The 51,135-nt window shown below is 39.7% G+C and overlaps 1 protein-coding gene across 6 annotated transcripts; it reads right to left on the bottom strand.

Annotated features, from left to right (window-relative positions):
• Nucleotides 1–375: 375 nt before the first annotated feature.
• hao2 (hydroxyacid oxidase 2 (long chain)) lies at nucleotides 376–37,178 on the bottom strand. 6 transcript variants are annotated; one of them, XM_044131736.1, is made up of 10 exons: nucleotides 16,250–16,781; nucleotides 10,474–10,548; nucleotides 8,478–8,630; nucleotides 6,971–7,122; nucleotides 5,055–5,338; nucleotides 3,899–4,135; nucleotides 3,235–3,258; nucleotides 1,848–1,967; nucleotides 922–991; nucleotides 376–823 (listed from the first exon to the last, which is right to left on the bottom strand). In XM_044131736.1, exons 2-10 carry the CDS (start codon nucleotides 10,488–10,490, stop codon nucleotides 768–770), a joined length of 1,113 nt encoding a protein of 370 aa, XP_043987671.1. In that variant the 5' UTR covers nucleotides 10,491–10,548; nucleotides 16,250–16,781; the 3' UTR covers nucleotides 376–767. The 6 variants fall into 6 exon arrangements, with proteins under 6 accessions (XP_043987671.1, XP_043987668.1, XP_043987666.1 ...); XM_044131733.1 differs by lacking the exons at nucleotides 376–823; nucleotides 922–991; nucleotides 1,848–1,967; nucleotides 3,235–3,258; nucleotides 16,250–16,781 and adding an exon at nucleotides 37,049–37,178 and having other exon boundaries at nucleotides 3,516–4,135; XM_044131731.1 differs by lacking the exons at nucleotides 376–823; nucleotides 922–991; nucleotides 1,848–1,967; nucleotides 3,235–3,258; nucleotides 16,250–16,781 and adding an exon at nucleotides 14,470–14,525 and having other exon boundaries at nucleotides 3,516–4,135.
• Between the last annotated feature and the right edge of the window lie 13,957 nt (nucleotides 37,179–51,135).

The following is a 51,135-nucleotide window of genomic DNA, read 5'->3' on the forward strand; positions in this document are numbered from 1 at the left end:
TCTACCAAAAACTGAGCGGCAAAAGTCTTTGATGCTTTGGTCTCGACTTTTTGAAGAGCAATTTTGTTTACGGTGACTTTATAGTTCATTTTATTTGTTGTTTCATTTATTTATTTTGGATATTTTAACGTCTTCCAGTTCCAGTGTTTAAATTTATGTTTATTGACGTTTGAGAACGTGTTCTTGTATTACTATCCCGTTATATTACTTGAAAATGGTTCCAAAACAATAATAAACATATGGTTCCAAAACACGATAAACGTATCGTGATAACTTCTGGGGCAATTTATCGTCCAGCGAAATTTGTTATTGTATATGTGGTTTTAAAAAAAAAAAGAAATCAGAAAAATTATATAACAAAAGGAACCCAAAGTGTTCATCTCAGAAGGTATTTATTCAACCACAAGCACTGGTATCATTTCTCACAAACATCGCACAGTTTAACCAGAAGAAATGTGTTTGATTTTATGATAAGCGCCCACATCCTTTCCGCCACCAAAGCCAAAAACACTTTCATTAATCGATCGCTCAGTCTTCCAACAACACTCCACTTTCTCACAACATCCTGTCACTCGTACAATGGGGGTGATTACAAGTCGAATTCCAGGCACAGGCGTCCGTGAGCCGTGATTTCCTGGCGCCGGCGGGTTCTGACGTAAACCCGTCCTCGGTGCGTTCGTCGTTACATCTCGGGCTTAAGCTTCGGTTCAGGCCAGAATCCTGCTAAAGCGGAACCGTCGCCGTTGTCGTTGTCAAAGTTGTTGTCGTCAAAGTTTGGAAAACTGAACGAGGTTCCTGTTGATTTCGGCTACGTTCCTGCAACCTGCGTCGGGTCATTCGTGACGGAAAGAAAGGACACCGTGAATGTTATTGTTTCAGCAATTTCTGTTTGGGTCGCTAAACCTCGAGTGTCAGACTGACCTGACAGAGCCATGGAAAGACGGAACTCGTCATTCAGGATCTGAAGAACTTCCCTCACTCCTTCCTCCCCCTGGTAAATCACACAAGATACAATGACTGCCTCTCTACCACTGTAACCTGCCTACGGCAGAGTGCTAGAGCCAGACTAAGAAAAATATTAAAATAACTTACCAGGTGAAAGTCATAATATGACGAGAATAATGTCAAGTGAGAATAAAGTCAAAATAATATGAGAATAAAGTCGTATGAAAATAAAGTCGAATTAATACAAGAATAAAGTCATAACAATATGAGGGTAAAGTGGTAATATTAGGAGAATAAAGACAAAGTTGAAATAATGCAAGTATAAAGTTAGTATAAAGTATTAAGCCATAATGTTACAAGAGTACAGTTTTAATATTATGAGGATAAAGTCAAGACTGCGAGCAAAATGTCATATTTTGGGAATAAAGAAATAATATTACATCAATAAAGTCATAATATCATGAGAATTACGTCGCAGTGTTATGAAAACAAAGTTGTATGAGAATAAAGTCAAAATGATATGAGAAAAAGGGTCATAAACTGCAGGACAGCAGACAAACATTTTACGTCTTTAGCGCTAAACAAAAGACACACACACAAAAAAGAACCCCTGTTGCATTCAAACGTCACGGATCACCCTAACACACATTTCTTTTATTCCCTCCAGAGGGTCTTTTGTGGGCTCTAGTGTCCCTTATATGACAGTAGGTTGACAGGAGAGGGGGGAAGACATGCGGCAAACATCGGCTGGGTCCGGGAATCGAACCCGCGACGGCTGGGTCGAGGACTGAAGGCCTCCAAATGTGGGTCGCTCTATCCCCTACGCCACCACAGCACTCCCCCTAATACACATTTCTAAATAACCAATCACACACACATTCGGCCTCCCACGGCTGTGGTACCTTGTATGCGAGGCCCCACACGGCTGGACGGCCGATGAACACACACTTGGCCCCCAAGGCCAGCGCTTTGAGGACGTCGCTTCCTGTCCTGATTCCTCCATCGACGACACTGTCTTTGTCCTGCCACGATCGTCTCCACGATCTCTGCCAGAGATGTCGATCTGTTAAATAAAGATCGGGGAAGTAATGCCATCAGACAGATGTTACCCAACGCTCCACTCACTGATCTACTGTTCTTTACGGCTAAACTATTTCAGAGTGAGGCCTTTCTCATCACGTCAGGCATCGACGGGTTTCTATGTAGATTGCTTCCAAAACTCTATTACTGACAACACATATTACTTAGTGATGTAGTAAACCTGTTTCCCAAAGTTTCAGCCTTGATGTTTTAGATGTGCCACTAGTCAACTCGACATCGACTGTTATCATGTTGGTGATTAACCGCCCTCGCAATCTGCTGAGTCAGCAGAGCTTCCTGCCGCAATCATTTGGAAGAACAGGTGGTTCTGGTTGAATTCAGCTGTAACCAAATGGGATCCGTTCATAACAAGTGAGACTGGAATGTTCCAAAACACCATGTAGTAAGTGTTTTTCCTTTGAGAATGAAATTCCAGAGATCATCAGCAGTCAGCGGTGTGCTGAAAAAAAAAGTCTACCCTCTCTACGTCATGTGGCATCTGCTGTGTGCCAATAATAGCTGTTCACGAGGGAGACAATAAAGTTTACGTCGAGTGAGGCAAAGTGTTTCATATATGAAATGTATGTTTTCTGTGAGATGTTGTTGGTACATAATTCACTGGAACTTACTGGAGGTTGAAAGCTAAATCAATAAGTCGTATAAAAACAAATCAAACATGTTAACGTTAGCTTAGCGTTGTTTTGCTTTACAAAAAAAAAAAAAACATAAGTAGGAGCAAAGTTTGACTTTATTGAAGACTGCAGATGAATCTTTCAAATGCTTGGAAGGAAATGTGTTTTAAAATAAATGCGTGGTCAGAACGTTACGCTAGTCCCCATCTTTGAGCATTGTATCAATGGGACAGTATTATGTACTTTCCAGACATATAGTGTTATTTTGTAGCAGAATCAAGTAACTCCTTTGTAAAAATGCAATAAATACCAAATATGACTTACAAGAAATTTGACTTTGTAGTGCAACGCCTTGGAATTGGGCGTCTGTCTCTTTAAGAAACCCTCAACAACATTTTACCAGCGTTGCTCTGAGAAGTAGCTCCTATAATGAGGTCAGTGGAGCCGCAGTTGCACCAGATGTTTACTAATTGCTGCTGGCTAGTCTGAAGGAGCAGAGTGGGGTATGTTTTTGATGATGGAATAACATTACAGCAAGATGTAAAGCTAAAAAAAAGTTGATTTTACATGATACAGCCCCTTTAAGGCCTGCCTGCAGACACTTTAATTAGGACAATATATCCACTAAAGTAAAGAAAAACTCCATTACAAACTAAAGTCCTCTAGATCACTAGAGAAACTCCCTCAAAGTGATCATGTACAAATGAAAACATAGCGTGTACTGTTTTATTTTACCGCTCTATAAACCTTATCAAGATTATAAACAGCACTGATGCAAATAATTTCAATATATTATCAGACCAGCAGTTTAAATTTGGATCGGTACTGAAGACAAAAAAAAATCTAATCCGGATTTTGGGACATCCAGAAATTTATTGAACAAAATGGTTTTAGAAGATCTTAAGCTTTTTAAGTGGGATCTTCAAAAGAATGTAAATATATATATATAATAATACAAAAAGTAGTTTGTTTTAGTTCTGTCAAAACAGTGTTACAAGCCGTCCATTTTCAGTAGGTTTTCTCATTTTATTATAAAATAAAATAATTCTCTAAGACATCACTGACAGTTGTTTAACTGAGGCTGCTGACTCTTATTTTTAAGCAACTCAGATCTTTCGTTATTAGTTATCGTTCATTATTTAAACTATAATAATGAAAGAACTCATTGTAGTGACTCCACAATCGCCCTGTGTGACTCCGTTTACGACAAATTCCTTTTTAAAGGTGAAGTTATGAGAAACGTGTTTGGCATGTACCGACGCCGGGCCGCCGTCCAGCTGCCTCCCCCCGTGGTTGGACACGATGATACCCTGGACGCCATGCTCCACGGCCACCTCGGCGTCTTCCTTGGTCAGGATGCCCTTGATGATGATGGGGAGGCGGGTGATGGACTGCAGCCAGTGGATGTCCTTCCAGCTGATAGACGGGTCCAAGGTGTTGGCCGGTATCCCGTACTCCTCTGGGACGCTCGCCTCCTGCTGATAGTGCGACAAGAACAGCTCCGGTGAAGGTTTCACTCGTCAAAAATCAGCAGCGGTTATAGAGAATAATATGGGAAACTTTAAACGTCGGGTTAGATTTCAACTTGCTTGCATTAGGCTGTGTTATATGAGACTCTGTCAAATAAGTTTTACTTCCTCAAAAGGAAATTATCACCATCGGACAGAAATAAGTAAGAAAAAAAAATCTAATTTACAGACTTTATCTTCTAAAATCACATAAGAAAGAATTAAAATGGAAACCTTCAAACTATAGTAGTAACTTTTATAAAACAAAATGTTTTTTACATATTTATTGTCACTATGTTGTGAAAGTGTAAGACAGATAATCTATGAAAAACTCAAGTTCTTCTGCCTTTGTGCTCCCAGAAGAAACACACCACTATAGTGTAGAAAAACACTACTTGATCAGAAACAACCAATCAGAGCCAGGAAGAGGGTCGTAGCGCTGGCAATCACGCTTGTGTATGTGCTCACAGTCTCTCTGTTGCTCTCTGCTATGCTACAGCTTTCCAACGGCAGAGCTCATGCTAAAGAAACAGTTTTCCTGAAATGGAAAGTTGCTTTTTTCACCATTAGTCCATCTAGCAGCATGTTCACAGGTGTGATTGACAGCACTAACACCCTCCTCCTGGCTCTGATTGGTTGTTTTTGACCGGAAGTGGTGCTTTTCTGCAGATTGCAATAGTAGGATGGGGAGAAAATGGAGGAGCTTGATTTTTTTAAATAGATTATCTGTCTCACACTATGCCGCCACAAAATATATACGGAAAAATTTTTTTCTCTAAATGCTACAGGCTGCGGCTTTGGGTTGCCCAACAGTCCGTCTTGAACCTTTTCCTTTTATCTCCTTTTATCGCCAACTCCTTGCCCCTGCTGTGCCGATCCATCCTCTTACCTGGAAAACGCCCTCAAAGTTCTTGACCTTGAGGTGCGGCGGCAGCCTGAACTGGTTGCGGATGTCGTTGCGGCGCTTTCCAGTGTAGGGCACGTCGACCGTGAGGACCAGGGCCTTGTAGCCGAGCGCCTCCACCCGGTGCACCAGCTGCTCGGACAGCCTCCTCTCCCGGTACACGTAGAGCTGGAACCAGCGGTAGCCGCTGGGCGCCGCCGCAACGATCTCCTCCACTGAGCAGGTGGAGTAGGTGCTGGTGATGTAACAGGTGTTGAGAGCCTCGGTGGCTGTGTGGGGGGGAATCATTGGTGTGATGAGTGATGGTGGGACTTCCCATTGAAAGGTACAAAGGTTTAATATTCCCATTTACAGTGCTCGGGAAGGTAGCACAGTACTGTGTGTTGAAAGTAAAATACATACATGGTTTTCACGTTTATTTTTACAAATTAAAATTTGGAAAGTTTAGCAAGCATTTCTACATCCTTAACCCCTTAAGTTAAGATAGTGTGTTCACAGGTAATAGAAAAAACAGGAAGATTGATCATATAAAGTCCTAGGCTCAGAGAATAGACTTTAAAATACTTTTTTTTAGCTTATACATAACTGAATAACTGAACACCAAAATACATTAGAGATCTGTTGTCATTGTATCAACCGTACAAACCACTCAGGCCTTCTGGTTCTGGTCTGTCCTTCATCCCCACAACCAAACGTGGAGAATTTATGACTTTTTAAATCGGACCATCACAGTCTCAATCCAGTCCGACTGAACTTGAGCCATTCTTCAGAGAGGAATAAGCAACACTTCAGTCTCTAACTGTCCAAAGCTAAGAGGCAGCAATAAAAACCTGCAGCTGAAATTACGTCCCACACAAACAATGAAGTTTGTGGTTCTAGAGGGGAAAAATATGTAACAATTTAAGGGCCATGAATACTTTTGAGAAGTACTGTAAATTAAAAAATTATAATTAGGATCAATACTTTGCACCGGTGCTTAATAATTCTGCCTCTAACTGTATGAATTATTTTTTTGTGGCCATATTAAAGACAGAAACCTTTGGGGTAGATTGAATATCTGATTGGTTCTTTGAATAAATGATTCATTGTTTATTAAATAATAAATGATTCTTGCGAAGCTGCTGGTTCAGCTTGCAACACTTCCCCCTAGTGTTCGGTTTGAGCACTGCCGCTGTTGCTGAATTAAGGATTTCTGCAACAAGCGAACTGGATTTCATTGACGTTTCTACAAAATGCCAACATGTGCTGTGAATAAACTGAACTGAAGTGAGTTGAACAGAGAGTAACACAAACACAAGTCGGACACTTTTTTTTCCTCCCCCATCTGAAATCCTAAGACTTGAACACGAATGAAAATAAATTAAATGTATGAATAACTAAACACATTTCACTACATAAGGCAGTTGGGTTCACAAATAGTTCTCCAGGTTTTCTTAATGAGCGTTTCTCTGAATATTCTCTCGTTCTGTATCTATCAAAGCGATTCGGTCCGGACTCAGCAATGGTGTGGTTTGGCGTCTGCATGTCCGAGCTCTTATGCTTTCTATTCAAGATGTGTGTTTTCTGCATCAGCGGCGTGATTTAGGATCATTGTCATTCGGGATAAGGAAGACATTGACTATTTTACTCTCATTAGCTGGCGTTTTATAGTGCCAGTAAATCTTCCAGCACATAATGGAGTTCATGTTTTAGTCATTTCCCCTCCGAGATCCTCCAAATCTGAGGCCAAAATGCAACTTCAATTTACGACGGAGTATCTGATGTACAGAGCAAAAAATTAAGTAGAAATAAAAAAATAAAAAAAACATTACAAAGACTTTCCTTGGAGGTAAAAGTTGAAGACATGAAAAGGAGGATAAAACTTTCGCTCGTTACGACACACGGAGACGAACGTGACTCACCGCGAGCTGTAGCCACCTCGCCTTCATGCCAGGCCAGGCAGTGGAAGGCCGTCGGTGCAATGCCGACGGGAAAGCCTATTTCTGTCCCCTGCACCGTGGTGCGCGTGTCACTTACTGACACGTCCCGCAGGATGCGAGGCCTCAAACGGATCCTGGAGGACAGACATGAATAATTCAGTGGGATTGATTGGTTCTCTATGAAGGGAAACTCTTCAAGGAGGTTCTGAAGGCCCTGATGTTACAGTGGTACATGGCAATGTGTGAACAGAAATATGACTTCTTTTGGAGACAAAAATGGGGCAGAAAATCCGTAGAACACTGTTAAAAAGTCTGAAATCAAACCACCAAACCTTTTTAACCGTAGTGTTTACAGACGTGGACGTGGGAGTCCTCTGTTAATGATTTAAAAACCCACAATGGTCACTGAAATAACTGGAAAAGACTGAAGTACTTGTAGACAAAACCTACTGAAGTTTATCTATTATTACTAAAATTAACCAATGAAAATCATTGGTCAAATGTGGTTCAACAGAATTATATACATTAAAAAAAACTAATTAAACAGGCCTGGACAAATATAATGATACTTATAAAAGTATTGGAACACCACCAATAAAATTATTGGTGGTGTTGTCATACCAAAAAGTATTGCAAGATAGAATAATCACCTTGCAATCGGAAGATTGTTGGTTCCTCTTGTCGATGAGCTCTGATTTAAATCCAGTTAAACATCTGTGCCTTTCCCCCAGGTTGCCTACCGATCGACGTATAAATGCGTGTGCTTTTGCCCCAACAGGCTGAAAGTTTCACCTATAGAATGATGATCACACGGAGATCATCCACTTATCCAAGATTAGATTTTTTAGGGTTAATGAGTCCAGGAGAGAGACCCAGGCACACCCCAGGTTACCAAGCCAGAACCTTGTCAAAGTCAACATACAGTCCCTTCAACAAAATATCCGGAGGTCTCCGTCCAGTGGGGCTGTAAAACCTTCAAACTGTGGAGACCAGGAGGTATCCTGACGCCAGACCACCTTTTTCCAGACACTGCAAGTCTTTGGAAGAATCTCTTGGTATCCAGTTTTATCCGCATTCTCGTTTTTTTCATGTATGATCCAAATGTCTCGATCGTAGGTAGACTGTTCATTTTTGGACTCAGCTCTTTTCTCACGACATCAGATTTTGACTCAATTCGTACGATAGGAAAAACAAAATCACGATTCCTTGTTCCACAGGGGAAGCAACTTCCAAAGAAGTTCCTCTGTCCTAACAGTGGGTCTGGCTAAAATGTAGCAACAGGTTAATTATTACACAACTTCACCTTAACAGAGACTGCTCAGAGAAGGCAAAGATGTGTCCAAACAGCACAAAGTCCACGTAAAAACGCGTCTCTAAATGGTCAACAACTCAATATTAAACCTAGTAAGAAATGTACCCCCACACAGATTTTAAACACTGCATCAATGAAAAAGTAAATAAGTCAAAAGCTGTGTTATGTCCAGCGTACCTTTTGTAAGCCAGCAGATTGTCGTCTCTGGTGCAGCATTCATCAGCTCCGGCTGCGTAATAATCCCAGGTGGCCTTTGAAAGATGTGCCTTTGCGTACTCCTCAAAGTCCGTTAGGCATACCATGGCCATCTCTGCACAATGAACTCCTTCTCTGTATGAGAAAAACACCAGACAGACAACATCGCGGCTCAAAATACACACCAACGAGGAGGAACATTATGATCAGGGGTCTTCCGCTGTGTTACCCCATGAAGCACCGATGTGTATTTCATTCATCGTTCTGTCAGATCCGGCAGTAACATAACTTGTTTACTTGCTGTTGGGTCGGACGATGCGGCACACTCTTTGCTCTCCCATCAGTAAGCCTTGGTTACTCAATGCCACTGATCCTATTGCATTAGCTCTGACAACACAATATTCAACTGAGATGTAACTTTAAATCAAGGCTAAAACCCCCCACATGTTCAGAGTTGCCTTTGAACTCTGATAAATGACCAACATCTTTAACGTTTGTTGATGATTTTGATGATGGCGTTTGTCAAACTGTAATGTTTGTCACTCACTGGTTTCTCAATTGTTGACTTTGTTATTTTTAGGACTTTTTATTTGTGTGTTTTTATGATGCAAAAACTTTGAACTGGCTTGTTGCTTAAATGTGGTATACAAATAAACTTACCTGATTGATTGATTGATTGGTTAACATATCCCACCCATTGACAGGTATGTGATGATGATGAAAAGTTAATTTGTTCATTTCACCTGATGTAGTCATAATCAGTGTATGCTATTTACTGTACAATTAGTACAATAATTTCAAAGAAAAACGGTCTTAAACAGATTTTGCATACAAAAATACAACTCTTAATGATCACTGTTTATTTTTTGGAGTTAACATGATTAACAAAATCCTTCGTGTTATTGCAAATTTTTACCTGATTAAGCCAATATATTTATCTTAGGGGACATTTTTTGAGTAAAGGCTGCACAATGCATGTTAAGTCTGATTAAAAAAGCAAGATATGCAAATAAAACTTCAGCGAAACTTACCGCAAATGAGCAATATAACCAAAAATCCTCCCTCTTGCCCCACACGGCGCTCACAAAGGACTGACGTTGCAACATCCCAGTTTAGACCGAAGCTCCCGGTCAACCAGCGAGTGCAGCTCAGTCAATCAATAACTGCCCAGCCGGCCTTCCGCCTTCTTGTTGACGTGTGAGCAACACACAGCTTTAATTTTTGGGACTATTTCAAAAGTTGGGAAATTTTCACCACTGTTATATTAACTTATTTACCAACGAGTTCTATAGTTTGTACGCATGCGAGTAAAATAAGAAAGAAGAGTAAATTTAACCATGGACACGCTGAGTTACTCTGCAACTTTTTCAACTGTTTGCTTCCATTTTTAAAAAATAATATTAGTATTCTACCATCTACTTATTACCATTTGCCCTGAATTTTTACTCAAATTAGCTTAAAGACATAGCTAAATGCTGAAATATACTTGCTGTCAAACAAATAAATGGACTGAACCATTTATTTCAGTCACTCGTTTTGACCACTCAAAGCGCTTTACACTAGAGTCACATTCACCCATTCACAAACACAGATATACACCGATTGATAGGTAATTTAGGGTTAAGTGCCTTGCCCAGAGGCACATCGACATGTGGCAGGAGGAAGCTGGAATCTAACCTTCAACCTTCTGATTGCAAGACAACTACTCTACCAGAGCCACAGTCGCCCGTATTTTTTTTTTTTTTTTTTTTACAATGAGACGAGTTTGAACTTAAGAAACTTTTGTTGGAAAAAACTAAAATGTTATTTGCTAATTGAAACTATAAAGAAACACTCAGGGAAAACCACACATACAGTGCAAATTTTTATAAAGCAATTTGTTATATATAAAATATGACTCTGGGCTCTGTCCATTATATCCATTATAATTTATGGTGCAGCAGGTAGAGAGCTTGTAGTTTTGGTGCGCCTTACTCACTGATGACAGCTGCACATCCTCTCTTAGCAGAAGTCCTTTCCTTTCCTCCTGCCAGACTCGTAACATGTGAACCGCCTGCAGCAAACACAGAAAACACATTGGTTATTCTTGACGTATCTAAAGCTTTGTCTCTCAAAAAATAATCCTGCTTTTACTGTTAACGCAAACCCAGGACGATTACAAAGAAAGTTTGCACGGCAAACTGCTGGGTTAATTTACTCCCTCCCCCGATCTAAATCAGGAGTTTTATGTTGTTTCGGGAAGACCTTCCAGCTAAACACTGAGCCAGAAACTATGACCAAGTGTTTGGTTAGAGAAGAGACGAGATGGAGCCTCAGGATGAAATAAGAAATGCTAAAAATGATGCAGTATAACAATGTTCACATTACGGAACAAGTCTGCTCACAGAGATGCGATTAGCCTTAAGTAGCTAACAAAAGTAGCTAATGCTATAGTAGCTAATGCTAGCTACTATATTCAACATCAACATGCTGACCACAGTGCTCGTTAGTCTAAATGTTAAAACATTAGTCACTTTTAACCCATTTGATGTTGTTGTGTTAAATCGACCCAGGCTTTAATGAGTCAATGATTCAGGATCTAGATAAAGAAAAATATCTATATTTTCAGTGTATCTGTGGTACAGAAAAGCCAGGAGTGAGAATAATGCGTACATCACATAGAAAGCATTGGCTCTTTCCAAAAAGTCCTGTGAAAGTGACCGCATATCATACTCTGTAAGATCACTCTTTCACAGAGATTATAATTAAATATCGTTCTCGGAAAACGTCACGGCTTTTAGGAACACTGCATGCCTCTAAATAAAACCAAGTAGAACATTTCAGAATAAGGTTTTCCACAAGCTGGTCCAACTTCAAGCGACATTTTTCAGCTCCTAAAATGCATTCCAGTACTTTAGATGCCCAGTTAGCGAGACAATTAGCGAATAGCATAAAAACATGTTTTAGGGACCCCAGATTTCAGCATTTATTTAGTCACTAGCAGCTTAGATTTCAATTTCCATAATTATGATAGTATACAAATCAATGTGTTCATAAAAAAAACCATAATTGAACTATGTCCATCAACAATGACTGAACAATTTATCAATGTCTGGCGAAACTTGTTCAGGAACTATATGTGCTAAAACTCCAAAAAACATGGCTATATTATTTAAAACACGTAATTTAATGACAAGAAACAAAACAAAAAGCTGTTTTTTGAGACATAACCCATATGTGGCTATTAGTTAATGTCAGACCACAATACATGAGAGGCGCTACCATTCTTCCTTCAAGTGATGACGCTTACATGGTAAAGCTAATTTTCATTGACATTATAGTTACTAAATAACAAATTTACAAATAAAGAACTGGATAAAAGGTTATATTATATTTGATATGCGTGTTTAAACTGTACTTAGTTATTGTGTAGTTTCAGTTCACTGAGAAATTAGCTGGTAACCAGTTTCACACTTGAACAGCCCTGATTAGCACAACCACAGAAGGTAACATCCACTCTAACAGATACATCAAGTCAGCACCAAGAGACGAGCTCTCTGGCAATACTCTGGACCAGGGGTGCTCAATACGTCGATCGAAGGTTTTGAGTTGATCTCGGCAGTAGGTGACAAACTGAACGCCGCCTGAAACCAGAACTTCCTCTTCTGATCCGCTTATCAAAAATATTCACTAAGATCCTAAACGTTTGTAGCTTCATTAAAAAATAAAAATAATAATAATAATAATAAAAAATCAACAAAATAATCTCAGTAATTATCATTTCAACAGGATGTTGCACAATTCAGTGCGTTTCGGTTTCATTAAGAAAAACAAGGCGACCCAAAGACCGACTGACCAGCAGAGCAGGAGTTTAAATTAGCTAATCAACCATCGCTGTGTTCAGGGGAGCGCTTATTAATAATCGAGAAATAAATATCAAGCCTGGAAACCTGGAGGGACTTCATGTTCACTTAGTATAATTTAAATATATTTGAATTTTTCGTGCTTATTTCTTGCTACAATGATACCAAACAAATGGCTTCTACCGCGGTAATTATGTGAAATTAAATGAATTATATCCCAGCTTCAGAAGATTTGCCTTTACCTTTACAGAGCTCTTTGGTTCCTCCTATCAGTCTGTAGCTTCTCATATTGAGGACAACCAAAAAGTTCAGATCTACCATAACTGACTGACACCTGCTGGCCTCAGGTTTGCAACCAGCTTGTGACTGAGAAACCAGTAGTTAGGTTTTCTATCACCTTATTACTTCTGCTATAACTGATGTATATTTGCATATAAAATAAGTCAATAGAGTTTCATTTACCATTTTTATGTGTTCGTGTCATGAGGTAGATCTCAGCCGGCTGGTGAGAGAGAAAAAGCAGATCTTGGTCTCAAAAAGTTTGGGCACCCCTGGTCTGGACCGATGTTCCACAGAAAACTACACAAATAAGTGCATCTGTGAATACTGAGGCACAAATAGACGGGAATCCAGTGTAAAGAAAACAGAAAAACAACAAACAGCTGGACTACAACAAACAACGGGAAGTTGGAACATAGAACAGCAAAGTTGACCTCTTTAATCTGTCATGATAGAGCATGTTGGATTAAGAAATGTTGCCCTTGCAGTTAAAGTGAAAGTCTGTGCAGATGATACCCACACAGTCTGCTGTAAGTAGCGCTAACTGTGCTAATTGCTAAAGATGCCAAAGAACATTCAAAATGTTTAAGCTGTAATCATGCTATCCTGTTTTGAAGCAATAATGCTGAAGTTCTGGTGTAAATGACCAATGATTGCGCATAACAAAGAGGCATTTTATATGCTATAGTAAAGGATTCAAATAGTAGAAATCCAACACATCTCACAATAAATAAGACTTGTTTCCTTTTAAAGTTGGACACTGTTGGCATTTAGAATGAAATTATCTTGTAGAAAAAAAAAATTACAAGTTTTTGTTACATTTTCTAGAGGGCACAGAATAAAACAAAAGTTAGAAAGCAATGATCACACTTTTAAAAGAGCATGTAATCAACTTAAATTAGTGTCTGCACGTAAAAGGCTTAAAAAAAAAACAAGTGATCCACAACCTTAAATAGTTAAATAGTAAATTTCTCTAACTTGGACCGTGCTGAAGAGATACTTCATCTGAATTGACACCTACTAGGCTATAATGGACAAAGGCCAGAGTTAGAAAACTGTGAAGGAGAAGAACTGCTTCCGTCACAAGTCTTTTGGAGTGCAGTTTCCAGCTATGACCACTTGAGGGCAGTGCAGTACCGATGAAAACTCAAAATGCCATCCAGCATCTGTGTGGCAGATTAACAATAAATAGACCTGTGTATATAATCCATCTACAGTTCACACCCTTTAGTCTGCTCTTAAAATAGAAAGCAATCCGTTAGAAAACTCAATATTTTGTTACATTCCAAGTTCTGATGAAGCAACGATTTTGTTTAAGATGTGAAAAAACCCCATTCTGATTAAAACTATTCAGCTGTCTGGCTGTATAATCCATGAAAACCAGTGCAGTTTTTGGATTGTGGTGTAAAACTGCCATCTTCCCCAGTTCTCTACATGCAGCCTCGTGGCCTGCTCTGTTTTGTTGTGCTGAATGTCGGCCTCTCTGAAAGGTGCCGCTCATTTAGAGCGACTGAATGGCTGCTGAGAGAACAATGTTCGGGTGAACTTCTGGAAAGCGTTGACATTCTCTGTACTAAACTACAACCACCAACATAAAGATTTACACCGTTTATTATTATCATTATTATTATTATTTGCTTTTCTCAGATTCCCTAACCACTCTCAGGCCCTGACAACTTCCTGATGTCTTTTTCATAGCTTTTAATTTTTTCCAATTGAAAAACCTCTGCCCATCTTGATGGGATTTGTGCTAAAACTAAACGGCTGTACGTTGTTACCCGGTTTGGAGGTGAAATAAATTGCACACGGTGTCATCAGCGTATGAAACGAGGCGGATGGAATCGGTCTCTTACCTGGCGTCGAGCTGTTTAATGGCCCCACGGTACGTGTTGGCTCACCTCTCATGTGACGGGGTCATGTCAGAGGGCAGACCCCTCTCCCCATCCGCCACAACACCTCCCACTCTCACCCCTCCACTCACCGACTGGCTCCACCCACTCCAGCTCCACACCAGCTGAGCTGCTTGTCAGCACTCTCAAAAAAAAAAAAAAACCCAAACCTTTGTTTGTTTAATTTATTGGTGCATCTCTTCACTTGGTCTGCCGTTCTTTTCTTGCTTCATTTCTACGAACGTTCTCCTTGTTTTCGTCGTATCCGCACTTTTCCTAACGCAAATGCAGAGAGGTCTCTGTTCTGTTCTTTGACACTTTTAAAGGTTAGAAGCAAAACCTTGACGCCATTGATGGCAGATAGTTCTATACTTCTCAGATGAATGACGGGAAAAACCTCATGAAGTAAACAAGAAAGGGAGGAAGTGTGGAAGGAAAGGAGTATGGATAGCAGGAGAGAAGCAAAAAGAGAAGAGGAAGTATGACAGGAAATAAATAAGGAAAAAATGGCAATAGATCGTAAGGACAAAAAGGATGAAAGAGGCTCAGTTGGTGGAGTAAGGAAAGGAGGGATAGAAAAGAAAAAAGTATGGAAGAAAGAATTGATAGATCTATAGATTGTATGAAGTAAGGAACAACGGAAGGAAACAGTGAAAAAAGAATGATCGGATGGATAGGAGGAAAGAGCAAAATATGGAAAAAATGAATAAAGGATTGATGGATATGATGCAGAAAGAACAAAAACAAAACAAACAAAGGATGGAAGAAAGTCGGGTTGCACCAATTTCAGTTTTCTGTCCGATTATTGATCTTTAAAACGCCTGACCGAAGGAAATCAGCCCCGATAAATCGGTGCACCCCTAAAAGAAAGGACTGGCAGAAACAGATGGGAGGAAGGTAGGAAAGACAGGAGGAAAGGAAATAAATGAAGAAGAGGAAGGATAAGCAAAAATAAAAAAATAAATAGAGGGAAGGAAATATAAATAGAGCCTTTCTTTTTCTAATATTTAAGATGTGTAAAAACAATTCTATACTTTTCCAATCTCCATACAAAACTTATATTTTTTTCCATTCCAATAATTTCTTTCTGTGACTTTTTTTTTTTGCACCTTTCCTCTCTCCACTGTTCGTGTGCCTTGGATAAATCATTTCACTTGATATATAAAGAGTTTAACGCCTAATTATCAATGTACACTACATAAAACTGGGGTTTCAATGTGAACGCCTTTGGTCAAAAACTCAACTCATGAGTCTGAAAATTGCAACTTAACTAAAATGTGAAAAACTTTGTTAGATTAAAAAAAAGAAAAAGAGAGAGAGAAAGAGAGAGAGAGAGAGCATGTTGCCCAGTGGAGGACAGACTGACAGACATTCTGAGTATACCTACGTATAAAACACAGATGTCTCCAGTTTGATATTGAGCCTGCGTTTTTTAGGGTCCCTACCCCATACGCGATTGATCGATAGCAGGATGTGAGAAGAAGAAAAACACCAACGCCACTGTGTCTCAGCTCTCCGAGGACGAAACCAAACGCCTCAAGAAGTTGTTCAGGCATTTTAAAACAGCGCTGAGCTCAAATTAGATTATCCCTTTCTTATTGCATTACGGCGTTTGAATTCAATTTTCTCTTTTCGCAAATGTAATATTGTTGGCAACAAAACCAGCCTTCCTGACATATTTCCCTTGTCGGGACTCCGCGTTCGTGGAATGCGTGGACCTCCACGTGGAGTGGGGGGGGGTTACCTGTACGCGGAGAGAGGAGGTGCGAATGGTGTTAACCCGCAGCTGCTCGCGACGCTTGAAGCCGCGGCGGTATAATGGCGGTGAGCGCCGGGGATCCCGGTGGAGGTGCTGGACGTTCAGCCGAGTGGAAAACCTCTTCCACATGAGGCTGAGGCCATCTTGCCCCGAGGCGGCGGCCCAGCACGCCGCCTCACATGTGGGTTGAATTGTCAAGGTGTTATGCGGCCCTGCTGAGGTTTCCAGCTTCACCGGCCGTCTCTCCCCGGGTTCGGTACGAGACCGAACATGTCAGAATGCAAGGACAAGGCTCGCGGATCCTGGGAAATGTTTGTTTTCACTCTAAAGTCGGGTCTCAGCCTTGTTTTGACGTAGACGAAGGCTGCCAAGGTTTTCTTTCTGTATAGTTCGTCGTTTGAATTGAATGTTTTCTGGGACACGAGAGACACTTTGCAGCTGGTTTAAAGGAAAAAGAACATGATTTCTACAATCCAAGTTTGTACGCCCCTCTTAAAATAGCAAGTTTGTGTGCTGCAAAAAAAAATTAATAAAGCCATGATAAATAATGTCAAATTTCATTTAATTATTCAGCCTTCTTTGTGGGAAGGTTGAATAATTAGCATCTGGACTTTGTAACATTAGTCCAGTGGCTCTTGTGAAATTTCTCCAAATCCACAAGTGTCCTCTCAGACATCCTGTCAGGTGTAGCTCTGGACTTTGACTATGCCATTCTAAAAACTCTAATTCTCTTCTCCTGAAGTCATTTTTGGTTAATAAGGTATTTCTAGCAGATATTTAAAAACATAAAAACATGATAGATATTTTTACAGTACATTACAGTGTGTGTTTGTATATTGCTTCCTGGACCAATCTGACAAGAACCTGTCTGCAAACTTTGGCTTTAGTGAAAGGGTTCAAATGACCAAAAATCAAGAAAATCGTAACATGGCAGCTAAACTTTATTCCCAGTACATTTGAATCAGTAAAGGCAGCACAGCATTGATGTTGGCTTTAACTCCTGAAAATGAATCTAGGAGGCGGTTTGACAAAGTATTATTCAAAATGGGTGAAAACTTATTCATCTGAAACATTTCAGCTTCATTCATTTATTTATTTTTTCACCATTTTGTTTTTCTCTGAGATTTGTTTGTTTTTCAGATGAATGAATGCAAACTTTTGGCAACGACTGTGTAATTTTTCCCCCCAAACAATTAACAATTTTGAAATTAACCGAATGTCTTATTTATATTTTAACAGCCACTTGCTCATTTTGATGTTTATTGTTTTTCATGTTTACCGATGAATGTACCGGAGTTTCACTTTGCCTGTTTCAATCCACAGTAGGCAGTGTTTTAATTATTTGTTTTGAAAGCATTGCGTTTTTATTAGGATTTTATATCAAGATTATATTCATCACCAAGTTTTTGTTGTTTTTTTTGTTTTGTTTTTTTTGTCAAAGTAAATGAATTTCGGTTCTTCATAAGGGCATTATTAATTTCTACCTAAGGCCAACATTTCCAGTTTTCTCCGACATACTACAGCTGTCCTTTAATTAACATGTTACTCCTGCAGTTTCTCACTGTGCTTAAATCACACCAGCGTCTGAAATGTCACGCAGTGGATGATTGATGGATACTCTGAACATATGAGGTCTGGGGGAAAAAACAAAATCAGAGGGAAGCTCACAGTCTGCAGTCACATCACTTCAGACTTTGATGATTTACTTCACTGTGTCTCTAGGTTACATTTTGATACATATGAAGGATTTATTTCTGCATGACGTTTTGCAAATCAAAATGCGATGTCTGTGGGCTCCTCGGCAACGTTCACTTCCGTTTAGCCTGAACACTTTACCCCCTTCTGTTTTCTTTCATGCTCTTCCAAAGTTTGACCTTTTGGCCAGTGTGAAGCAGCTTCATTTTGTGTCGGCGGTGTAAATATTGTGGAGCTCTGTCCGATTCGGTTATGCAGAGGGAGCCTGATTTCTTCAGACCGAGTCAGGCTTCAGAACTACAAGTCCCGTGTTTTCAACAAAAAGGTTAGTTGGGCATGACAAGAAACCAGAGGTGAACCAGCTTGTTGAAAACCAAGAAGGAAAGTACGATGATGAAAGGAGACGTTTAACTTACTCCAGCTAATTAATGATGCCTTTTTTTTTTTTTAAATTACCATCCGAGCCAGATTTCATTCCTAACTTCAGATTCAGATGCATTTATTGGTGCATAAATGGGACTTTTTTGTCTTTTATAGGTGTATGAAAACACAACCTGTCCAACAACCAAAAAAGAAGGGAGAAAAAAAAAGTGAAACTCTGTTAGTTTTAGTCTAAACTTCAGAAATACTTTGAAAAATAATAATTCAATTCATTCACTTCAACCTCATGTCTTTTCTATGTTCGGGTCAAGCATGTGCCTGAAATGAACTAAGTGAGATTTGCTTTTGTACTAAGCAGCTGGAACTTTTATGTTACTCTTAAAGGTGCTGCCATTTTCAATAAATTAGAATATATGTTTCTATGAGTTTTTTTTTGTCATATTAAAAGAAAGTTTAGAAAACAGAAACCTTTAAGGAGGTGCTAAACATACTTTTCATTGGTCCAATGCAATATTATCTTCATTAGTAGAAAATCATCATAATAATCAGAAAAAAAAAACTTGCAACCCATCAATCTGTGTGAAAATAAGATTTGTAATGTGTCTCATTTGGTGAGCTGAGTTATTGAAATAAAATCAACTTTTCGATAATTTAGAAAACGGGTCTGTAAATCACTTCAGTCGTATGAAAGTTGAACTGGAGATTGAAATTTCGGGTGCGGATGAGCGAACACGAAGCCCAAAAATCTTCAGACGATGAGAGGAAGAAGCGAAAACAAAGAAAAGGAACAAGACGAAGACATGCACGGTTTATGGCAGTGACGCATGAAACTGGTAGTCAGGAGTTTTAAATTGATTTCAGAACATTTGCCACATACATAACAGTGAAGGGAAGCGGCAGCACGTCCCGTGATAATTTTATGCTTTGTTTGTGTGTATTTTGGATTATTTAATGTCTTGAAGTGAAGGATTTAAACATCTTCAAATGGAGCTGGAGAGGCTTTGTGCTAGTAAAACTTGAAAGTTGTGAGTGTATTTTATTTCTAGTGCTAAATAGTGATACCATGTAAATTACTGGATTGTGAACAGTACGTTTGATTTACTTAATTTTGATGTCTTTAGTTAATTTAGAATAGGCCTTTCTTTAGATTTAAACTTATTTGGACTAATTCAGCTTGTGCTATTTTTCCCTCTCAGCTGGAATTATTTGATTTTCTCAACAAATCCACAATTAACATTTTAAATTTAGAAACAATTACTATCATCATTATTACTACTACTATTATTATTATTAATAATAACTTTACAGGCAAACTACGGCCACACTAAGATGCAGTATGGAAAAATGACATACTGACTCCACTAGAGGGCACCACACCACTACACATAAACTACCAGTTAAATGCAAAGACAAATACACGGGACAAAAATGAAATGAATGGCAAATTTCACCTCTGCAACAACAATATGATGGATATATAATTTTAAGTAAGCCCTTCTACTATCGGGAGCCGGAAAAACACGAGAACAATGTCAACCCCTGGGCTAATTACTGACGTAAACACAAACTTCGGTCGGGAAAAGGTGTACTCGCATAATAAAAACACACACATGTCTCATGCACACGTGGTTAGCAAATGATTGATAGCATGTGGTCATTCCTGATCCGTGGATCAGCTACATGAGATTGAATCTATAAAACAAACACACGAGTAACAAAGTGTTAAATGAAGGGACGGACTTTTAACAACAATAATCATAATTCATCAAATTCGTATAGCGTTATACATTTTAGGACATAAACAGACTCTAATCTTACAGTAATAATCTATTAACCCAGCCAGCTGGTGTCTAGCAGCGACTGTGGCTCTATGGTAGAGTAGTCGTCTTGCGATTGGAAGGTTGTAGGTTCGATTCCGGCTTCCTCCTGCCACATGTCGATGTGCCTCTGGGCAAGGCACTTAATGATCTGCGTATTGGTGTATAAATGTGAGTGTGACTCCAGAGTAAAGCGCTTTGAGTGGTCAAAATGACTGGAAAAGCTCTATATATGTTCAGTCCAGTTACCATAAACTACTAGCGAGCTAACAACACAGCTGTCTAGCAAGCTAGACTAATAGCCAGTAAGCTAAAAAGAAATTGCCAGAAAATGACACTTAACTCAAATACGTGAAAGAAGTTAACTTCTTTAAGAGTTAAGAAGTTGAAGTTAAAGAAGAGCAAACCGTTCAGCATCATCATCATGGCAGTGAGAAGTTATAGCAGAATTTGACTTTTCAGCTTCAACGATAATAATAAAAAAAGAAAAGTAGATATAACAATTTTCTATGCATTAACTCAACACCAACCATCCACCACTAACTTGGCCTTAAAGTGGAGTTTGTGCAAACTGCCCCTTTGATGTTGGAATCTGGCTGTGGGAGGATTTGTTTTTGATTTAGACAGAAGGCTAAAGCTCTCATCCCGCCCTCCCCCAAAGAACTGGACAAACTGTGGGATTTTCTGCATACCAGCTGGCTTTGAGAGGGCGGGCATGTGCATGCATATGTTTTTTTTTGCATGTGTTTGAATCAGCTGAAATGAGATCTATGCCTCCAATTTCTATTAAAAGTCGTTTAATCCCTAAAAGACGCGGTCGAAGCTTCGCTGACCTTCACACAGACGCCGCCTCAATGCCCGAGGCCTTCTGGTTTGCTCCTCACCTGAAACAGAAAACCCAAATGGCAAAACGCGTATTTACCGAATGAAACAGGGCGCTGCATTAACGTGATGCTTTTCTTTTTAGCTCGATTCGACAGGGTGTCAAATCTGGGAGAACACAAGGCGTATCAGATCGCAAATGAGAAACATTTTAGGGCTGTGCAGTCTGGGTTTGTGTATGTGCACGTAGAGGAATTCTTTTATAAGATGAAGTTTCTAGCTTTTATCCTCTACGCCATATGTCATAGCTGCAGGAAAATCAAGAAGTATTCTTGTTAAGAAGCCTGTTTAATCCAAAACACCAGAGTTGCAACACAGCTATTGGCAAACACTGGTTGTCTGATCAAGTCGTTCTGGTTAATCTTTTTTTATAGTCTCTTGTGTAAGAAAAGCTATAGCTGCTCCAAAGTGTGTGTGTGTGTGTGTGCGTGTCTCACACTGATGAGATGAGATTATATTTGATAATGTGATTTTTATCTTTTCTTACTAATGGGAAACATCCAGACCAAGATGTTTCTATCTGAGTTGGTTGCACAATAGTATGTTGCTCTGTTGGTGAAAATGAGAAAATAAAACAGCCAGACTGCATAAAAGTGAACTTATTTCCAGTCAGACATGTAACAAGGCTATCAGTCCTGTACTAACCCCTGGAGTTGAAGTCCTTTGGTAAACACATAAAGGTCCAACAGATTTAGAACGCGCCATAAATAAAATTTTACTCCTGTTCTTCTACAGTTCCTTCCTCGCAAATCTGATAAAAGTGCACAGAACAACCAGCAGAAAAGCAGGTTAAAAGTCCTCCTGCTGTGAAAGACGTTATTTTTAGGAGGATACAAAAAGAAAGATCAGAGCGGTGATGACAGATTTATACTCTCAGGAAGTATGTTGCTGTCCTGAAGACGAGATTTCGACTGCGTGGAAAGTTGGGGTGGTTTAGAATCCAACATGGCTGCCCTGCAGACGAAGAACCGATCGCAGTACTCCCATTACGCCCTACGTCCCTCTATGAATGTGCACATAAGTGCGCAGGTTACAAGCATTTATAGAAATCCAAAATGGCTGGTCTAAGTGAAATAGTAATAACTGCAGTCAGGGTTTTAAGAAGGTGGCAGTACAGTGTGGTAAGGCTGGACACTTATCGTATAAATTTTTTCATTAATCGTGATAATCTTTTTTCATAATATTCATTTAGATTTGTCGTTCTCACAATAAATTCCTATTGATGATGATTAAAATCCTCCCAAACTGTTCACCTTGTCAGGATTGTTGTTTTTACCATTTTCTCCAAAGGTTTGTTCAATAATAGCACCAATACATTTAAAAATACGATGAAACGTGTGCAGTATGGTGATACAAATAACACTTCTTTATATAACTGGTGTCATATAGAAGCATTTTTAAAATGAGCATTTGTGTTTGTGGGACTATGATTGCGCTACCATGGATGCACAGCTACACAGTTGTTCAGAAGATTTTTAATAAACAGTTCTTATTGTCACATTGATCATTTTCGGAATAGCACCACAAAATATGGTGGTAAAACGTTAAGTCCAGGTCACCCACGCCCACAGCAGAGGTATTTTTGCTTTCCAAAAGTCATTGCAGGAGATATTTGGGTTTGCACATGTGTTTTGCTACGACTTTTTGAAAACAGAGCAAAATGCAATAGTTTTCATTCATGTGCAGTAGAGTGAAACAAAAACAATCTCCAACCTTTACATTTGAAAACTTACTATTTTTCCGCAACAGACACTTTTTGCTCGGTGAAGGTTGCCATGTTGCCGACTTTTAATTCAAGACGACACATGCTGCAGTGAATTATGGGTAATGCAGCTCGCCAAAATCCGCTTGGAAGCAGGCTTTAGCTGAAGTGTGGCTCAAGGGGGCAAAGAGGGCAGGATAAAAAATTACTCCAGAGAACTGGGACACACTAGGCACGTGAACCCTTCAAAGCAAGTACAAGGACCGGGTCCGAATGGGTTCTTAAAGGAGCAGTATCATTTAAAATCAACTTTTATTTGAGCTTTTCATCATGTTACAGTGTTGTTCACTCATTAAAAACATACATGGAGTGTTGCCCTGATTCTTTCATGCATGCTTGAGAAATCCTTTAATCTCCATGGCAACCACTCAGCTGTGCAAAACACCTGGGTAGACCTAGCTCCGCCCTCGAGGTGCAGCTCCTTCTCAGAACTGCAGGTTCCAAGCTTCTGCCTCACAGAGCATCCCTCCCCCACTCCGCTCCTTCAAACTAGCTAGCAGCAATTAGCAAACATCTGGTGGAGCTGCAGCGCTACTTATATGAGCTAATTCTCAGTGCAACACTGGTAAAATTTTGTTAAGGGGTTAACAGAGGAGCAATACTGCCATGACTTCATGAAGGTGGAGTTTCAGCAAGAGCAAGAGTTTCTTAAAGAGACAGAGACTCAATTTGAAATTATGAAGACAAATTTCTTTGAAGGTAACAGTTACTTCATTGGCACTATGTGTCATGAAAATACATAATAATGCCTCTTTAATAAACTTGTAGCATCCATAGTGCTTTAAAGTGCAAGTTTTTGAACATGTGTGTTTTGTTTTGGAGAGAAAAATACAGCTATCCGCTTGTTTCTAAAAGGACTGAATACAAACAGGAATCTCCTCTGCTTTCTGAGCTGCCTTGGTTTCCACCTGTCAGCTCAGGTGAGAAGCCCCTACCTGGAGAACCCCAGGTCTTTACTGACGGCCATCAGCTTCAACACGCCGTCCCTGCGCGTCAGGGAGCAGAGAAACAACGGAGATTGCTCGTACGCACCGTGCGGGATGCCGCAGCTACACAGAACCTGGTTCCAGTTAAAAGCAGAAGCCCCCACAACAAAGTCCCTAGCAGGGGGAGTCGCAACGAGGAGAATATCAGTTTTCTCTGGCCTCTGTGATCTGCCATTCTTACGTTACACTTTCAAAGCCCGGCTCACTGAAACAAGTTCTGCTCTCTACATCTCTGAGTGAAGGAGGGAGTGCTGCGCCCCCGCCTCCCCTTTTCCCTTCTCCTCACTTTACCTCTTCTGAAAAAAAAAAAAAAAAGGAGAGGAGAAAAAGTACTAAGGACTTTGACACAGCTGGAATAAAATCTGTTGAAGTTTTGTCTCTACAATAATCCCCCAACAAGCTGTTTAAGCCTGATGGCTTCCTGGTACAGAATTCTCTAGGATTCACAGGCTTTTTATAAAGGACGCACCAACATGAACATCTGAGCCAAAATTACTTTTTTTTTAACGGGATCGTGTATCAATTTTGCCAACCTTATCACTCTATTATCGATCCGATACTAATACTGAATTGTTAGCAATATTGTTGATATTTTTGAATCGATCTGCCCTCCTTACATAGTAGGCCAAAACAGATAAGTCCATTTTTTAATGTAAAATTTACTTGTTTTTATCTTTACTTCATGGTTTAATGTTATTCCCTCTTCAAAAACATACATGGAGTGTTGCCTTGATTATTTCATGCATGTTTGAGAAATCCTTTAGTCTCCATGACAACCATTCAACTTTACAAAACACCTGGTTGTACCTAGCCCAGCCTTCAAAGACGAAGCTCCTCCTCAGAGCTGCAGTTTCCAACCTTTTGAGCTTCTGCCTCACAGAGCATCCCTCTCGTATTGACTCTTCCCCCCAGCTCCTTCAGACTAGCCAGCAGCAATTAGCAAACACCTGATGGAACTGCACATCAGCTGAGCTCATTATAGGAGCTGCTTCTCAATGCAACGCCTGTAAAGGAGGTTGTTAAGAGGTTGATCGAGGAGCCATGTTGTGCTGACGACTTCCTGAAGGCGGAGTTTCAGAGAGAACAGAAATTTCTTAAAGAGACAGAGGCCCAGTTTCAATTTCTTGTTAGTCACATTTAATATATCCAGCATTTTTTTTATGGCAATCGAAGGAAACAGTTATTTGATTGTGCTATAAAATGACCTTGTGACTGGAAAATACGCAATAGTCCCCATTAAAAAACCCCCAAAACTATTAACAGAGGCTGCTACTGACGATCTATTGTGCATCCCTACTCTAGATTCTCCAACTTTTGCCACTGAAATGAACCATGATCCTTATTTTTCTCTAACTCTCTGAGTCCTGTTTGCTCTGCTGTCTTTGCATTAGCTTGCTGTATAACCTGCTGTTTGCGTTGAATGGCAGTCAAGCAAACCTTTTTAATTAGCTGAACTCTGTCACAGGTGCGGCCTAATATGACTACTTTACAATCTTGTCCCTTTTGCCACCCCATACTACAGCCACTTACATTTGATAATTTATTATGAGCTGTTTTCAACACGGACTCCCAGTGATACAACACGCTAAGACATATTTAGCGCAATAAATTAGGAGATTTAAAGGTCATATTTTTGATGGACATGTCTTTAAATGTCAGGCCAGTCGCTGGAGTAATATGCCGCTCTCTTCATCTGGAGTTGTGCGATGCATAATGTATAGCCCACAGAGTTATCTCCAGAGCCTCTCATGTGTTAAACAGATCTTGATACCCGCAGCAGGAGGTTGGGGGGGGATATTATTCAGCGAGCTGGTATTTATAGACGGAAGGAAAGCAGCTTTGATAGGACGTCTCTTGAACGTCCTCCAAGAGAGGATGTACTCGTGTCCTCAACCTCTTGCCACATCCCCTTTTCATCTCTTTTTATTCTCCGACGAACAATATGTGGACCTGCCGAGAGCCTGTGCGCGAAGATCTGATGCTCCGTTAAACTGTCAAGAGCCACAAAAATCCCATTGAACTCACTTATAAAAGTCTTTGCAGGTCATCCAAGGCCCAATCCCGTCATCAGACATCCAAGGAGTGGAAAGCCGATATTCGTTCAAAGCGAATCTCGTTGTCAGCTGGCATTCCTGAAAGTATTTTGCCGAGAAATCTTATTGCTTTTCTGACACTTGCGGCGCTTTTACAGACGCACTGACACCCTGTGAACTTTTTTCACATTTTTTTCCCACTTTGCAGAACTAACTTCAGAGCGTTTTACGATATGCACGTGACAGACCGATGCTGCAGAAACACAAAAGCTCACCAAGTCATTCCAGCATAGTTTCTAGAGCAAATATCTCAGTACACTTGAAATAAGACAGAAATAACTTAGAAAGCAACTTTTCAGCAACTTATCTCTTGGACTTCTTTGTATTCCTCTGGATTTGCCATAAAATCAATAACATTACGGTCAACACTGAGCATCTTCTTCATGAGACTGACATACAAGAACAGAGGTTCTTCAGTCAGATGCTTCTTGAAAACCATTGTAACACAGACTGCTACAGGTGATCCTTCCTGTCCACAGCCGTCAGCACCTACAACTGATGGGAAATTGGTTAATGTGAGATGAATCAACATAAAATGTTCTTTTGTAATTAAGAAAGTATTTTTTTTATTTAATTGAAAGTCTTGGCTTAATTTGGTTTACATTAGCTTAGCTCATCTTACATTACCCTAGCTTATTGTATCTTACGTTAGCTTACATTACATTACCTTACCTTAGTTAAGATAACCGTTAGGCATCAGGTGTTAAGTCCTTACAGCGTTAACTCTATGTGGTTCTTTGTAATCTGGTCCACGCTTCAAGTTGTAGCAAACGAGCCTGTCTCCTAGCAACCAGGAACAAGAAATCATTTCAGAGCTGCTGTCGACAGGACGTTTGTTTGGAAGCTAATCTGTCCTCATGACCACTACAGCGATTAACAAGGCTGGGAGAAGAGCAGTCATGTATCGGATGATCAGGCGCCAGTTCATAATTTTTATGGCTAAATCTATAAATAAAACTGATCCAAATGTAGAACTTTGTCTTCAAAATGAAGCAACACAGAGCAACACATATGATGTCACAGAATATTCTGTTTTGAAGTTGAACAAATTCCCATGCAGCGATTAAAAATTTGTTTTATAATATTCACAAAGTTACGCACTTAGGAAAACCAGGAAAGTCGACAGCTCACCTAAAATAACTGAAAAAGTATAAGAGGTAGGGGGTCCATGCCTGGCCTCGAGTCTGTGGGAGGGGCCCCACCTACCCTCCAAGTTTGGTGGGTGTGGCCCCTCCCCTTCACATAGCTGCCATAGACTCACATTCATCGGAAAAAACGGCTCACCTAAAATAACTCCAAGAGGGTAAGTGCTCATCTCACCAAACCCTCCTCCCCCAGAATTACCAGACGGACCTGGACCATTTGCCGCACAGCTTGGAGCCAACACTGCTCGATGCCCTGTGTGTTGAGGGTAAACTCGCCTTCCTCCAGTTATATGTAGACTCACCACATGTCCACCTACAGATGGCATAAAAAACACCCTGTGAGTGGAACGTTGGTAACATGCCGTATGTCCCATCCGCAGTTCCGGCGTGCTCTCATTTCCAGGGCATGGCAGTATCTGGATCACATGGAGGATTTAAAGCAAAAGCTGGTCCAGCTCGGCCTCCGCAACGAACAAGTCCGCAGGTTTGAAAAGGACATACCATGGGAGATCGGGCCACAGATGTACTTCATTCAGCAGGCATTGTACATGCTTTTTGTGGAGAACCCCTTGGTTGTTCCTTTTCAAGATGACGGTTTTGAACATGGCCCAAACTTGGAGGGTAGGTGGGGCCCCTCCCACAGATTCTCAAGGCCAGGTATGGACCCCGTACCTCTTATACTTTTTCAGTCATTTTAGGTGAGCTGTTGACTTTCCTGGTACCGTTGGTGGATACACAACTGCAACAAACAGTAGCGGAGAGCAGATCTCCTCGGGTTGCCGCCGTTGGTGAGGGTGTATGGTGTTAATCACGGCCAAAACACCCATTGATCCAGCGGTACACCACTGAAGAGCGGATTCTAAAATTTTGATATTTAGCTACGATTTAACACCGGCGCGGTCCTTCCGAACCGTTGTTAAATACGATACTAAAATAGATTAAAAATAGGCAAATTGGAAATATTTTTATCCCCAAAAAACTTAAACTAATAATAATCAAAGTTTTTTTTTTTTAAATAACGAATATTAAGTCCATTAAAACGTTTTTCAACGTTTTCCCCCTTTTTTTTCCATTTACTGTTGTCTTTTGATTCTCCATTTTGTCTCATTGAACAAGGGTTATTAATTTTCTTTTCATCACTCTGTCATATATGAATGTACTATATCTCTAATTTATTGGACATTAACTATACAATTCTGTATAAGACAAACCTTAAGTTAATATTGTCAACTTTCTATCACTTGTGATAGATCACTTCTGTGTTACTAATCCTTTTGTCATGTTCTGTGTTTTTTCTGTGTTTATATTTATATAATTATATGTGTTTTGACCCCTTAAGTTGATTGAGTAATTTGATGATTTCGTTTTGTGTTTGCAGAAATGGGTCCCTGTAACTCTCTGTAAAACTCTTCGTCGAGTCTCCGTGTTGTCCGGTCTCCCCTTGATTGTTCCCAGGTGTGTCTCGTGTCCTTGATTACCCTCTGTGTATTTAATCCCACCTGTGTCCTTTGTTCGCTGTCGGGTCCTCGTCAGATGTTTCCCAGTTTGTCGTTTTGTTGTCCTTCATATTCCCAGTTGCTACCGGTGCTAACAATTAAATAACAACTACAAAATCAACATTAGATTATAATCAAACCGGCCGACAAGGGCTCCACTATTGTGATAATGGATAAGGAAGACTACAGGATCGAGGCCATGAGGCAACTCCAGGACCAAGAGTTTTACAGGGAGTTACAGGGACCCATTTATCTGCAAACACAAAACGAAATCATCAAATTACTCAATCAACTTAAGGGGTCAAAACACATCAACAGAAAACAATTTCTTTTTCTGGTGGGCACAAACCCACCTAGACCAAGATATTTCTACCTGCTACCTAAAATCCACAAAGAACTAAAAGATTGGACCATACCAAACCAGATACCCAAGGGAAGACCGATTGTTTCAGATTGTGGGAGTGAATCCTATGGTTCCGCAAAATTAATCACCCAGTACCTGAACCCCTTAGCAATTAAACACCCCAGTTACATCAGGGACACTGAAGATTTTCTGCACAAAGTCAATTGCCACAATGTCACGGAAAATAGCCTATTATTCACAATGGATGTGGAGAGTTTATATACAAACATAGAGACACCCAGGGGCCTTGAGGCGATTAAAGAATGCTTCAAGGAAAATCCAAATCTGGACCGCCCTGATGACGTAATTTTAGAACTTCTTAAAATCAACCTGGAGAAGAATGATTTTAAATTCGACGACAAATGGTTTTTACAAACCAAAGGGACAGCAATGGGCAAGAGATTCTCACCGGCCTACGCTAATATCTATATGGCAAAATGGGAAAGGGAGTGTTTCCAGAAATGCGAAAAATTGCCAGAGGCCTATTATAGATATCTGGATGACATTTGGGGAATTTGGAACCACAGTCGGGAGGATTTGGACCATTTCACCAACGTTCTCAACAACCACCATCCATCAATTAAAATTAAACTCACATGTGACCCCAAACAGGTGGTGTTTTTGGATACGGTGACCTTTAAAGGAGAAAACTTTCGGAAAAACGGGAAATTGGATAGCAAAATTCATTTCAAAAACACAGACTCACACCAACTTCTGCACAGACACAGTTTCCACCCCAAACACACATTTATTGGCATCCTCAAAGCACAACTAATTAGATTCAAAAGAACTTGTTCAAACATTCGGGACAGAGACACAGCCACACAAACACTCTTTCGGGCACTACGCAAGCAGGGATATACAAGAACACTCCTACAGAAGGTTAAAAAGGAGGTTTTTCAAACCGTGACCACCCAGAAGAAAGAAAACCAAAACACAAATCTACACACTATTCCACTGATTGGACCATTTTCCAAATTCACACAAAAAATGCATAAAATAATTAAGAAAAATTTTGAACAACTACAAAAGGAGTTGCCACAGGCCCAAAATTGGAGGGTCATTTCGGCTTTCCAGAAAAATCCGAGCCTCGAGGACATATTGGTGCACGCCAACTTTAGCCGGAGTCGGAGACCAGCTCGTACTCATCATCTACCATTCATTCGAAGCACAAACAACAACGAACGCTGGCCCATCAAACAGAGAATCACTTGGAAACATGAAAATGTTATTTATATAATCTGGTGCAAAAAATCCAAATTACAATATGTCGGGGAAACAGGGAACACACTACACAAAAGATTGAGTGAACACAAATCCAATATCAAATACAACAGAAAACCGGAAATCACCATTGTCAAACACTTCCGGATGCATGGGGTTGAGTCTATTAGGGCCAGACCGATTGCACACAACCCAAACTGGACAAAAAGGGAAAGATGGGTACAAGAACAAATTTGGATCAAAAGATTTGGCCCAATCCAACTGGGAGGTTTGAATGAGAGAGGTCCATATAAGACAACTAATACTTAATTACATTATACAATTAGTGAATTGGGTGCACATACTCAATTATATTTCCTAGCCCTTACCCCAACCATAACTCTTAGCTGTGATTAAAACCAATTAATATTAGGAACATTATTCTTCTTTATCCTAACCACATGTACACACACAGACATACATACAGTTACACACATACAAACATTTCTTTTTGAAGCCATCATAAAACTCTTAATTTAAACCAACCCTTCCCTAAACAATCTATTACACACTCTATTTCATAATTTAGTCCCAATTTTAACCCGTACTCTAAACCCTGAACTCTCACCATAACCCCTGACCCTAAACCTAACCAACTGATATAATTAATTCGTGCTCTCTCTTGATTAGAACTATAAAAAGACAAAAATATATATATATCCCAATCATAGGAAGATAATTAAAAACTCTTACCCTAACCATCTCTTCTAGTGTTTATATACAGATATACATATTTACATTATTAAAGTACAAACACATTTACATACACACTCAACTAACATACTTCTAATAACAAGGATACTGGAATCAAAAAAAACAAAAACACTTTCTCTTTTTATTTGTTATAAGTATACACAAAATTTACACACTAACTACAACTGACCATAAAGTGTAAACATATGAATTCTCTCCACAAAATTTTCCTCCTCTCTTTCCTCATTTTGTTTGCTGGTTAGTTATATGCATGCACAATTTTTGTATGAATATTGGTTTATGTCTTTTTATGTGGGTGAATGAGTGTGTTTAGTGGTGAGATTTTGGATGTGTGTCTGTATATATATATATAAGTCTATCTATTTTTCTTTTATAATGTGTATATATGTAGATATATATATATATGTGTGTGTGTATATGTATATATATATATTGTTTCTTCTCCACCTTTTGTTTCTCCCCTTATTATACAGCACATAACAATACACTCAAGTTTAGTTTGGGCTAACCCCACTACACAAACACTCACTTTCAGCACCTTATACAGCACATTCAAATCAGGTTACCTTGTTAACCATTGCACATATACACCCATAAGATAGTGCCCAGTCATTCAGGATAGCTGTATGATCTCGAGTGAGAGCGCACTGCCTTGCATGCACCAGGACAATCGGAGGCCGGAGTCTGAGCGTGGGAGATCGGTCCAGACAAGGGTCAAACACTCCAACCTATTTCCTAACACACTCTGGTAAGGTTCCCATATGGACCTCCAACCACAACACTTGGAGCCATTTTCATGACTTTGGTCAAGTCCACAAATGGCTGCTCCTCCACAGCCTGCTCTGATGCTTTGACTTCCCTCTTTCGTTTTGCAGGGACTTGCACTGTCATAATGCGTGGTGGTGAGGTGGTGAGGCAGCAAACGGGAACCCAGGGTGTGGTGAAAAATGATATTTAATGACGGAGATAAATCCACAAAATTCTGGCGGCACGGCTGAGCGGAAGCCAGGGCTCACACCGGTAGCAACAGAATAAACAGCGTGGTAAACAAAACAGGCAGACTGACGTGTGACAAACAACGAGGACCCGACGAAGACACAGACACACAGGTGACACTAAATACACAGGAGGTAATCAGGGAACGAGACACACCTGGGAAGCAATCAAGGGGAGACAGGACAACATGGAGACTCGGACACACAGGAAAATCAGAATAAACACACAGAAAAACACGGAACATGACATGCACTCTGTATGGAATATCTTCTTTTAACTTCCATACAATGAAGTTGAAGACTTTAGGTAAGTTGAATTGTGACAGGATCTGCCAATGTTGAAGTAGAGCCTGGCTGACGGTAGGACTGAGGTCTTGAAGGAGAGTGCACAGCTGATTGTAATCGACATAATCACCGTTCATTATCATGCCAACACAGCTGGCAAAGGTCATGGCGTTCAAGCGCAGCGTTCCTTGGATTTTATTAGGAATCCTCTGCAGTACCTTCTCCATCCACAACATTCCATGGTCTCTGTACTTCTCAAGGTTCCTTGAATAACTCAAAGAACGGCGCTCCACCTCTGTACAGACCTGCAGAGTAGCTGTTGCAACCTGTGAAAGTTGCGCATTGTAGCCTTCGGACTCCAAGACAACGTAGTCTCGACAGTTCCAGAAAAGTTTTCGGGACCCGCGCACATCCCTGAACTTGATGCCAGGGAAGAACCGCAACTTCTCGGAAATGAAGCCAAGTTCTTTTCTTTAAGCCAATTCTTCAAATCCCGTCCAGCATCCTCCACCATCTTCCGTGCTCTACCGAAGGTCAGAGGTGCAGGAAAGCTGTTCTTTGTGCTGAGGTCCTCGCAGAACACGTCCAAGTTTATGCTTCCACATAAACGGCCTGGTGGTCGTTCACCTTTCAGAGCGGCAAATGATATCTCGACGTTTCTACGAAATATGTCGCAGAGAAGCAGGTGGACAAGCTTCACGCCGAGAAGCGCTAGTGTAGCATCAAGCACCTGGCACACAGGAAAAATTCGCTCCAGACGCTTTGTTTGGAGTTCATTTTTAGTCCAGTGTTCCAAGGGTGGTGGGACCTCACCAGCACTTGCTGCCGTGTGCGGGGCCAAGCCGATAAAACCTCTGATGTGAGTGAGGCTATTGGGATTAACCGTGTTGGTTCCGAGGCTGACGCTGAACTGGAAATCTGAGCACGAAAGAGGATGCCCATAGAAAAGCTCTTCCAACGCTAACTCCATATTCTGTGATGCAAACGATGTCACAGAATATTCTGTTTTGAAGTTGAACAAATTCCCATGCAGCGATTAGGAATTAGTTTTATAATATTCACAAAGTTACGCACTTAGGTAGGAATTAAAAAAATTTTTCATTTTGTATCTCAGCTTTTGCGGCAAAGCCTCACAAAGCGTCAGCTGCTTCGGCACAGCTCGAGTAAAATCCCGGCTTTTGACTTTTCTGTCATTCTGAAAGATGGCTCCTGCTGCTCCAGCTCTTTGTTTCTTTCTCTCTCTCTGTGGAAGAAACACATCCATCCATACATCTGTGCAGCAGACCACAGAGAGAGCGCTAGGCTACATGCAAATAATCAATTTGCTGCAGAAGTCTGCTCCACACGTGTCAGGGATGTATCGGGTGGAGTTGATATGAGGATATATGTGTGACCATGAAAGTTTGCTCTGTGTTGGCGTGGGAGAGAGAAATAGAGCAGGAGGAAACAACGATAGCTAAGTGATGTGAAACATTTAAAATCAACCAATCAATCAATCAATCAATCAATCGGATTACTTTAGGGTGTTTAGGTCTCATAAAGTTTCAACTCAAAATTATGTCTAAATCATAATTAAATGTGTTTTGAAGAAAAATCAACATGTTAGCATTAGCCTAAGCTAACTACAAACTGCATCAGATGAAAGCATCATCAGCACTACGTCAATTTCTGAAGTTCTTTTAAAAAACCCCACAAAACTTACATTTCTGTTAATGTGGAACCCATGTGATATTTCCATTTTTGCAGAAAACAATAAATTACCGGGAGAAAAAGATTTAATGCTCTTTACAAACTATAATTAACAATAAAATTTTACATAATCTTGTGAAGACATTTTTTTTTATGTCACTAAAAATGTATATATTATTTTTTTACTTTGAATGGCAGTGAGATGAGATGAGTGTGCTAGAAAAACAGAGTGTCTTCGGTCAGAGGCTTCTTCAAATTCGCTGTAACATTGGCCGCTACAGAAGATCATTCCTGCCAACAGCCCTCACTGTGTACAAGGACTCTTTGAAGAATTTGAATTAATATGAGTTACAATAACATTTAATTTTCCTGTGGGATCAATGAGGTATATTTGAATTTGAATTGAACCAATTTATTGTGAGGAATAAAAGTATTTAATTTTTTATTTTTTGTGAAAACAAGACAGAAGTCGGAGGGCTCCGCTAAAAAACAATTTCATTCTGTTTGTGAAAATACAAAAAAAGTAATTTGTTAGTATGCGCATGCTGGTTTGTTCAAGCTGCTGTTCGTTTTGCGAATGAAACCAAATGACACATCGACTGGACGTAGTCTCAGTGTCTTCTGACCGCGTCTCTTCCTCTCCATCAGGTCAAAGGTCTCATATGAACAGGTGGGCAAATAATGCGAACCAGGAGGGAGGTCATCCCCGGCTCATTCACACCGCCGCGCAGGAGAAACGCGGGATTGAGATTACTGGGATTGAAGCTGGCACTTCACACTCCTCCAAAGCTCCGGGGACGGGGCCAAACTCCAGGCGTCCACTACGGGTGGAGGGTGTGGAAGCGCCACTTCCTCTCTGCCCAGCAGCAAGAGACCGATTAGGAAAGAAAATGAAAGACTTTTCGTTTTTTAAACCTTTCTTTCATCTCTCTATCTTTCCTTCCTATCTGTTTCCCTCAGGGTCGAACGATGACAAACGAAGCCAGACTTCTGCTTTCATGTGACGTGCGGATGATTCTCCACACACGTCAGATAAGAGCTGGACTCTGCGTTCTTGTATGACGGAGAAAGGGAAGCATAAAGTTGCAACTATCCTTTAAATAATTGATGGTTTTAATTAAAACAGGACTTTCATAATTTTTCTTCAAATAGAAAAGCTGGTCCTAATTTGACAAGTTCTAGAGTTGAGATTAAGTACAATCTTTTTTGGGGGGGGGGGTGAGATTATTTTTGTAAGACTAAGTTAATAATTAATAAATAATTATTATTTAATAGTTAATAGATCATATTTTATATACAATACTGATTAATGAACTAATTTACTACTACTATACAAAATATACTTTAAAGTTTATGCCTGTAATGGGATAATTGTGGAAAAGGTTTAAAAAGGTTTAATGTGTTTTGCTGGGCTTCTGGGTAACACATTTACCCTAAGTAAAGTAATAAATATCTATAAAATAAAATAAAATTTGACAAAGTGTAATATTTGTTGCTGGTTTGGTAACTGTAGGATGTTTTTCTGATACTTTAAAAACTGTACAAATAAACTTGACTTAAAATGTGTAAAAATCTGAAAACTGTTCTGGTCAATCATCGCAATCAATGAATTAAACTCGGAAATAAATTCTCAAAGCAGTAATTCAGTTATTTTAAGTGCAGCTTAAAAGGTTTTGGGGACATTTTAAGAAGTGATAAATAATTTTACTTTGTTCCATTGACAAATTTTTTTGTTCAAGCTGACTGTACGTCCAACATCAACGCTTTACTGAGCATGAACTGTTTATTGATCTTTTTTTTTATATGCAGTGTTGTATTTTACAAGAAAAGAAAGTAAAAGAATAAAAGAAATGTAATCAATCTGAACATGGTGCTATTAGCACCACCTACTGGTCTGTTAGAGTTTTACACATTTGATGTTCACTGAAAAATAAAAACGGTTCATCTGGCCAATAAAAAGAGTTAATTTGTTACAAGTAATCAAATTAAACTCATCCAAATAACTAAATAAAGTTTATTAAGTCGTCATAAGTCAAGTTAGCCAAACTTAATTTGATTACATGTTACAAATTAGCTCATTTTTTAAAAAAAGTTGGAGCTTCATTCTGTTTTTTTCTGTGTCCGGTAATTGGTTTCCAATCAGAAAGTGAAGTTACGTGTGGGATTGTCAAACAAAAACCTGCAGGAACCAGTCTGTTGGTTTGAACTTGGTCTTTTTTTGTTGCAAACATTGTGTCGATCTCACCATAAAGTGAGAAAATAAACAGAAATTCACCTGGTTACCAAAGTCTATCCATCCATCCATTTTCTAATCACCCTTCGTCCCTAATGGGGTCGGGAGGGTTGCTGGTGCCAATCCCCAGCTAACGTTCCGGGCGAGAGGCGGGGTTCACCCTGGACAGGTCGCCAGTCTGTCGCAGGGTTACCAACGTGAATTAGAGAAATTAAAAGGCACCATTCTGTGTTCAGTTTTCTATGGCGACTCTATTGTATACATATACAGTATATATACAGTATATATATATAATTTTTTTTTTTTTTTTTTATCTGATTCAATCACCCGACTCCACCATCTTTATAGTGCTTGTGAGCCTTGATTTGCGTGCGATCTCTCTGCTTTATGCAATTTCTTTTTCTGTCCAGGAAGCTAACGGTACTGTTCACCAGATGTGACGTCGCTCCAATACGCTCACTGGAGACGGCCAACCTCCCACGTCCCCACATCTTCATCTGGGTTTCCCCTAAGATATACAACCCTGGAGTCGAGGTGGTGATCACGGGGGCATCGTTTTCATTAGCCCAGCTCTTTCCCTTTCATTCACCCGTGGGATCTTTTGGAAGCGATTACCCCCCGCAGTTCGCTTCACGCGGTTACAGACGGCTTGCCTCGTTCCTGACCTTTGATTGTTCTTTTGCTAGCTTGCTTTTCTGCTAAAAGATGGATGGAAATGTTTGAAACGTCCCACCCGATCTTTTCTCTCCGGTGCCATTCGTAACAGAGATCAAAAACACACTAACCTGACCGGCGGTGGAAAACTGATAGGCAATAATCTAAATAACAATCAATAATCTAAAGACATGAACAGATTGGTAAAATGTCATGAAAAAAAGAGCTCATCTAGAATAACTAATAATAATAATAATAACTGGTGTACTAGTTTGATGCCACAAAGCTTACCTGAAATTGCCTGAGCTGCAAACAAGCTGTGGAGAGAGAAGTGCTGAGCTGAACGAGATGGCTGTTAACGTTAGTTAATGTTAATTCAATGTTTGTAAGTGTGACCAACACAGACTGAACGTCATAGTTTACTTCGTCCGCTGCCATTTCTAAAACTAGCTAGCGAGCAGAAATACGATTCTAAAACAGTGCAGAAAGTCGACGTCATCGTTCGCAACGTCTTCTGTTCACTGATTGGCCGGGTTGAAATTTTTTGGAGGCTGTCCAAGTGCAATGAGGGGAGATGAGAATCGAGCAGAACTGCGTAGGAAGGCGACGGCCAGGCTACTGCTGGACAGAACTGCTCTGGTCCTGTCCACAAGGGAAATATTTTTTCTAAAACTGAATATCCGAATAAAAAAAAAACATGTACAAACTGAAACATTTCCTGAGGTATAAAAATAATAAACTATAAACATGTACTCCAGCTTTCTTCTGATGCGTTCAGGGTCAGAAGTTGAGCTAACATGTTAGCTAGCGGTTTCACCATGTTACTGTCTACATGAAAACGTGAGAATGAAGTTTTCGCTCTGGAACATTTTTTTCTTGTTAAACAAGCAGCATGGTTTATAATTTTCTCTTTTCCCTCTCTTTCTACCAAAAACTGGAAGACAAAAGTCTTCAGTCTGGCACTCTGGACTTTTCTGAAGGACTTTTTTTTTTTTTTACAAGGATTCATAATTTATTTTATTCCTTGTTTTGTTTAGGAACAAAAATAAAGCTAACACTGGGAAGCTGTCTGTACATGTAGAAATGACATTACAAGGTAATTTTATTGCAATTTTTTTATTTGTATATTCTTTAATATTTTTATTTATTACTGGACACATTCAGGTTGTCATTAGTGATTGCTCAATAGAAATTAAAATAAAATCTGAGGATGATTTGGCTTCTGGCTGTGGTAATAGCAACAATAATAAGAGACTTTTTCTAATCTCGGTGCAGTCCTTCTGTGTTTTCCGTTGGCAGATTCACAGAGGAACGTGTGTTTTGCCGTTTTCCGATAATTGGACTCGCAGTACGGCAGCAAACATCGCAGCCGATGAGGAAACGTTCATCTCAGGTGGAGTGGCCGGCCCAGAATCCGGCTGATGTTTAAACTCTCTCCCCCCGAGCCTGACAACTCGTGTTTCTTCCTCTCCAGCTTTCGCCTTGGAAAATCGCAAAAATAAATGATACTCCCAACTGTGTATGTGTGTGGTGTGTGTGTGTGTGTTTGCATCTTACTGCGAAATGTTTTTCACTCCTCATCTTCTTGTCATCCGAGGCAACAAGGGCTTGCAAAAGAAAAAAGTAAATATTACAGACCATTTTGTTTCCGCTCCCCTCTTTTAATTAAAAAGAAATAACCAATACTGCGACTCCTGGGAAGGAATTAATCATTGCTTTTCATGATAGCTCAGTGGTATGATTTAGGAAAAATAGATGATGTGACTGTGAAACGTTTTGGTGGGATGTGAATGTGTGTGTGCGGGGTGGAAACACACTTCTGATTTATGTGAGTGGGTGGGAGAGCTGCCATTTCGGACAATAAGCAAAGGCTTGTCAGTCTGCCCCCGGATAGCTGCGGGTGTGAATCCCTCAATGTTGGAGGCAGCTGAATAAACTCAGACGGAGAACGCTGCGGCCAGAGACAGGCAGCGGAAGAAGAACGCGTTAGCAGGATGCAGGCTTACATTCGGGATCATCACGTCTGCTTTTAATGCTTCATTTACTGTAATTTACATTTCACATCTGACCATTTTTATCCATCCCTGCAGACATGTTTTAATGCTGCCTGGGGCTTACTGAGAAAGTGTTGGATTTACTGAGAAAATCCTGACATTATTAAAGAAAGCGTACGTTTAGTCCTAAAGGTTACTTAAGTTAAAATATGTAAACCTTTTTTTTTAAAGGGTCGGTATTATGTGTTTAGCAGGCACATAGGTGCCATTTTATGTTACCTTCACTTGTTAGAAAAATGAATCAAATATAACTTAAAAAATGTTCACTTTGTAATTTTAAGGCCTTGAGATTGGACGTCTGTCTCTTTAAGAAGCTGCTGCACTCTCTGAAACTCCGCCTTCAGAAAATCACAGCATGGGTCGCCCTCGAAGGCGGGGCTACTGGTCCACCCCAGGCGTTTTTGCGCAACTAGATGGTTTCCGTGGAGATTCAAGGATTTTTCAAACATACAATGAGCGGATAACATTACAACATTAGGCAAAGCACTAAAAAGTCAATTTTACATAATGCTGCCCTTGAATGAAGTTTAAAAGAAAACACACTTCGTTACAGATGAATCCTCATTCCTGTATTGTCCCTCTCAACAAAATGAGAATGAAATTAAGACTGATGTGGCTCATTCAACTCTTTAACAAAGTAAAAAGGTATTTCTCTTCATGATAGCATGTTTGTTGGCCACAGAAATCCTTCTCTCATAAATTAAAGAGGTCAGATTGAGTGGTATCTTTAATACTGTTTTGACAGATGACATAGTCAAGTTTTACACTCACAACCGTAATGCAGACTGATTATGTGGAGAAAAGTGAGGATTACACCATTTGACTTCAGGACTTCAATTATTGTGGTAAGTTTTGTTGGAAAAAAAAAAAAAAAGGAAACACATATGTGGTAATCATCTGCAGGACTGGGCCAGAAATTACAACCTGAATGCTGCCAGGATACTCGTACTCTTAGCAATAAATGATTTGCCAATGCGGTGAATCACAGATCCAGGAGCTTTTAAAGCCTTCCAGTGAGTGCGGGTTTGTTGGACCTCCAAAGGCATTCATACAAGAAGTCTCTGCACTTCCTCATCCTCACTGTATAAACCGCCATAAATAAATCTTCACCCTTTGAACTCAAACTTGAGTCGGAAGCTTCACTGTCATTACTTTAAGTATAGTTTAAGAATATTTGGCACTAAACACGGAGAGAAAATATTAGCATGAAGTCAGCTCTGAGTTAGGGTTTGTAGTTGAAAAGTGACAAATGACAGAATCGGCTCCAGTAATAAATTTTAACTTAGCTGAGAAGCATCTGAAGGTAAAAATATCCCCTTCATAAGTTTTTTTATTTTTATTTTTTTTTTATTTTTATTTTTTTTTTTGGGCCTAGCAACAGATCTTTTAGTAAAATATTTGTTTTTGGCAGGGATCATGCAAAATCTTAAGTCTAGGGCTTTCAGACTAAAAAGGAGCTTTAATGTGAAGTTCATCTAGCTGAATGTCGTCATTTGAAGCTGCTCTATATGACTTTTATAAGACTTTTTAAAAAAATATATTTGTTGGAATTGTCACGATGTCGTATAGCACAAAAAAAAAAAAAAATCTGTGAAAAGATCGAGCTCCTCTGCCTTCTCCCAGAGCTAACTACAAACAACCAATCAGAGCCAGGGGGAGGCGAGCCATAGCACAGCTAGCACAGCTGTGCTCAAGATCGTTAGCATGGCTGATAAACTGGATTTCTTATAACTTTAAGTCAGTTCTCCACTATTAGCACCGTAGACATGAATACGATACATTTATTTATTTATTTATTTGTTTATTTATTTATTTATTTATTTTATTTTTACATTTACGAATACATTTAGCGGTAAGTACAGCAGACTGCTTGGCCCGCCTCCTGGCTCTGATTGGTTGTTTTTGGCGTATTTCCTGGTTCTGATTGGTTGTTTTTGGTGCATTTGATCAGACACCAATAGCAGCACAGGGAGGAGATCGATCTTTTCTCAGATTATCTGCCTCATAACATCATGTCACGAAACGGTGACAGTTTGAACTAATATGTAAAAAAATAGAAGTTACATACCGCAGTTTTCTGTACAATTGTCACTGACAAATGAAATGTAAGTAATCCGGTTTATTCATGTAATCAACATGTATTTTATACCCTTTACCTACTTCGCTGGCTTAAACCTCTGAAACTTCAAAGCTTTGTTTGTGTAGTCTGCCCACCAAACGCCTCACCTTCCATAAAAACAACATAATAGAAGCATGGGAACTCCACTGGACCCCTGATAAGATGCCACACACACGCACACACACACGCACACACACACACACACACACACACACACACACACACACACTCCAGCAGACTGACAGATCCATCACGACTCATAATTCCTCCTGAATCTCGGCAGCGTTCCTGTTTGCCAGCGAGCGGTTCGGCCGGGGGGAGACAGCAGGAGGCTCCAGCTGCATGTAAACCAATCCATCACACGCGTTCGAGGTCCGACGTGCTGACAGCAGTGATGAGGCCTGGTAACAGATATTACACATCTATTACACATGTGAACACACCCATACATATGCATTAAAGCGCATATGCGTGCATATGTGCCGTGGCCGTCTCTCTTCTCTACAGACGCGCACACGGTGATTTGTGGTTTTTCGACAGAAAAAATAATGCGCACGGCTTGCGTTTTTTACTGGTTGGGAAAACGTTGAATTTCATTTTTGTGCATCAGTTGGAGTAAATTCACTGTAACATTTGGCACAGAGATATATCTCTGTTTATATTATTTTTTTAACTTGGTCGCCTTAAAAGCGCAAATGCTGCTGTGTCAACAGGACGCGTCCAAAACAGGATATGCTTCAGTGAACTGCAGTCTTCCGATCCTTCTTTTTTATTTGTTTATGTATTTTCTAGCATAATGTCTGCTAATTACAGCAAGTGGCAGTTTTTAATTAAAAACTAGAACGCCCAGGATGGTGTTTGTGCAAGAACTTTCCATAAAGGATATCTATTCTAATAAAACCAACTATTGAAACTGAAACTGGAAATTTCCACTAATGACATTGTAAAAAATTCTGTACTTACTATTCACTACCAAAGTGGAAAATTGCAGTAGTTGCGTTTCCATTGAACATAGAAATACTCAATTTGGCAAACATTTTCTTAATAAAAACCCCCGTTTTTTGATAAGGACGAGCTGTTTTCTCTTTTTTTTTTTTGGTTTATTTCCCAAAACTGCAATAAAGATGCTTTTTTTCCCCCAAAGGTGTCACATTACCAGCCACCTGATGTTGCCTCTGGCGCAAACCACAAAGAAGAAGACTACAGGAAGTAGTTGGAGGATGACATCTGCGTTTTTTAATGACTTATGTGAACAAACTTATTCAGCAGTGATTTTAATTGTGTGTGTGGTTTTTTTTTTATGGAAACACCACAATTGCAGAATTGCGCTGTTGTTTTTGACATTAGTGGAATATTGGCAAAGTTTTGTATATATTTTTGAAGGAACATTTAGTTTACAGGACAAGATTAGATTTTGAAAGTTAGCTTTCTTAAATAAAGTATAGCAGTGGTGTCCAAACCTTTTGTTTTGTTCTAAAGTCTACAGTACCCACAAAACATATTCTTTCATTTTATGTGTACTTTTTTAAAAACAATCTAAAATATAAAAAGGAAACACTAAACTGGAAACATTTTAATGAATTCAACAAGACATTTTTGTTTAAATTATATTTGTAAATTAATGTAGAGCCAACACAAATAAAGAATTTTGCACATAATAGAAAAATAATACAAGTTCCTAATGTTTGGGGGATGGTCCAGTAAAATGTAGGAAGTATAATTAATTCATAGAACATAAAAGAAATACCACAGTAGAGTAGAAAATAAAAACAAGACTTGTGTGTAAACCTGACTGGTGCTGAATGTGATGGAAATTATAAAAATCTTTTTTTTTTGTTTAATCTAATAACAATATATCCTAAACAGACAATTTAAAATCACATAAACATATTTATAGGTGTAATGTTAACTCAACAAACTGGACTATTTGTCCGTCAGTTTGAGTAAGTAAATTACTAAAACGGCACATGGCGTGTTTCAGTTTCAAGTGTGTGAAGGAAATACCACTGACCTCAGTTTCACACCTTCCAGCATTTAAATGAGAGTAAATTAGGTGTTATAACGTCGCAGCTTGTCTTGGTGCCAGCTGAGAACACATGCACACTTGAGCGACGACCAGTTCACACGTATTTACGCGCACATGTTGGATAACTTAATATTTGAGCGTGTTGGGACAAAGTTTATTTAGCGTGCTAACTCTCAATCAGTCATCGCGTTCAAGTGGACGCAGGTCGCTTTTGGAAACGCACACAGGAAACGTAAAAAGGTTAAATCAGTAGATCTGGAGTTCCTTTCTGGCCGTTAATCATGAATATTATAGATTTTTCTTCTCTGGTTTTGCTGTAGGGTAAGGATCTGCATGTGCAGCGCCTTTCACAAGTTTCCATACGCACTGACCCACTTTTTTCACTTCCGATACCAATGCCGATATTGATACCGATATCTGAAGTTATTGTAATTATTGTGGGAAAACATACATGTAGTGTTCCAGGAAAACCATTGTTGAAGAAACACAATCAGACATTTTGTAAAGGATAAAAATAATTGTAAAAGAAAGCAGCTTCACAAGCTTCATGATACCTCTGTCGTCTGTTAGCTCGAAGTTTGTCCACCACAGCTTTGGCTCGTTTCTTCACTTTTTAATCCAAGATGTCGACTGTTCAACAACGCTGGGTTGACCGTGTCTCCATCAGAGATACAGAGTGTTTTAACTGAGCGAGGAAGATCATTCTAGAAAATACAGAAAACAATCTGTTTTGTTTTGTGTCCCAGTGACAGACCGTGACAATCCTCCAGATGATGCATGTGACCCTATATGGGAGTACACCTTTGGTTTGAGGGAGGAGGGCGTGACTCCAGACGCTATTTTTTAAAACAAATCATCTGCTTTGAGAACAATGGAGCTGGGATATATTTATGTTTCGCACTTTCAGGATCTATGAGGGTTTTTTTTCCCTCTTTGCCTCTAAAATACGATGATATTTCGCCTTTAATCAATGCCAGGAGAGCACGGCCTTGTGTCTCTGGGTATTTTTCTTCTTCTTCTCTGTGTGACACAATCAAAGTGGCTGTCCCATGTAAAAAACAATGTTAAAAACGACACATATTACTCATTATGATTAAATGACGGAAAAGAAGACAGAAACTGCGTTTGGCTGTGGGATTGAGGTTGACTCAAGAAGTTACAACGAGTTAAAACTTGTCATCTAAACAGAGTTTGTCTGTGTTCGCCTTCTAATTTCTTCAGTAGGCAGATTGGGGGAGGGAGAACGAGAGCTGGGTTTGAATCCAAAGAAACCGCTCTTGTCTTCCACTTCACAGGGGAGAAGCGAACGCTGTCAGGCTGACTAATGAGCGGGTCTCTGCTGCGGTGGAATCGGCAGAGAGTTTCGGTCTAATGTCAGACATTCGCCGATCGACCGGCCCTGATGGATTGTAGAATCTGGCTCTGGTTACGTCCTACACTGGCATTCGCTCATCCCTCCGTTCCCTCTCTATTTTGGAAACGGACGATAAACATATATAACATGCTTGCCGCCTCACACTGATTCGGCTGCGAGAGCTCCTGTTTCTCATGAGAACCACACAGAAAAGATGATCTTGTCGAACTTAAATTAGGACAACTGATGATTTTGTTGTAGAGTATACAGTAAAAGTTTCAGAAATCTCAATAACCTCTACTAAACTATATGACTCAACCCAGTTTTAATAAGTTTATGTGAATCGATTCATCGGTAAAATTGATATCAAGTCGGTATTGGATAGATGTCAGAGCGTTTGTTTCAGTTCCACAAAGAAAACAACTGAATGTAAAAAGTTTGTCAAACTTAAATAATAAAAAGAATCGGTATTGGTAACAGTATCGGAATCGGCGATACCAGCCTTGTTTTTACTCAGTATCGTATCGATATCAAAATATGCCATATCACACAACTCTACTAGATAGACCTTTTCAAGAATAACATTTCTTCATGTTAACAGATGACTAAGTGAAGTATAGATGCATTATTTCTGTCTGCGTATTTAAGGTCACTGCCAGGAGTGATTCTATCATGAATGGTGCCCTGGGCTGGCCCCTTCATTCTGCCTTTAAATTGGTCACAAACCCAAATCCAACAACTGGACTGAAGTGGAACGACACACAAACCAATAGTAAATAACAAAGGAAGTTAATGCAAATGAAAACCAGACAGTGAGCAGCAGAGAAAATATGAAAACTTACAGATGTCTGAGCTTATTGCCATTAGGTAGAAACTCACCCAAGCCAAGAATTAAAAATTAGACTTTGTTGTTTACATAATTTGTTGCCAATTACATTGTTACATCTTTGAAGCAAATTGGAAAATGTAGAAGTAGAAAACCATTGCATTATTGGAAAAGTATGTTAAATAAAAAAACAGTGGGGTTATTAAAAATAGCGCCACACTGCGAGGTTGATGAGGCAACCGTCTGATTGGCTGCAATTCTGCGCTTCACCCCGTCTGCCCCTTCACCGCCGTCCTGTCAACGCTACTACAGGAGAGGAGACAAGGTGCTGAAACCTCACAGCTCCCCATGGGACCCCCAAACGCCCACTGCTAAAACACACACACACACCAACACACGCACGCACACACACACACACACACACACACACACACACACACACAAGAGTGTGTATGATGATATACTAGCAAAGGTTGCATGCACAGGTAGAACTGGTTGACACAGAAAAGGAGCCAGAAAAGAAGGAGAATAATGTTAGTGGCTCTTGTGGGAATTTTTTAAAAATCTTTTTGTTTCAGTCCAATTTGGTCTGTGCCAAATAAAAAGTCAAATTTTTCTGTGTTTTCTGGGTTAAGTAGATATACTGATGTCCAAGAATGGCCAGTACTTTTAGTATCTAAACCATATATTGTATTTTTGTTTGATAAGTTCATACAGAGTTGTCCTGAAATACCCAAATTTCTGTGATTTTTAAATTTTTTTTATATTCTCTGACTTTTCACTTCTAAACATTATTTTAAGGAGACCTTCCAGTCATGAAGACTTGGATCTCGTCAGTATTGATAAAACATTAAAATACTAGATGCACAAAGCTTTTTTACATGCAATCTTTGGCGAAATGTAATTTCTTTTTTTCAAAAATAGTTACTTTCTTTAGAATGTTGTATTACATGTCAGGAAAAATCAACCTCTTGTCCTATTAGATGAAAAAAAATATTGGTTAAATAAAAATCATTCTACATTTTTGGTTCAATTGTAAATATGCAAATAAAAACTATTTTCTTGGGACTTCAGTTTATGTGAAAGTTACAGTTTCTAATAAACAGGAGAGAATTAAAAAGATGTCATTAAAGCTGGCAAAGCCCAGGTTACAAATTATAAGCAAATAAAGAGAGTAACACGTATGCTGCATAATGTCATGATCTGTCATTTTTAAGAGTTTGTGTTGCTAACATTATTTTTTTTAAAAAATAGGTTTTCACTTTCAACTTAATTCAAAACATTTATGTGATGAACTTTTCAGTTTATTCAATGAAAGAACTGAACTTAATAAAAGTAAACCTGCTAGTAGATTTTCTCTCATTCTCTGAAATATTCAGATTACGTGAGTTATTTTTGACTGAGTTCATCAATATTTATTCAAGCTAACTTTAAAGAAGTTGGGGTTTTTTCCTTCTTTTGTCCAAACTCTGCTAACGTTAATTCTTTCATTTTCTCCATAATCCTCAGTCTTAAAGGGGCAATAAAATGTGTTTTCCAGAAATGTAGGGCCATTTTATAGCACAATCAAATAATTATGTTACACTGGGTTGCTATAAAAATGCTATATATATATATATAAAATTCCCTTCTCACCCACTGCGGGTGGTGATTCTTCTTCCTCTTAGCTCGGGTCCTCTACCAGAGGCCTGGGAGCTTGAGGGTTCTGCGCAGTATCTTGGCTGTGCCTAGGACTGCACATTTCTGGACTGAGATGTCTGATGTTGTTCCTGGGATCTGTTGTAGCCACTGTTCCAGTTTGGGGGTGACTGCCCCGAGGGTCCCGATGACCACAGGCACCACTGTGGTCTTCACCTTCCAGGCCCTCTCCAGTTCCTCCCTTAGGCCCTGGTATTTCTCTAGTTTTTCATGCTCCTTTTTCCTGATGTTGCAGTCACTTGGTATTGCCACATCCACCACAACGGCTTTCCTCTGTTGTTTATCCACCACGACTATGTCTGGTTGGTTCGCCCTCACCATTTTGTCTGTCTGGATCTGGAAGTCCCACAGGATCTTAGCTCGGTCATTCTCCACTACCTTCGGGGGTGTTTCCCACTTTGATCTTGGGGATTCCAGTCCATATTCTGCACAGATGTTTCTGTACACTATGCCTGCCACTTGGTTGTGTCGTTCCATGTATTCTTTCCCTGCCAGTATCTTGCACCCTGCTGTTATGTGTTGGACTGTCTCAGGGGCCTCCTTGCACAACCTACACCTTGGGTCTTGTCTGGTGTGGTAGATCTGGGCCTCAATTGCTCTGGTGTTTAGGGCCTGTTCCTGGGCGGCCATGATGAGGGCCTCTGTGCTGTCCTTCAGTCCAGCTTTATATATATATGTATATATATATATATATATATATATATATGTATATATATATATATATATATATATGTATATATATATATATATATATATATATATATATATATATATATATATATATCAAGCATGACTTAAAAGAAATTTGACTTTGTAATTTAACACACTGAAATGGGACCTCTGTCTCTTTAAGAAGTTCCTGCTCTTTCTGAAACTTGATGACATGAAGTCATCACATAAAGTCTCCTCTATTAACCATTTAACAACATTTTTTACCAGCGTTGCACTAACATGCTTGCTAACTGCTGCTGGCTAGTCTGAAGGAGTTGAGTGGGGAAATAGAGAGGGAAGGGAGGGGACTGGTCTGTGAGTTGGAAGCTTGGAAGATTAGAAACTGCAGCTCCAAGGAGGAGCTTCGTCTGAGAAGGCGGAGCTAGGTCCACCCAGGTGTTTGGAAAAGATGAATGGTCGCCACGGGAGATTAAAGCATTTCTCAAACATGCATGAAAGAATCAAGGCAACACATCAGGTGTGTTTTTGATGAGGGAATGACTTTATAACATGATGTAAAGTTCTAAAAAGTAAATTTGACATAATAATCCCCCTCTAAGAGGTGCCAGTGGTTCTCCAGCTTTAGAACCCAAAGACGTCCTGGTCCTTCACTGCTGTTCTCCTCAGAGGTTTATGTTAACACTTGATTCCCTCACCGCTCGCTTAACAACCATGTGAACGTCAGCGAAGCTCACTGATAGCTTGAGCATCCAGATCCACGTCGCTGTTGTTGTAGCGGAGAAGAGAAATGAGTCCAACTCCCCATTTCACACATGCACCGTCACACGTATCCGTAATGAGACCCAGATCCTCCCCTGGGAGCCAAACGTTGCTTTGCACAAAATACTTTGTCCTGGATGTTTATTATGCTTGCTGAGGCTCATCCCGTCAGAGAGCAGCAGCGTGTGTGAGGTCTCCCGACAACTTCTATATCTGCATTTGTTGTTGTTTTTTTTTAAAAAAAATTTGATTCCCTTCAGCCAGATTCAACTCTCTGGTGTTTTTTAGCTCGGGGTGTGATTGATCGCCCCTACCGGCGGGACGTTTGCTCTCTTCTTCAGCTGTTCGAATCGGTCAGCGTCTGTCTGTCCGTCCGCTGGCTGGCCGGCCCTCCACTCAGCCACCTGGGTGGTGGTCGTCTTGTTGACTCTGAACGCCTGACATGTCAGAGGGGACAGCCCATCTTTCATCATCAGGCTGTAGCCCACACCCCTCCATCAGACTTTTTTTTTGTATTATGACAGGTGGACTGTCGGTCACCACCAGAGGGACTTTCCTATCAACATCTCTCCTTTGCTCAGGATGCATAGACTGTTTTTGTCCATCCTACAAGTCTGTAAATGTGACACAAAACGCGTAAGAAGATTAACACAATATTCTAGTGAAGAATGAAGAAAGTTGAATGATAAATTGTGCAGGATTTTTCCAGGAAACATAACTAAAGGGGAAAAAAACAGAAAGCACAAAATGAGACAAAGGAAAACAGAAAAGGATCCCAAAAGATCTTTAGATATGGATCTTAGGGAGAAACATTCCTACGGAGTTCTGGATTAGCATAAAAAATGAATCACCATATTGATGAAAAGTGGAAAAGATTTGTAACGAAAGCAGAAAATCTTCACTCATCACCTGGCCGGCCTCTGGCCGCTCCCTGGAGATCAGACTGCAGAGTTTCTGTTTCTTTTTCTCGGCTACAAAGTGAGTGACGGACAGTTTTTTTTGTTTGTTTTTATTTTTATTTTTTTAAGTTATTTGGCCCTGATTATGTGCAGTAATCTAGAAGACATAATGTAGAACAACCATGATGAAACAGGAGTGAATACAAACATAGGTTACATCAACAACTGCTTCGCTGTTCTCTGTACTAAAAAATCTATTAAGCTATTCTGTCGTTTAGCTCAAAACAATACTGCACTGTTAGCTATTAGCTAGCTAACCAGTTAGCATAAGCTAGTATCTGAGGACTGAAAAATTCTCGCCTGACTTTTAAACAGACTTTCTGAAGAGTTAGTTGTCGTCACTGTTATCATGTAACAAAAGGTTCAGGATCTGCTTTACTATACAGAAAAATGATCCTTGTTTTAGGCTATGCTGAAAGTACAAATCCGTATTAGGGTTATCGTAGATCAAATAAAACAAAAAGTACAAGTAAATTTCCGCCACGAAAATTTCTGAGATTAGTCTCGCAATTTTCTAAAAGAAAACAACAAAAAAAGTGGAAATTTCTGAGTTTCAAAAGTTGAAAATTTCTTGTGTTTTCTAGCAAATTTTTGAGATTAATCTCAAAATTTCTGAGTTTTTTTCGAGCAAATATGAAACTTTTACACTTAGAGGTTACCTTGTTTTTTCTAGAAAATCTCTGAGTTTTTTGGCAAAAATCTACTCCGTTGTTTAATCTACAATGGCCTTTATGCCTTTATATGATTCCTTATCTAATAAAAACGGACTTTTACCACTTACATCACCACGTTGTGTTGGATCTGCTTTAGATGGTCTCAACAGCAGCTTTTGTCTGTACATTCCCTTGTTGCACATATCACATTACCTGAGTACTTGTTTAATGAGATTCACAAAGATGTGATGGTAAGAGACGGAAAAGAAATGGGAAGCAAGAGGACCAGCCTCTACAGGGTGGCCAGGAAACAGGAGCAGAATGTGTCTGCACACACACATACATACACGCCGACATAACAGTCGACATCTAAGCCCATTTCCCAACCAGTCTTTCTTGGCCGGCCCAAAACGAGGTCTCACATCGACCAGACGTGAGAGAACATACCAGCTTAGTTCCAAATCTGACGCACCAAAGAGCTCCGACACGGTGCCTGAGGAAATAATAATGAATATGGAGAGATAGTCCGTATTATGTTCTGCAAATGCAACCAGATGCACAAAGGTGGAGGGGAGGGAGGAAAAATCAGGAGCAGATGTTCCGAAAAACAAGAGGTCCCAGCGACCGAGAGCAGCCGGTTGTGCCCTGCAAACATGTTGTAACCTTACCCAGCGTGGCGCATAATCACTCGTAGCATGTATATCGCCACTTTGTAATGAGGTGAGGTATAGAGAAGAGAGGAGTCCTGCAGCTGCTGCCTGGGAAACTTCGCTTTGCTTTGTCAAGAAGGCAGCCAGACACAACACCGGTTAATTGACACGAAGACGAGGAAACCACACATGTCTGACACATTTCTATAGCCTACTGTAAATGTTGCGGTGGGTGGAGCTGTGGTATTCTCACACTGTGGTGTTAGGGAATGAGGTTTTTTGAAAAAGACATGCGTCTAATTTGACTTTATGTCACAGCAATTAGTTTTGCAAAACAAATCTGATTTACATGATAATATTTGTGCAAATTTGCAAATATACAACCCCTTGAAACAAGATACTGCTATTGCTACTGCTAGTATTGCTGATTGTACTATTATGCTACTAGTTCAGTTCATTTTAATTCATTTTATTTAATAACAAGTGACCTAAATGAAGTATTTTGAAAGTCCGCCGAAAGTCTAATGGTGTTTCATTTTGGGTCTGGAAAATGTCCTCACAAACGTCAGACGGACGTTTATTGCTGTTTAATTTCTGGAAAACGTAAT

The sequence above is a fragment of the Gambusia affinis genome, linkage group LG11 (assembly GCF_019740435.1).
Source record: "Gambusia affinis linkage group LG11, SWU_Gaff_1.0, whole genome shotgun sequence".
Lineage (NCBI taxonomy): Eukaryota > Metazoa > Chordata > Actinopteri > Cyprinodontiformes > Poeciliidae > Gambusia > Gambusia affinis.

Excerpts from the sequence above, each read along its gene's own strand:
- hao2 (XM_044131736.1), bottom strand. Across the intron at positions 3,259-3,898 it reads CGTCGGTACATGCCAAACAC|TGTCTGCAGGCAGGCCTTAA; the intron begins GTTTCTCATAAC and ends TCCTAATTAAAG. Across the intron at positions 824-921 it reads TCTTTCCATGGCTCTGTCAG|GTTGCAGGAACGTAGCCGAA; the intron begins GTCAGTCTGACA and ends GACCCGACGCAG.